This window comes from Bidens hawaiensis, unplaced genomic scaffold, assembly GCF_021521415.1.
Source record: "Bidens hawaiensis isolate Kalapana, Puna unplaced genomic scaffold, B.hawaiensis_p1.1 tig00419489_1, whole genome shotgun sequence".
Taxonomy (NCBI): Eukaryota; Viridiplantae; Streptophyta; class Magnoliopsida; order Asterales; family Asteraceae; genus Bidens; species Bidens hawaiensis.
In genome coordinates, this window is record NW_027504877.1 from 19,233 (window position 1) to 91,321 (window position 72,089).

A 72,089-nucleotide genomic window follows, 5' to 3' on the forward strand; every position below is an offset into this window, starting at 1 on the left:
CACTTAGGTTTAATTAATTAATAATTATTGTTCCTATGATCTTAATGCATATCAATCATAAAATAGTCAAAAACACAAAGTAGATGACCTAATAGCAACCTATCATAATGACAAACAATAATCTAGGCAACTATGGAATAATAACAATTAATCAAACAATCCTAAATATCCATATGCATCAATTTAATATGATTAAACCTTTTACCAAATCATAAAAATCATAACGATAAATAAATCCCAAATCAAAACACAACGTCAAAATAGGTTCATCATAAGCCTAGGCAGTCTATAATTTTTAGCCTAACATCATAAAATAAAACAAAACAATAATAAAGGAATTCATGGTGGAAAACAAAAGAAACGAAAGATTAAAGGCGATAAAACCTGTGGTCTTCGTTCTTGGATGATAAGCACGCCACCGTATGATTCCAAGCCTTCAAAACCTCCAAAAGATCACCTCTTGAGCTCCAAATTTTGTTTATGGCTTTCAGGTTATTATTAGGGTTAAGTTTATGGGTGTTTATATAGACTTTTAAGGCCCATAAACTTAAAATTAGTAGAAGATTCTGTAAATCTAAGCCCATAAACTTAATATTTGTAGAATATTCTAGAAAACTGAGCCCAAAGTGCCGCGCTACGGGCCTTCTCCCATTTTGCTTGTTTTCGCCCTCTTTATGACATGGTTGAAACCCGGAACCTAAAATATTCAAATAAATTAATAATATACAAATTCTAATAAAAACCGAACGAAAACTAATAAAATATTATATTAAATATACAAGGGATTTATATATATTTAGCCTTATATCATATATGTAATCAGTTCGAAGGATCAAGCTTTCCAAATGTTTAAAGTGTTTAAAGCCCAAGTTGAAAAGGAAAGCAAGCACAAACTGAAAATGCTAAGAACTGATCAGGGGGTGAATTTACTTCACATGTTTTCAATGAGTTTTGCAGAAATGAAGGCGTGAAGAGGCAATTAACAACTCCATACAACCCTCAACAAAATGGGGCCGTGGAAAGATGAAATCGTACGATCATTGAAATGACTCGCTCATTGTTAAAATCTACGAATGTACCTGAGGTGTTATGGGGGGAAGCCGTGAGGCACTCAGTTTACATTCTTGATCAAATAGCAACAAAGGGGCTAAAAGGGGCAACACCGTACCAGATGTGGAAGGGTCACAGACCGAACCTTAGCCATCTAAGGGTCTTTGGTTGTGTGGCATACGTGAAGCAAATGAAGACTCACCTCACCAAGCTAGAAGATTGAGGTCAAGTAATGGTGTATTTAAGGAGTGAAGAAGGCACAAAAGGGTACCGAATGCTAGACCCTGTCAAGAACAAGATTGTGATTGCAAGATCAGTAGAGTTCATTGAAAACAAGAAATGGGCCTGGGGAGAGCCCAATGTTGAAAGACCTTTAACGAGTTGGGCTAGTGTACCTGTTACAAGTGTGGTAGCAGAAACTCAAAGCCCAAGTCAGAGTGTGAATGACGACCAAATCCTTAATACTCCAGCCAATCATCAGTCAGCTATTTCGTTTGTTTCAAGTAGCCGAAGACAGCATTCAGAGACAAGGCAAGACACTAATACGGTTCCATTTGATGACACTCCGTGTCAGGGGTTTTGATCAATTGGAAGGCTGTACCGTAACTCAACAGCCATGACTGACAAAGAGGTACAAGATAGGTACAACCAAGAGTTAATGTTGATTGATGACGAGCCGGCTTCATACGATGAAGCTGCAACCAAAGAAGAATGGGTAAAGGCTATGAAGGTGGAACTCGACTGCATTAGGAGAAATAACACCTGGACTTTAGCCCGGCTGCCGCCTGGTCATAACGCAATAGGGTTAAAGTGGGTGTATAAAGTGAAGAAAGATGCAAATGGGAATGTTACTAAGTACAAGGCTCGTGTAGTGGCAAAAGGGTATGTACAAAGAAAGGGAGTTGATTTCGAAGATGCGTTTGCACCAGTAGCCCGATTAGAAACAATTGGACTCCTTCCTATTGCTGCAAAGGAACAGTGGCTTGTGCATCACCTAGATGTCAAGTCAGCGTTTCTAAATGGTGATCTCAAGGAGGAGGTTTATGTGACGCAACCTAGCGGGTTTGTAGTGAAAGGTAAGGAGGAGATGGTGAACAAACTGAACAAGGCTCTGTATGGCCTGAGGCAGGCCCCACGAGCATGGAACGCAAGGCTAGATAAAGTGCTGAAAGAACTCGGTTTCAGTAGATGTGTTCATGAACAAGCCGTGTACATAGTACATAAACCAGATTTCGTCTTAATTGTTGGGGTATATGTAGACGATTTATTAGTGACTGGATCTAGCGAAGGGAAAATTCATGAATTCAAGAAAAGAATGAAGATGGTATTTGATATGAGCGACATGGGGAATTTGTCATATTACCTTGGTATTGAGGTTGAGCAGTCAAGGACGGGAATAATGCTCAAACAGGAAGGGTATGCAAGAAAAATTCTTAGCATGGCAGGTATGAGTGCTTGCAACAAAACAACATTTCCCATGACTCCCAAATTGCAGTCGACCCTAAAGATGAAGACGGGGAGGATATCGACCCAACCATGTATCGGAAGATAATAGGGAGCCTTCGCTATTTGATTCACACCCGTCCAGATCTGAGTTATCCAGTAGGAACAGTAAGCCGGCTCATGCAAACTCCAAAGCAAAGTCATTATGCAGCAGTTAAACAAATCCTAAGGTATATTAGAGGAACAGCCGGATATGGGCTAAAGTATAATAGTGGCGGAGATGGCAGATTAATCGGGTACAGTGATAGCAGTTATGGTACTGATATTGAAGAACGACGAGGCACAACTAGTATGGCGTTTTATTACTCGAATAATCTAATCACATGGAGTTCACAAAAACAGAAGACTGTAGCACTCAGTTCATGTGAAGCAGAGTTTATGGCAGAAACATCAGCAGCGCGTCAAGCATTGTGGTTAAGAAACTTGCTGAGTGATTTAGTTGGAAGAGCTGCAGAGAAAGTGAAGCCTCTGGTTGATAACGAGTCAGCAATTGCATTGATGAAAAATCCTGTTTTCCACGGAAGAAGCAAACACATTGACATGAAGTATCATTTCATTCGTGAATGTGGTGAAAATGATCAAATTTCTGTTGAACATGTAAGCGGGAATCTGCAGAGGACTGATATTTTAACGAAGCCATTGGCCCGGATTAAATTTGCAGAAATGAGGAGCCTTGTGGGTATGGAGAACTTTAGCAAAGAGGTCAACACTAAGGAGGAGAGTGTTGGATTAATGTTGACTAAGCCACCAGAAAAAGAGTCGTTGGTGTGGTGACCAAGTTATGGGCTGAATGTACGTTGGAGTCCAAGAATAAAGGAACAGAATGAAGACCAAGTTTATCTGCTTAGTTTGCTAAATTTTTTTTTCTATTTAAGCATCTTTAGTTTGCTTTGTTTATCATCACTTTCAATTAGCCGAAATCCACTTTTGTAATCTTTCAATCATTCCTAAGCATTTGGCTATTATAATAAAGATTACTTTTGGCAGCAACTAGTTCCAGTTTCTTTGATTCATTTAAATTTCCTGATCCAAATCTTACAGTATATCCCTATTTAATAGGATTTTCATATCAAATATTTGGTGAGATTAATTTTTAATTTAATGAGATAACCCGTTTAAAGGCTATCTGGGTTTGGTTAGCCCCATAGCCGTGAATTCGAATCAAATGCATGAGAAATCTTCATTTACAAATAAAACAATATGATGATTTAAGATGTAAGAAACAACCAACTAGCTTTTAAAAGTTTTATTTATATATATTTAAGATAAGAATAGTTTAGCCTGTTGTTATCCACTGACTACTTTTTTTCAAGGAAATCCTTCCAAACCAATTTTTTTTATTGCATGGTAACAATTAAGTCTCCTTTTTTGTCATTATTTTCCCTGGAAATCCAAATTAAGCTTATTATTTGTATATAAGCGTATGAAGGTAGGAAAAATATAGTTTTGTCTTGTTATTTATGCCTCTATATTTATTTATCTATTTATTTTTAATAATTCAGTTTTGATAAGATGTGGACTCATAATTTAGTAAGGTTTAGGATCCTCTCACACCACTTGGGATTCCCACACAATTTTTTTTTCCTATACGGCTCGTATAAGGCTATACGGTCGTATAGCACCTGAATCATGTCAGTTTGTGTCATAGATTGTCAGTCATTGTTTATAGTGCCTCGTATAGCCAGTGGCGGATCCAGGAATTTTTTTTAGGTGGTTCCCTCTTAATTTATAAGGTGGTTCCTACGCGTCTTCTATATATCCGTACACTATTATTTCGAAACTCGGGAACCACCCGTTTGTATGCTGGATCCGCCAATGCGTATAGCCCTATACGGGCCGTATAGGGCTATACGGGCGTATAGATAATTATTTAGACACAATTTTAAATATTAATATGTTAATATGGCCGTATAGACCTATACGGGCGTATAGACAATTTTTTGGACAAAATTTTAAATATTAATACGTTAATATCTTACATTTTAATGTATTGAGTACATAACATACTTGGCCAAATATGATATTTTAGAATAGAATAAATTGTCTATTAACATTTACATAACATATTCGGCTAACTAATTTGTAGTTGTACTCCGAGAATATTCGTTTAAGATTATATTATGCTACATTTTATAATAGTTTATACATAATAATCAATCAATAATTAAGCAAACAAGAAAACATTTAGCCAAAACATACTGATAAACATTTGGTCCACATACATAAAAATAAACATTCCTTATCAATCCTTCCAACCCAAATAAACATTACTAAATAAGTGAGCCACACACTATTGCCCACGGATCGACAAAACAAAAAACATGAAAATTGTGAGTTGAATAAAACTGTCGGTAAACATGTTCATGAGCACATTGATGGTTATCGACGAAGACTAGCATGTACACGAACCAAATGAACATGATTGGGGCATGTTTGTGTTTGTTTTTTAACGTAACCGAACAAACGATCTAACATGTGTTGGAAATTGGGCCCTTGATCTAACACACAAACACGAGATTAAACAACTTGTTCGACTCTTTTTATTATTAACTAGTTTTTGAACCTGCGTATTACACGAGATTGTCGAATGATAAAAATAAATTAGGTTCGTTATTTCAACTATGATTCTCAAAATACTTATGATTAATTTAATGGATGACTTTATAAAATAATAACCAAGTTTGAATTTGTTCCAATTAAGTCAATCATAAAAAAATTTGTTCTAATCAAGTCGCTAAAGTTTATTTTTTGTTCCAATCCTAAATATTTTACCTGTATAGCAGGTAATTTAGGTTTTTTTTTTAAATAGTTTGATATTGCATAATATTTTTTTTAAAATTAGTAAAAATGGAGAAAAATAATTTTTAAATTGCCAAATAAAAATGAAAAATTCCAAAAAATTACAAGATAATTAATATATTCCTTTTTTTGGTATTGAATCGATTAATAATTCTACTATTAAATATTTTAATATCAACTAACTATCTTTTTTATATTTTTCTAAAAGAATGATGGTTTCTTATAAAGAAACCGTAACTTAAAATTTTCTACTTTTTTCTTTTCCATTTTTCGCAATTTAAAAATTATTTTCTCATTTTTTGCTACTTTTTTCAATTTTTAAAAAAATATTTAGCAATGTCAAGATATTTAAAAATTAAAAAAACATATATAACATGCTATTCAGGTAAAATATTTACGATTGAAACATATATGAACTTTAGTGACCTAATTGAACAAAATATTTTATGAGTGACCTAATTAGAATAATTTTAAAACTTGGTTATTATTCTATAGAGCAATCCCTTATTTTATAATGTACAAAGTAAAACTTATGAATTATGTTTTTTTTTCCAGTTCACGACTTATGAAATGTATCTTTTTTATGTTTCACCCATGTACTACACATGATGGAAAATAAGAACTTAATGGTAGTTTGGTTTGTTTATCTTTCTTTTCTTTTTTTAAAAACCGTCTCGGTTCATTTATTTTTGCTAAAAAAAGTGGCCGGGCTCATTTATTTTTGTTAAAAAAAGTGGTTCGTTTTTTTTTGTTTTTTTAAGTAGTTCGGTTCGCTTATTTGTTAAAAAATGTATTTCGGTTTGTTTATTTTTGTTAAAAAAATAGTTTGGTCCGTTTATTAAAAAAAAACTGGTTCAGATAATTTACTTTTGTTAAAAAAAAGTAGTTCGGTTCGTTTATTTTTGTTAAAAAAAGTAGTTCAACTCATTTATTTTTTACCATAGGGTTAAGTAAATGATAAATGAAATAAATACTATTCTATCCACGACTTAATGGAAAAAACAAACGGGTTTAACGAAAAATACTAAGATAGCATGATTTGGAAACGTCATGTATTGATTTGCACGAAATTAAAGAAATGTACTAAAGTTGCGTAGTTGGTTAAACTTCAGGTATGCAAATGGCACTTAACTTAATAATGAATAAAATCTACACTATGCTATAACCCAATTGACTAAATAGTTTTGACCCTTTTTCCATTGGTAGCAAATGGTTATCCATTAAGCATAGGAAATCTTAGCTAACATAGACCCCTCTTGCAAGAACGGACTAACAGGGTCAGCTACCCAGCCAACCTTCATAATTAAATACCGTTACTGTATAGGTAGAGCTTGTTGTGAAAGACCTATTACTGGATAATTCATGGGTAGAGCCGGCCCATGGATAAATAGAATGCATGAAATAAAAGATGAGAAATTAGGAGAAATACATGCTTAACACTTAAGTTTCAACATTTTCTTTTATTAGCAGAGTAAGATCAACGAAAGCATACTAAATATAATACCCCTAACCATTTATTTATCCTAAACTCATTCCAACCTCAACCCAACTCAAGCTCTATTTTAATAAATAAATATAAATTCCTAGATAAGCCTAATTAATTTAAACTAATAATTATCTCTAGTTTAAATATAAAATTCAATAAATAACTCACCAAGAATTATCTATAATCCGTTTTATCTTTCTCTCTTAAATTCAAGACATATATGAATGGCTTGCTTTCTTGTTTTGTTGTTTTGTGTTCTTTCTTTATAGTTAGTTATAAACGAACAATCCACGAACGTAAATGAACACAAACAAACATATATAAATAACCAAAAATGAATTTAACTAAACTACCCCTACGAAAAGTAAACATGAATATCCAAACATAACTATTATCAAAAGTAATTTGAAAACAAGTTGAATAAACTGAATAAATTTACAAACGAAACAACATAATCGAACGTAAAAAAACCGTTTCCAAACATATATGAATGAAGGTAGACAAACGTTCATGTCATTCGTTTAACTAAATGAACAAGTAAATGTGTAGCCAAAACAACCCCCTAACATGGCAATGCGCCAATGCCTTGTAGTAGAGGTGCACAAATCGGGTTTTTCAAATAGTTGGTTCCGGGTATGACCGGGTATTAGACAATCGGGTATTTGTAATACATGGGTCGGGTTCAGGTCCGGGCATTGTCTCTAAAAACCATACCCTATCATCGGGTTCGGGTCGGGTATAGAATCGGATACCAATTTTCGGGTATTGAAAAACCCCTATTTTCGTGTTTTTTCGGGCTTTTTCCGGGGTTTTTATGGGTATAGATTGAATATTTTTAAGGGGTTACAATTTTTAGAGGTATTTTCGTGTATTTTTCAGGTATTTTTCGGTTACTTTTGGGTATAGATCGGATATTTGAAAAACCCGGTTTTGGGTATTGGAAAACCCGGTTCCGGGTATGGAACCGGTTTCGGTTTTCGGGTATTAGTGGGTATAAATCGGGTCCGGTTCCGGGTACGGGTTTTGCACCCGAAATGCATACCCTATGCGTACCCTACGAGTAGGGTTGGGTACGGGTATTAAAAATCCAGGTATAAAAAAACCGGTTCCGGATATTTTTTTCGGGTTCGGTTCCAGGTTCAGGTTTTTTGTGCACCTCTACCTAGTAGTGTAAAATAATCATGTACATTTATCACGAGGCCCAAATGATTTATCATGACCTAATATTAGTTTGTGTAGCCTGAACAACCCACTAACACATGACAAGCCCATTAAGGTCTAAGTTGTTATTAATTTATTATTATTATTATTATTATTATTATTATAAGTTACTGATGTCAATCCGTCAGTACATTTATGGAAGCAAATGGCTGTATGCAATGGGAATGAGATGATCAAGACTCAAGAGCATTGGTTAATGAGGATGAAATGCACCAGGGAGACCTGTGCTCATAAATTCTTAGCAGCCTTGTGACAAACATGAGGATGACAAGTGGGTTTGGTAAGCAAATAACAGTGCCACATTGCGTAAAATCTCTCCGGGTATTGATCGAACAAATGTTTGCTGGTAGTACTCAGGCGAGGTGCACAAAATACCCGGTTCCGGACCCGACCCAGAACTGGTTCTACCCGTACCCGACCCGCAGGCACGACTTGGTATAGGATTTCTCCCCGGAGCCGTACCCGGAATCGAACTGACCCGGACTCGCCATAACCGGAAATATCAGGTCAAAACCAGACCCTACCCTACCTTAAAAGCCTAGAAAACCCAATCAAAACACGGTCAAATACTCTATCTTATTACGAATCAAATAAGAAGAATAAATCTTAAAGGTCAGTTAATAACATGATACAGGATAGACCAATAAAACAAAAAACAATGCAACAATTTCATACAACTTTATTAAAAGTCCCTTTAATTTAAAATCCAACATAACCCTTATTCATATCCCAAATCCAAAAACTAACTTTATAACTTACTAATCTTAACAGGACCCATTTCCTTAGCTTTAGCCCTCAACAAATGTTTCTGAACCTTCCCAGTAGCCGTCTTCGGTAACGGCCCAAACACAACCGATTTCGGGACCCAGTAAGCCGGCATCTTCTCCCGACAAAACTTCATAATATCATCCGCAACTTTCCCCTCATCCGATTTCTCAACCGGGTCCTTTAACGTCACAAACGCACACGGTGACTCGCCCCATCTATTATCGGGCCGGGCCACCACCGACGCTTCTGAAATTAATGGGTGTTGGTATAATGTATTCTCAACTTCCACACTGCTAATATTCTCACCACCCGATATAATAATATCCTTCGACCGATCTTTAATTTCGATATACCCGTCTGGGTGTTTCACTGCTAAATCACCCGAGTGAAACCACCCGTGTGCGAATGCTTCCGCGTTCGCTTTCGGGTTCTTTAAATAACCTTTCATGACAATGTTTCCACGGAACACGATTTCACCGACCGTGGTCCCGTTTGCTGGGACCGGTTTCATGGTTTGCGTGTCGACAACGTCTAGGTGTTCGAGGGCAGTGTATGGGACACCTTGGCGGGCATTCATTTTGGCTTGGGTTTCGGGGGGGAGGTTGTCCCACTCGGGCTTCCATGCACATATCGTTGACGGGCCATAGGTTTCCGAGAGGCCGTACGTGTGGGTGACGCGTAACCCGTTCTGGGACATTTTGAAGAGGACGGATGGTGGTGGGGCGGCTCCAGCGGTCATGACGTGGACTAGGCGGGGAAGCGGGAGGACGGTGTCTTTAGCCGGGGCGTTTACTATTGTGTTGAGGACTACAGGGGCGGCACAAAAATGGGTCACCCCTAGATTGGCTATAGCCGAGTAAACACCTTTAGCCGTTACCTGCATAAAACATCAAGAACAAGAACTTAATGCTATCGACAAGGGCGGGCCATGGAGTGGGTCACAATGGATTCGGGTCAAAATATTACTCCAAATTTAGTTGATGAACAAAATGATTTACAAAAGTTTTTATGTTTTGAAAACCTACTTTGGGTTCTTTTAAGCTATGTCTTTGACATTTTTTTTTATATTATGCACACGTAAGTGGTTCAAAATTTCAAGCCTAGACGTGGCAATATTGACCCATTTACTTATAAATGGGTCGATTTGGGTTAACTTTAATCTTGAACATGTGAAATAAGGATTAAGGAAAATTCTAAAGGAACAGGTAAAATGGGCTAAACAGGTCATTTAGGTCGCAAAAAACCTAAAGCGCATTATTATTGTAATTATATTGACTTCTAATCCATTTAATGGATTAGCTTAAAAAAACGGACAAAACCATGCTTTGATATCAAAATGAACTGAGTTGCTCGTGACCTACTCGAGGCTGGCTCATTAAAAGCTCGAATCGGGCTGAGTTTAAATGAGCTCGAACCGAAAAACAAGCTTGTTTAATAAACAAGCTAAGCCCACCCTTCACTTATCAAACCTGATCTGGTCCGCGAGCCTAAACGGGCCTATTATTTATATAATTTTTTTAATATATTAAATATATACTTGTGTAAAAATTATTATGTATAAAATTGTAATAAAAATAACTACATAACATATACTATGCTATATACTTATATGTAAAAATTATAATTAGAAAGTATATAAAAATAATTATAGATGTATATAAATTAAGTTAATTAATAAATAATGAACCAAGTAGAACTTAAGCTTTAAAAAGCTGCTCAACAGCCAAGCTCGAGTTTTAGAATTAGATCTCAAAATGAGCTGAGCTCGAGCCTAGTCAAGCTTGGGCTTGGCTCGTTTGCACCTCTAATACGTTAAACCAAAACCTGTTACATGAACCGCCCATACAAGTAGACATAAAGTACCTGTCGGAGGCATATGTTGGTCCCACATATAGCAGCAAGAGTCCAGGTAAAACACCACCCGTTACAGTGAAACATAGGCAAAGTCCACAAATACACCGCTCCTTCTGGTATACCCCACACCAGAACATTACTAGTAGCCGCCAGATACGCCCCACGGTGATGCAACACCACCCCTTTAGGACTAGACGTTGTGCCCGAAGTATACCCCAACGCAATACTCTGCCACTCATCTTGTGGCGGTGTCCAAACAAACTCCGGATCACCAGATTCTAGAAACGCCTCATACTCAACCGCACCTTTCGCTAAAGCGTATTGGAGATTCTTTGGATTGCATTCAACGCTTTCGTCTTTGATAACGACCAGAAGTGGAGATTTGAAATTGGTTTTGATTTTATTTTTTAGGATCTTTAAAGCTTCCTCGGCTAGCTTGAAATATTCTTGGTCAACCATTATGACTGCGGATGATGAGTGTTCTAGAAGGAAGCCGATGGTTGGAGCGTTTAGACGAATGTTGACTGCGTTTATAACCGCTCCGCTCATTGGAACTCCATAATGGGCTTCAAACATGGCTGGGGTGTTTGGTGCAATCACCGCCACCTGTTGGATTGAATACAAATTGTGAACTTGGAAATTTGTTTGAGATATGAAATAAATCAATTAACCTCCAAAGTCCAAACACCCCCCTAATTCAATCTTGAATCAACTTACAGCAATACCTTAGGTCAAACAAATCACTCAATCAATTTGACTTTTTTACAAAATCACGATTTTGACTTCGAACTTCCAATCGATTTTGACTTTTTCCAAAGTCAACGTCATATTAATCGCCAGAACCACAACTCACAAAATCCAACATATACTTATCATCAAACACAAGCGTCAATAAAACCAAAACTAAAAATACAACTAAAACTAAAATCGAAGACGGTTGAACCAAACCCCTAATTCTAACTTTAATCACCTATTCGATCATCTATTTAAAAATTCAAGATTTTTACATGACATAAATCAATTAAGCATCCAAACACCCCCTAATTCTAACTTAATCAACCATTTGATAAATAAATCAAATAACATCCAAACACCCCTTAACTCTACCTTCAATCAATATTTGATTATATCCATTAACAACAACACCCCAGGTTAAACACATCACCCTATCAATTTTGACTTTTTCAAAATCCCAACTTTGACTTCAAACTCCCAATCGATTTTGACTTTTTTCCAGTCAATGCTATATTAAGTACCTTAATCAGTTAATCACAACTTACCCAATATAACATCCTTCATACTTATCAGTATCATCATCAAACACAAGCACCAATCAATAAAGAATAAAAATAAGTTTTTTATTAAAAAAATTAATAAGATTAAAATCTTAGACGGAACTCGTTACCGTTGAACCAAACCCGACGGACCGTCTGGTAAGCGCAGAGGCTAACCGGCAACATCGTTCATACGTCTGCCGCCACGTGTACTGAACCGAACCGTGAACCACCGATCTACGGTCAGGATGAACCAAAGCAGCTCGCTTTAAGAACCAAACCGGAGTTAGTGCCGTGTAATTCGCTTCGTTTTTGGGTAAATCGTCGATGTCTCTCTGAACCGCCATAATAATAATATTATTATTATTCCCCGGTTATCTCGGAGTGTTGTGTATGCATGTATGGCTGATAATAATAATAATATAATCGATGGTGTTTTTGTGATGATGAGGAGTTGATATACAGGAACCGTTGAATTTATACGAGTTACACTATTTATTAAAATAAAATTATTAAAAAGAGTATAGTTTTGTCTTTTATACTATTTAGTTTAACTTGGAGAATTTGTACTTGGGTACTTCGTTTGTTTTTTTGTGAGATTTACAATAACGGAAAAATAAAAACGTGACTGGTCGGATGTGTCACGTAAGTAAAATGCTTATCTAATAAAAAGAATGTTCAATTAATAAAAATACATTAATGTGTCAAAAAGTTTTGTTACATTATCATTCAGAACCGCTCTTTTGAGAAGGAATGTAAACGTGGGTACGGCATTGTGCCCTTTTTGCTCGGATTTTGCTACCAGAACCACCATTTGCTGTTATTTTGCTAGACCTCGAATTTGGTTCGGCATGATGTTGTACCTTGGTGCATGCTTATGCATTTCTTTGCTTTCTCAATCAATGATGTGCTTAATTACCATGACGGATTGGGCCCAAATCAATCGCATAGCAAACTAAACCAAGCAATCTTCCGTTTCATGGTTTGGTGTATTTGAGGGGCAAGCAACGATAACATCTTTAATGGTGTTAACATATGTTCTAATCAAATCACGGAGAATATAAAAATCCTTAGCTTCTTATGGGTGGTTTCAAGATTGAAGGAATTCGAAATAGATTGGATTAGATGGTGGCTAGTTGTTGTTAGCCGCTTTGTGAATATAATACCGCCATTCGATAGCAAAAGAATGAGTTTGCAATTACGACTGAATCTTATTAGTTTAATAGAACATATGTAAATATTTATTGTAAAGTTAGAATCAAACTTTATAAAAGCTATAAAACTAAAGTAAAAACTTAGATATAGATATAGAAGTCCTTTAGTTTTATAATATTTAAATTAATATTATTTTTAAACTTTTTTATGAGAATATATATAATTGTTTTTAGTATAAGCCAACACACCCACACCCAACTCCACCCTTTGCACATGAACGCCAACACAAACATTCTCACGCAATGACGAAGAACGCCAACCCAAACCATCTCATCCTTGGAAGAACGCCTAAAACCTACCTATCAAGGATGGCTTAAAATACTTCTACATCCATAAGACCATAACTATAATTATAACTTCTTTTTTATCTTTCCATAATAAAAAACTAGCATAACATAACTACCTTCGTAGAAAAATATCATTTTTTAAAAGCAAGGTGTATACTTGTATTCAATAAAATTTACAATCATTTTAATCCATTTAACATGCATTTCTTTCTTTGGGCCGAGCCCAATCCAAACGGGCTATTTCGTCAAAAAACCAAATTAAGGATTTTAAAGACCAATTCGTACAACATATCTTCGTTCCTATCTTATCTTGCAAGCTCTAATTTTTCATTGTAGCAGTAGCAGCCAAGCCAAAAAGGTTCGTATTAACAGTGTGTGTGTGAGAGAGAAAGAGAGATGGCTAAGTCTAAGAACCACACGGCACATAACCAGTCTTACAAGGCTCACCGTAACGGCATCAAAAAGCCAAGGAAGCAAAGACACACTCCGTGTGTGTATTTTTTAGTTTAATTTCTTATTTGTTATGTTGGATTTGTGAATTCGGGTTGATGGTTTTGGTTATGGTTAATCACCGCTTAATCGCTAAGATTAGTTGCAGAGTAATTGCTATGTGATCAAAATCGTTCGAAATTGAAAATTTTATTTATAAAATTACATACAAATTCCAATATTAATCGCTAGTCCATATCTCACCCTCCGAATAGGGTCTAGCTAGTTTACAACATTGGTGCGTGTAGAAAACTAAATGATTCAATTTGTAAATACCTAACTTTCAGTTTTTGGGATTTTTAAGCAGATTATAATAATTCAATATATAGTGCCTTTCAAATATTATAGGTCTAATAATATTAGTTAATTTTTAGTTTACAAAAATATTAAAGCCCAAATTTAACGTTCTGGACTATATTTTTTGGCCTAAAGATTTTTGGGCCAAAAAATTTCAGTCCTAAAAATTCAAAGCTCAAATAATAAATGTATTCAAACTGAAAACCGCAAAATCCCAAAAAAAAAAGGTTGAGTTTCAAAAACTCGAAATCCGAATGTTTGGTTCGGTTTTAGGCCAACAGCAGTCTGAATGTTGACTTGTTAAGGGATGGGATTAATATGTTTTAGTTTAAATAAAGTAGTGAGTATTTTTTGTTGGTGTTTGGAAATTAGTCTTTCTTAACAAAATAAGGTTGTTAATGATGTTTTATTGTGTTTAGGCTTGTAGATGGATCCTAAGTTTTTAAGGAACCAGAGGTATGCAAGGAAGCACAACAAGCAGAGTGGTGAATCTGCTCAAGAAGAGTAGATGTTTTCGGTTTAGCAGTTTAGGTTAACTATAACATTTATATTCATGCCGTCTCTTAGAAACTGGCCTAGATTCTATATGATGTTATCGATGATTATGGTTTTGTGTTTTGACTGTGTTACCAGATGAAATTTATTCTTTTGAACATAGGTTTATAATTTTCATAGTTGTAGCTCAACACAACATAGTTTGCTCATGAGCTGACTTGATATAAGGAATAGATGTAATGTACTTTTAAATTATTGAAATTGTTTATACGAACAATCCATTTTCTAAAAGGATCCATTTTTTAAATTATTGAGTTAATGTTACAATATTTTTTAAGCTTTGCAACCTTCAACTATTAAGCAGGTGACTCAAGTATGTATAAATCTGCTTCAGTTTTAAGTTAGACGAAATCTGCATGGGGTTACATGCCTTTTAGCATATCATGATCAGGAAAGCACAAAACTATATATACAAAAATGCATGATGTAGTAGAGTCAAACATACAAGCTTATTTCGTAAGCATGAGTCAAAATAAAAGCAAGGCAAGCTCAAACAATTTGAAAAACAACTTAAGTTTAAACATAAGAAATACCCGTTAAACAAACTACGTCTTCAAAAGTTAAGCAAAACCATCCTTTTAAGAGGCTACCTCTTCTTCGTCATCCATGTCTTCCAGATTGATTTCTAGGTCTCGACAAAGAACTACAAAATATTCCCTTTGTCGGCTTGTCCAATTCATAAAGACCTCTTTTGTCAGAGACCTATAGGCATGCACATAATCTTTCACCTCCTTTAGGCTTTTAGACATATCAAGACATTTATCCGATTCATCTGTATCCAGGTTGGGCTGATCAATATAGTCAGCAGAAATTGTTTCTTCTGTGTGTGAATTACTGATTAATCATTCACCTTCGGTTTTGTAGGTACCTACGTATAAGAAAAGACCTTTTAAACAGGTATAAACGGGAATTATATATACAAAGAAAAATACATAATTTAAATTAAATTTGACGAATCTGCTCTTACTAATATTGCATAAATTCTATCAAAAGGTTAAAACTTAAAAAGATAAGAATGTGAGATAGACCCATTCTTGTTTTGACCTCTTTTGACTCACCATTTGTTTAAAAGATTTATACATAAAGTTTTATGTCATTAAAGAAGTAAAAAGTTTTGGTTTATATTAAAGCATTTAAAGGAACTAATGTGGCAAAACTATGCTAATTACTCACTTGGAATTCCAAAGCCATCTTAAGTTGCATTAAAACTTCTTTTGTTGTCGGTCGTTTTTCTTTTTCATCATGTAGGCACCGGTATGCAATCTCTTGAAATGTAGTCAATGATTCAGGCACAATCTGCTCCCTTATTTGCTCGAACACCACCTCAATATGATTTCCTTCTTCAAATTTGTTTTTAATGAGCTCGGGGAGATAGTAACCTGGATGTTCGTGGATTGCAAATGTTGATCTTCCGCTCAAGATCTCAAACATAACCACACCAAATGAATAAACATCAGATTCTACTGTTAGGTATCTTGATTTTTTGTATAGTGGGTCCATGTATCCCTGGGTGCCACATGCATAATCGATGACATACTCTATATCTTGAGTTATTGGGCTTATTTGTGAAAGCCCAAAACCTGAAAGTTTTGCTTTCCAATCATGGTTTAGTAGAATGTTTGCAGTTTTGATCTCCCCATGCATCACCCTTGTTTGTTTTCCAACTCCTCCATGAATGAAGTCCAACGCGCTTGCAACATCGATGCATATATTAACTCGTTTCATCCATGTCAGAGAAGCATCGTTCAAATACCTATAAAGACTTCCTCTAGGCGCATACTCATAAACAATGATTTTTTCTTCCATTCATCACAGTAGCCTACAAGACCAATAACATTCTCGTGTTTATACTCCCGAAGAATTTGTATCTCACTCAAGAACTGTTTTTTCACTTGACCAAGCCTTGTATCCAATCGCTTTGCTACAATGGTTTTAAATTCATCACCATCTTGAAGGTTTCCTTTATAGATTTTCCCAAATTCTCCTTCACCAATACAATTGTCATCATGGAATTTTTGTGTGGCCAGTTTTATGTCTTCAAGTGGAATTCTAAGGCTGTCCTTTCCTATCAACCACGAGAAGATAATAATGAACTGTTAAATTACGATGGATGATTAAATTAGTATTTGAAAATAATATATAAATACGATTGACTCATTGCTTATAGATAAAAGTAGCTTGTTAAAAACTCAAAAGAGTGGTTTTTCAAAATTAACCAGAACGGTTTAAGTTTAGATACTACTGTACATTTGTACATACGAAATTCACTTTGTACTTCATTAAGTTAATCTAATGGCAACAAGCATTTTACATTTGTACAAAATGGTAATTAAAGTTTTAGGATATTGACTTACTTGAAAGAATAATGCTTTCTCTAGTTGCTTGACAACGACTTTCATTGTTGGACGTTTGTCTTGAGTTTCTGCCACACACTGATGTGCAATTTCAATAAATGTGTGCAAAGAATCCTTGTTGGGTCCTCTATTTAGAACAAAATTGTGTTCATTGGTTTCTTCCTTTATTATAGGATCTATCATCTCCTCTGTTGTTCCTTTGCTGAAGCTACGTCTTGCCATAGGGGCCAACCCTTTGTCACTCTCTTTCAGGTAAATTGGATCATTCGCTAACCTCCCACATAGAATTTCAAACAAAATTACTCCAAAACTATAAACACCCGATTCTCTTTTTAACTTACCACTCTTCACATATTCTGGATCAAGGTAGTACTCGCTACCGTACGGCGTCTGAGCGGGCATCTTGAGATGTAGAGCTTCATCTTCTTTATTTGGAGGCATGGATACGGATAACCCAAATGAATCGATCTTTGCCCCCCAATTCTCATCCAACTGAATGTCATAGTTTCTTAAAAAACGGATTATTACCTTCCTTTGGTCTTCAATCTCGAAGTGAAGGTAATTCAATGATTGTGCAACATCAATGCAAATTTTCAAGCGTTTCTCCCATGTCAAAATACGCTTGTTGTTGCCGTTGTTCAAATATTCATAAAGGTATTTATTAGAAACATTTTCAGTGACAATGATCATCTCAGAACCTTCAATACAAAATCCAAGTAGACTGACAATGCTGTGATGCTTAACACTACTAAGCACTTCAATCTCTGTATAGAACAATTCTTCTCCTTGCTCGTTATCTCTAGGATGGACACGTCTTATAAGTACAGTGTTGTGGGTTCACCTTTGTTTTTCCCTTCTATGGATGGTGGGGTTTCTTTATCAAAACAGTCGAGTTCACCTCTATACCAGGTATAGTAACGGCTAACTCTAGTTCTGCATGTGTCTGAGAAATTATCGGTGGCTGAAATAATATCATTGAGAGGAAGCTTCAAGTGTTCCAAGTTGTTTCCCTGCAAATACGTGACAAGGTTGTAAAGAGAGTTGCAACTAGATAAATGATAAGAAAATTGGAAAGAAATATAACGCGGTTGCAACATCAATGCATATAGTAAGGCGTTTCACCCATGTAAGAGAAACATCCTTCAAATACCTATCAAGACTTCCTTTGGGTGCATACTCATAAACAATGACGTTTTCATCTTTTTCATCACAATAGCCTATAAGACCAATTATGTTCTCGTGCTTATACTCCAAGAGAATTTGGACCTCATTCCAAAATTGTTGTTCCCCTTGACCAAGCCTTGTATCTAGTCGCTTTGCAACAATGGTTTTAATTCCATCACCGTCTTGAAGCTTTCCTTTAAAAACTTCCCCAAATCCTCCTCCACCAATGCAATTGTCATTATTGAAGTTTTGTGTGGCTACTTTTATGTCTTCAAGTGAAATTCTGGGGTTGTTGATCTTGTTTTTCTGTCAGACATGACACACCAATTAAATTACATATACTGATCACAATTATATGTTGTTAAAATTATAACGGCTGATTAATATGGTGTTGAAAACAATATATACAAATTAGTAGGTGCTATCAGAAAACAATAAATTGTCAAAATACATGTTAGTAATGAAAGACTACAAATTAGTTAACAATTAGTGATGAGGTTGCTTTGCTGCTATTTAAAATGGTGATGGTAATTTACAGAAACTGTAAACAATGATAAAACCTTACCACAGTAAAATATTTTATAAAAACTAAAAAATGATGATGAAATTAAAATTTTGATGATATCATAGACTTCAAACAATGAACAATATGAGTTTAACATGCGTGATAATTGATCAATGCCCTTTTATCCATTAAAGATGTGCTTTACTTAGTTTTCAAAAGTTTTAAATTGAACTTTGATCATATTCTTTTCTTTACACTTTCATATCAGCAGTTCAGCAAAGCTGCAGACAGTCTAAAAATGTTTAAGCAACAACGATAAAACAAAGTAAACTCAGAAAGTGGAAAAGATTTTTACCATTGTGCTTTATCAATTATAGTATAATGTCATATCAGTTTACATTTTTATTAAACTAAAGTGAATCATCACAATCACTACTTCTTAGGATCAATAATATGAAGTTAGAACAATGACTTACTTGAAAGAATAATGCTTTCTCAAGTTCCTTGACAACATCTTTCATTGTTGGACGTTGATTTTGAGTTTCTGCCACGCACTGATGTGCAATTTCAATAAATATACGCTTTGGGTCCTCTATTTAGAACAAAATTGTTTTCACTTGTTTCTTCCTTTATTGTATGATCAATAATGTCTTGTATTGTTCCCGAGCAGTAGCATTGTTTTGCCACATGAGCCAGCCCTGCTTCATTCTCTTTAAGGTAAATTGGGTCAAAGGCTATCCTCCCACATAGAATTTCAAACAAAACTACTCCAAGACCATATACATCCGATTCTCTTTTTAACTTATTAGTCTTCTTATATTCTGGATCTATGTGGCGCATTCTGCCAATCCAGCTGATATGGAGTGCTTCGTCTTGTTGATTTGAAGGCAGGAATACAGACCACCAAAAGTTAACAGTCTTTGCCCCGCAGTTCTTGTCCAAAAAGACGTTGTAGCTACATATATCACGGTTTATTATCATCGTTTGGTCCTCCATCTCATAGTGAATGTACTTTAACGCATGTGCAACATCAATGCAGATTTTCAAACGCTTTTCCCAAGTGAAAATGCGCATGCTACTGTTGACGTCTTCCAAATAATCACCAAGGAATCCATTAGAAGCATTCTCAAGGACAAGGATCATCTCAGAAGCTTCAAAACAAAATCCAAGTAGGGTGACTATGTTGGGATGCTTAACAGCGCTAAGCACTTCAACTTCTGTAAAAAACTCTTTTTCTCCCCAGTACTCATGTCCAGGAGGAGGGTAGCGTTTAATAAGCACATGATCAGTCCCTTCAACAACGGATGAATGATTTTCTTTACCAAAATGGTCGTCGAGTTTTGCTCTGTACATAGTACACCCACCCCCATCTGGAATTTCGTAAGCCTTTGAAAAACCATCCGTTGCTAATTGAACATCAGCCAGAGGAATCTTCAAATGTTCCAACTTCTTAATAATTAGCTGCTGCTGCTGCTGCTGCTGCTGCAAATTATTTAAATATATATATGTCATAAGGCAATTAAATTGAAATTGTGTGGTTCATATTTTTATAGAGAAATTGGAATTCATGGCCGATTAGCTGCTTCTTTTTTCCCCTTTGTTTTGTGACTAGACCCTTCTTTTAACTATTCAAGGCCAGCTCAACACATTTGCCCAAGCCCACAAACCATTTATAGTTTGTTCTAAACTAGGCCCAAATACAAAGTTACAATTTGTTAAACCAAATTATTTTAATGCTAGATTAAATGTTAATATGAAAGGATTATAAATCCTCTGTATTAGCTTACTCTAATTAAATTGTTCATGCTTATAATTATAGATGATTTGCTAGAATTTCAAAGTATTTGATTATATGCGTGTATTCTGCCACTAAAGTGAAAAAAGTTGTTTGACCAACTAGTTATTTTAAATTGTAGGTATATAAGAAAGGTGGATTATATATGTTCATATTTATTATATAAATTAGATGAAATTGATTAAGAAAGAGTAAAAAAGGAAAGTTGAACAAGTATATTGCAGCACTTAGATTACTGAACGTACGTATATAATTGCATGATTCATAAATTTAATTTAAAATATTTTAATTGATGTTATATTAAACTAAATGGTAACGAATATGAACAGACATTATAAAACAATAAGTTAGTAAGAGCATCTCCAATGCTTTATGCATGGTTTGAAATCCAACCATCCTAATCATTCACTCACATTCTCTCTCCTTCCATTCTCACTTCTTCATCCTTTCACACACACCTTACAGACCATATTGAAATTCCAAACTCTTTTCACTCTCTCCTCTCTCTCTTCCACCTAGGAGACACCTATGATTCAAAACACCCAAAACCTTACCATTGGAGATGCCCTAATAATAAGGAAACATAAAAGTTATTTTAATATACATTTTCTTTATTTATCTTTTGGCATGTGAAGAGGTAACTCTGGGATTTAGGTTATCGTAAGAGCATTCTCAATCCATTCATCAAATTATGTGAGATGGGTTTTTTATAAGTTAAGGAGTGATTTAGGGTGTAGTAAGCGAGTCCTATAACTTTTTAATATATTTTGAAAGTGGTTATGAGTGAAGGGGAGAAAAAAAGTAATGATAAATTTATAAAGAAATATTATTTAATTGAACAGGAGAGAGAAAATGCAGTGATTTTTAGTATAATTTTGGATTTGAGGTTATGAGATGGAATGGGAATGTTCTGAGGTGAGGTCGTGCTCCGATATGCAATGTTTTCAAACCTTGCCTGGACGTCAACCCGGACATCTTGCCAGGTCAAAAGTCGAACCGACCCGGGAGGACGGATCGGTGTTTGACCTGGTAGACCTCATAAATAATTTAAATATTATATATATTATATATAAATAAAATAATAACCAAACTTTCATTTCATGAAGCATGTTTCATTAACATAGCCCAACCAGACCAAGTTTTATGAAGTGGACTAAGCCTAACCAACCCAATCAAGCAACACAATCAAATGGTCCAACAAAGGAACCCTAAGTGATATAACGGGGATAGAGCAGTGACCAAGAGAAAATTGACTGGTGTTCATGTTCTTCTTCCCATCTTCTTCCTATGTCATATAATCAGTCAATTACCATCCTCGTGCTTATTTTGTGTTAAAATCAAACCACTTAAGCAACATGGGAAGTTCAAATCGACGAAGTTTCAATCAAGTAATTGATTCAGAAACGAGACGATTGCAGAGTTGGGGACGAAGCCGCGTGGTTCAAAGATGGAATCTAGGGTTTTCAGTTTTATTTTGTTGGTTTCTTTTATTAATTTTTTAAAATTTCCGGTCCACCCAGCGGGTCATCGGTTCCGGTATGCTTAGCGGGTCCCGGTCGGACCGGCCGGTCCTGTCCTTGTTTCAAAACACTGCCGATATGTTTTAGGGCCGTCCAAACTGTTCGCCGCTCGAACTCGCTCATCGCTCGCTTGGAAATTTCTCGAAAAATACTCTCTCGTTTTTCGCTCGATTGTAAACGAGCCGCTCGGTTCGGTTCGGTTTGTAAACGAGCAAAGGTTTGCTCGGTTCGGTTCGGCTCGAATATTTTTAATTTATTTTTATATAATTATATATGAGCAAATACACACATAAAATATTAGTATACAACTGTTTAAAACCTTTTAAAATTTTCCTATTACGTCAACTTTATAATTTCATTGGTTCTATTCAAGTTTTTAAAATACTAAAAGTTTGTTTACATGTTTATTATATCTCACTTTAAATTTGTATCTCCAAAAAATTTACAACCTATAACACCTTTGTCTAAAAACTACTAATTTGTTTACAAAATGTATTATTTACAACATTCAAACTTGTTTCTTATTAAAATTTTTAGAGTGAAAAAGAAATAAATAATGCTCGAAAATCGCTCGGCCGTTCGATCGAAAAATGCTCGATTCGATTTTGGCTCGGTTCGAATTTCAGCCGTTCTGTTCGGTTCAATTGTAAACGAGCCAAGCAACGAGCAAGCCTTCGCTTGTTTCGGCTCGGCTCGGCTCGTGAACAATGTTTGATCCTTATCCCATTTCATAATTCAGCCCAATAATCTAGTATGTGGATTAGATGATGTTATAATCAACATAAATTTGGTTCTAAAAAACACATCATACATTAATCATAGTTATATTTAATAATGGTTAATTAAAGGATAACTCGGACCATAGTCGGGTCATTCATCCCTTGTTTATGTACTTAGGCCCACATTGTACAGGAACCATAACACTAACAGTCCTCTAAACCTTACTAAAACTGACCTTATTAATCATGCAACAACTCATGCGAGTAAAGAGAAAACAATGTAGCCGTTTGTCATCATACGCCCACGTTATCTATTTTCACTGTTTTCCACTTCTAACCCATAGGCTTGAATTATTGATTTACAACTTCAATTGATGCATAATTGCATAAATTGATCAAATTAATTCTTGATAACAAATTTCAATATTTTAAGTAATACCGTAGTTTTATTTTTATTAATAATTTTGACAAAAGGTCATGAATAACTTGTATATATCAACTCTTATATTATAGTTAATTATTTGAGTAAAGTTAAAATAAAAGGACAACGAAAATGAGAAGGGTGAGAATCAATTTAATCTATTAATATTAGATTTTAATGGTGGAGATTAATTCGAGAGAAAAAATTGATGGGAAGAGCATAAATGTAACAACCCACTTTTGTTGACTTTCTCTTTCCACATGCAAGTCACATGTCAATTCCCTTATCATTTAAAAACGCCCATAACTTTTTCAAGCAACATTCTTTTTAAAAAAAAACTCACCATAATAACAAACATTTTTTTTATCTTTAATATGAGTATCATATTGTTATATAAAAAAATAGTGGGTTTTTATATTGTGTTATTGGTTGTTCATTGCGTTTTTTAATTGGATTTTTCGATGCATTGTGTTATAGATTTTGGTCATTGTGTTATCAATTGGTACTCATATTAAAGATAACAATTAAAACAATGATTACGTCATTGAGTCTTTTTTTACTTATCATTGTGTTTTAGTCATTGTGGAGAAAAAAGTATTATGCTCATTGTGTATTACGTTCATGTCATTGTGTAACATGTAGTTTCCATTGTGTTTCACGTTTCAGGTCATTGTGTTATGTGTATTCACCATTGTGTTTTATGTTTCAGGCCATTGTGTTATATGTATTCATCATTGTGTTCTACGTTTCAGTTAATTTTGTAATATGTATTCATCATTGTATTTTATGTATTAGAGAATTTGTTGTTATTTTACATTATATTTACGTATTAAGATTACACAACAGTGTTCTTAGCATTAAAAAAAATACACAATGATTGACGAAAAAAACACAATGACAAGCAGAAAGACACAACGATGAAAAAATACACAATTACAAACAAAAAGACACAATGACATAATTTTCTTTTAATTTTTATGTAACAAAGTCATACTCATATTAAAGATTAAAAAAATCGTTTTTTATTATAGTGATTTTAAGAAAAATATCATATGAAAAGGTTAGTCATGTTTTAAAATGATGGGGGAATTGGCATATGACTTGCATGTGGAAAGAGAAAATATGTACTATTACCCTTTTTTCTTTGATACCCACTTGACACATATAAATTAATTATGACTTCTCACACTTATCATTTTTGTTGGCATTTGTAGAATAACTAACATTAATTATCTAAGTGTTAAGATATTGCAAACAATTCATACTTATACTTTGTTGCTATTAGTGTATTTGTTTCAATTCAAAAACTACATAAATAACAATTTACTATTTCTGTTGAAGTTTCGTCACATTCCAATTAAATTTATAGATTTCACTTTTTTTAGAAAACAAAAATACCAGAAAGGATAATCAAGTCGAAAAAGAAACAAAGAAAAGGTCATACATGAATTTCATGAGATGCTTTTTCAACTTCCTCGGCAACTTGGTCATATTCCGGTTGTTGTACTTGCTCCTCCTTCAAGAAAAAAAATGAGATAAAAAAAAGTTACTGATAAAAGCAGCATTTTAGTGATAAGAAGCTATATATTAATGATGAAAAACTATAAATTTGGTGATGGAAAACAAATTCAATTTGCAGATCTCAATTCTTTTACAAATATTTTAATGAGAAAAATGATGAAGTGACGAATAGAGAAGAAGAAGAAGAAAAAAAAAATGAGAAAGAGGAAGGTCTTACGAGAATTTGATGAGTTGGTGTCTCAAGTTCCTTGACAACTTGATCCTTATCAAGGTGTTGTACTCCCTCAACCTTTAAGAAATTATATCTATATTTATTGAGAATAAACTATAAAACAATGAGGAAACGGATAATAGATGATAAAATGTTGACGAAACTGATGTTCAAAGATAATGCCTTAAAAACCACCAAATAAATAATGCATTACAGGTCAAATTTGTTAGTGAAGTATAAATTAAGATAACGTAAATTAACAAAAGATAAAAATATTACAACGTTATGAAAAAAAGAAAATCACACACACGTAACCGTTTCAGTTTGGATCAACATTGATGTCTACGTGTCAAGTCTTTCAAGATCCATTCCATGTAATTGATATATAGTTTAGCTATTAAAAATGTAGCAATTTATATGTATTCCTTTTGCATTATAATAATATGTGCATTTAATGGTTGAATTAAATTAAATTTATATATATACATATGTATATATATAAACACCTGACTTACTTGAAAGAATAATGTTTTCTCAAGTTCTTTGAGAACAACTTTTATTGTTGGACGTTGGTCTTGAGTCTCTACCACACACTGATTTGCAACTTTTAAAAATGTTTGCAAAGAATCCTTGTTGGTTCTTCTATTTGGAATAGAACTCATTTTACCAATTGCTTCCTTTATTGCAGGATCTATCATGTCCTCTTGTGTTCCCGTGGAGAAGTTTTGTCTTGCCACATCAACTAGACCTTTCTTGCTTTCGTTAAGGTAAATTTGGTCTCCAGCACGCCTTCCACATACAATTTCAAACAAAACTACTCCAAAGCTATACATATTTGTCTCTCTTTTTAATTCACCAGTATTCTCATATTCTGGATCTACATGGTATCGTTGGTCAAAATATGTTTTTCTATATTCAGCTTCGTCTTTTTGATCTAGAGGCAAGAATACCGCCCATTGAAAGTCTTCAATCTTTGCCTCCCAATTCTGGTTGAACCCGATTCTATTGGCATTTATATTACCATGTATCATCACTTTGTTATCTTCCATCTCAAAGTGAAGGTAATTCAACGCACGAGCAGCATCAATGCAAATTTTCAAACGTTTTACCCAAGTCAAAGTACGCATTTCTTTGACGTTTCCCAAATAATCACTAAGGTTTTCGTTTGAAAATTTCTCAGTGACAAGCATCATATCAAAACCTTCAACACAGAATCCTAATAGATTGACTATGTTGTGATGCTTAACACTAGTTAGCATTTCAAGCTCTGTAAAAAACATTCCTTCTTCTTGCTCGTCATCTACAGGAATGAAGCGTTTAATAACTACAGTGTTATGTCTTTTGGATAGTTCACTTATACTCTTCCCTTCTATAGAGAAAGTGTTTTTGTTATCAAAATGACCGAGTTCTACCGTGTTACCAAGTGTAGTAATTGTTAGATCCAATTCTGTATTTGTCTGAAAAATTGTTGGTAACTAACTTTATATCAAGAAGCTGAACCTTCAAGTGTTTCAAGTTCTTTACCTGCAAACATGTAACAAGCAAACATGTAACAAGAGGAAAAGAGAGTTAGAAAATATGAAATTATAGATACTTGTTAGAAGTGTCAGATCAATTTTTGGTGGTTAATATATTTGTAATCACTTTTAGGAACCTTAGCGGTCCGAAATAACCAGAAAAAAAAAAAGAAAAAAAAAGCTGAACATAAAAAGAAAAATAATATCTTATGCTAGTGGGTCCCACCAATAAATATCTTTCCTCCTCTAGCGCACGAACACCACAGTTCACATGGTAGTAGTTTGTGTTTTCCATCTTTAATGGGTTTCTTCAACCATATAATTGGGCTCATTGTCTCCACTGTAAATTTGGTGATTATTTTTTGTATTGGTGGTAGTTGGACTTTGATAGGAGATGGTGGTTGAATAATTAACAGGAAATGTTAAAAGCATTTGATAGTTTTTTATTTTTTATTTTTCAGAGTAATTTGGTTATTTTCAATGCATTTGACTTAAAAAATATATTTATTTTCAAAATTTAAACATCTTGATTTAAAATCTCACACGTCTCATAAAGGAATATCTTTCTATTAAAACAATTAGGTCATTTAGTACCCTTTCAAGACTATTGGGAACATGTAAGAGATATCAGGAGGGATAAGGCAAAGATTGGTCGGCGGGTGCAATTGAATAGTGGTAAAATCGTAAAAAAAATCTTTGAGAATTAAATTATGAATAGTAGTAATTTGAAAAATACAATATATAACAAATCATTAATTATGTAATAAACAAGCGTTGTACAATAATTTAAGATATCGTAATTTTAATTTATTTTTCTTTCTTAATGCTCTTTTTAATAGTAAAAGTAAACAACCAAAGGGGTTGTACAACACTATCAAAATGTTTGTTAAGATGAGAGACCTCTCAAATGGTGTTTGTTGGTTAAGTCTCTTGGTGGATGAAAAATGGTAGAATAAATTGACGTAAAAAAAACAAATTAAAACGGTGAGAAATAAAGTATATCATACGTAAAAAAAAAGTTAAATAAGAAAAGACTTACAAAATACGGTTGAAACTTTAATGCTTGCTTCAATGCTTTCTCTAGTTTATCGACAATAATGAGAATATTTGGGCGGTTTGCTCGCTCTTTCTCTAAGCAAGAATATGCCGTTTTTGAGTATAATCTGAGTGAATACCATTTGATTCCTTAGATCAGGATAGACTATATCTTGCAGCGTTTCATTTTCATAATGATATTTGGCCAATCGAGCTAGAAAGTTGTTCGCCTTGTTCTTAATATATGCACTCCTCCCGCACAATAATTCGAATAAAACCACACCAAATGAGTAGATATCTGACTTGTGCGTCACACCCTTGCTCTTTTCAATTTCTGGGTCTACATACCCTATTGCGCCAAAAGGTTCAGAAAGGATGACCTGGTCCATCCGGTTAACCCATTGTTTGACAGAAACTTTAAAACCGGATAACTTTGGTTCCCAGTTCTCGTCTAATAAATTGTGGAGCTGTTGATGTTAAGATGTATAACACCATAACCACGCCCCTCATCATAATGGAGGTAACTCAGCGCACGAGCCACGCCTACACATATCTTCAATCTTTGAGTCCATGTGAGGTTCGGATTGTTAAGATGCTCGTTCAAACTTCCTTTGGCGGGCTGATACGCCCTGTTTTTTTTTAGCTTGTTCAATGTTTTGTTTTTCTTTAGGTCGGCAATAAACAGAGAATTGGTGCGTGGTGTTACAATGGCAAAAAGCTATTGCTAGCGGGCCCAACCCACCATACGGAACATTAATTTCTCAAAGTTATCTTCAGTTTCGGAGAAAACCCACTCGCTCAAAGGTCCAGACGTCCTTAGGATCGAACAAGAGATTACAAAGATCTAAGTCTTCTTCATTGAGGCACTCATGCCGTCCTTGAAGTGTTGTTTATTGGGATCGAACCTGAGTTTTCACTAAAAATGCCAAACTTCCTACCGGTCTACCACTACACCATATTGAAAATTAAGGACAATATGCAGTGTGTTGGAGTGTTGCAGGGAATGGGCAGAGCACCTTCCTGCATTTTTCAAATTTTAATTTTAATATAATGTTTATTTATGTTCTCAATTTTTACACTTTTTATTTATTTTTTAATTAATTTTAGTATTATATTAAAATAGGTTCAACCGGTTCGACGGGTAGGTCCTACAGCTACTGAGCTTCCAAGATATTTTAAATTTTGTAATTTCTAAAATCATAATTCCATAATCTACGAGCTTGTGGTAACCAACATTTATGATTGTATATTGAATTTTATAAACTTTGTTCATCGCCTCAATATAAACCATTTTGCAATCAGGTGAGCATGAATGCAATCAACGTCATCAGCTAATCAATTAAGTCTAAAGCTATGAACTAATCAACATCAATTTGTTAAATTAATGAGCTAATCATATAGACCCCAGGGTTGTCCGGTGATGTAAAATTACCATACAGCATACATTGGCAAACGGTTAATCTTCTCCCGGTATCTTTATGTTTTTTTTTTTAATTTTATTATTTATTTATTATTATAGTTTCTTTCATTGCTAAACTAAAAAATTTATAATAAAATGTCAGGTAAGCGGGCAACAAGCTGCGCCACAATCCTATTTTGAATAGTAAATCCGATCCTACTAAAAACGAAGCTTTGGGTTTTAGGAGCCAAAAACTTACTCTTCAATATTCACAACTCGCTGAACACTGATCAAAAAAGCCATAACCTCCGGGGTTAGAAACAGAATGTATAAAAAGCAAAGGGGAGAAACACACATTGTTTCTCTAAACAAGCGTTCTTGTGTTAGCAATTTTGTCTGATTTCGCGTTCAACGCAACTTGACCCGCAACAAACTCATTATTTCTTAGCCCAACAAGAGGGAACACTCCTGTAAGATCCACACAAGCGTGTTTCAAGCATATGTAGGTGTAAGAATTTGAATGAACAGACATCCTTGACTAGTATATTCTTTTGTGAAATTAAACTAAAAATTACAAATTTACAAGCCATCTCTAGATGCTTAAAATAAGTTACAAAGAAAACTAATAATCTAGAACTTATTTGATATGATTGCTTAGTTGGCATTTTGGAGTAAATCAAAACCCTGACAAAATATTGGTCATGGGCATTGTGATCGGGACAGACCCTAATAAATACTGGCCCCTCGGAGCATCAAACAATTAAGTGGGTTTTTGGTTTTTATTTTAGTTTAGTTTAATTATTTGTTTTATTATTATTTACTTGTTTATTAAAAAGAAGTTTAAAATCCCTCCGGACATCAAATCACAATGGAGCAACATAGGCTCAAGGATTTAAAGTCCCCGGTGTTCACGTGATAGTGACGTGGTATTGTAGAGGGGTTTTAAAACCCGCTCCACAAAGAATGGTCTTATGACCCTACACTTTCAAACAAAACCTCATAAGATCAAGCATATACAATAAATAGGCTTGAACTGCCTATATATTTATATTTTCTTAATACTTTTTTTACGAAATTAAATTACGACATACTGCAATTGCGACATATTTATGCGTTACAACATTGGTGACAAATTAGTTTGTGAGAGATCAGCAACGCATCCATTCTCCAATGGAATTTGTTTCTGAAATATTTCATTACAGATTATCAGTGACGGAGTTTCCATGATTAATTTCTAACTATAAGTTATGCATATTACAAATATCCAAAATAGATGCATGGTTGATCCTTTTTGATTATATCATTCATATATATACTAGCTTTTATCCCCTGTATTACTACGGGTGTGGGAAGCGCGGGGGTGGGGGGTTATTTTAAATTATTCATTTCTAATATTTATATATTTTTTTATTTTAATTTTATTTTTTGTAAAGAAAGTTAATAATATACTTGTGATTGATAATGAAAGAGTTTTGACAAATAAATAAGATATTATAACCCGGTTTAAAATTTATCTGGGTTTGATAATACCTATGGCCCGCTTATTTTTTTTACTACAAAATTGTTTCTTAATTATAAATAATATTTTTTAAAAAAATCAGATATTATTTTTTAGTATAGGTTGGATTAATGTTGACTAAGCCACCAGAAAAAGAGTCGTTGGTGTGGTGACCAAGTTATGGGCTGAATGTACGTTGGAGTCCAAGAATAAAGGAACAGAATGAAGACCAAGTTTATCTGCTTAGTTTGTTATTTTTTTTTTCTATTTAAGCATCTTTAGTTTGCTTTGTTTATCATCACTTTCAATTAGCCGAAATCCACTTTTGTAATCTTTTAATCATTCCTAAGCATTTGGCTTTAATAAAAAAGATTACTTTTGGCAGCAACTAGTTCCAGTTTCTTTGATTCATTTAAATTTCCTGATCCAAATCTTACATTTGGTATCAGAGCAACCACGTTCTGATCCAATTTTTATGCCAAAGTTCCTACGTTTCAACATCATGTCAGTCATCACAAACTCTAACTCCTCAAGAGACAATTCCATTCCATTCCAGTGCCCAATCCTCACACCTACAAACTATAATACCTGGGCCATCAAAATGGAAGCTATCATGGATGCCCACGGGTTGTGGGATGCCATCGAGCCACCAACCGAAGTGGTTGCGGATGAACGAAAAGTAAAACAGGCTCGAGTTTTCATCTTTCAGGCAATCCCTGAAGAAATACTTTCGCAGGCGGCGAAGAAAAAGACGGCTAGTGAAGTATGGGATTCGTTGAAATTCCGGTATGTGGGTGCAAAACGCGTTCAGAAAGCTCGCTTACGAATTTTAAAAAGTGAGTTTGAAGGGTTGCAAATGAAGGATGGAGATTCTATTGACGAGTATGCAGGAAAGCTGTCGGGTATGGTCTCAAAATTTAACAGTGTTGGAGCAAAGTTGGAAGATGAGGAACTGGTACGTAAATTGTTTGACACGGTCCCGGAGAGGTTTATAAACCTAGTGGCTTCAATTGGGCAAAGTTCAGATGTTGAAACTATGCCATTTGAAGAAGCGATTGCACACTTGAAAGCTTATGAAGATAGAGTAAAGCTTCCTCAATTGAAACAAGCAACCGACAACAGCTTGTTACTCACCAAAACGGAGGGTCAGACGAGCTCGAAGGGACAAGTGAAGAACCAACAGTTCACGGGCCAGAAGTCCGGTGGACGAGGAAAAGCTGACCGGGGTGGTCGGGGTAGTTTTCGGGGACGTGGTCGCGGTAGGGGTAACCGCGGTGGACACGCCGGGAACCTAGATCAAAGGAACGGGTCAAGGAACAGAGATAAAAGGCACATCGAGTAGGTCATGAACTCGGGCATTATGCATCGGAGTGTAAAGAACCGAAGGAGAAACAGGATGAGGTGAATCTAAACCGAACTCAAGAAGAGAAACCAGCCCTCTACTTGACTATACATGGTGAAGAAACAGCCTCCATGGTCCTTTTAAATGAAGATAGAGTCTTTCCAAAGTCGGGTGAAAGCAAAGAAGTGTGGTACGTTGACAATGGTGCTAGCAACCATATGAAGGGGATGAGGGAATCATTCGCTGAGTTAGATTGTAACGTAACTGGGCAAGTTCGGTTTGGAGACGGATCCAAGGTTCAAATTGAAGGGAATGGTCCATTGGTATTTGAAAGCAAGACCGGCGAACACATACTCATCCCTGATGTGTATTACATTTCGGCGCTCACGAGTAATATCCTCAGTTTGGGGCAACTCACTGAGGAAGGGTATGACGTGCACATGCATGGAAACGTCCTGAAGTTGTATGACGACCATGAAAGACTCATTATGAAAATTCAGGGTCAGTGAATAGACTTTACAAAATCAATTTAAAAATTGCAAAACCAGTTTGTTTGGCAGCCTACATAGACAATGAAGCTTGGTTATGGCATGCAAGGATGGGCCATGCAAATTTTGTTGAACTTGAGTCAATGGCTCGAAATGATTTGGTTATGGGAATGCCTCGCATAACCCATCCAAAGCAGGTGTGTGAAGGCTGTCTGGTGGCTAAACAGGTCTCAAAAGAAATTCCCAAAGAGGCTCAGTGGAGAGCTAGTGAGCCATTGGGCTTGGTCCATGCAGACCTATGCGATCCAATTACACCACAAACAGCAGGTGGTAACCGGTATTTCTTACTTTTTGTTGATGATTTTACAAGGTTTATGTAGGTATATTGATGTGCTAAAAGTAGTTATATAAAAACACGCTAATCTAGACACTAAGTAATAAATTCTAGACTCTTAAACTTAACTAAACTACTAACCGGCAAGTGAACCAGTCGACTCTAGTACAGCTAAGTAAGTCCGGATATCGAACCCACGAGACTCTTTAAATTACGTTTACTAGCTAATTAGACTCGACTACAAAACACGACTTATTATTTATATTTGTTTAAGGGGGGTTTTATTTAAAATACTAAATTAATACTATAATTAAAACTAATTAAGAAAACAAATAAATTAAACGAAAACAAAGTTTGTTATGAAAATAAGATGATGATGAGAAAACTACCTAGGCTAGACTCCCCTAAATTTTGGTAATGAATTGACTCGGGAAAATATTTAGTTATGGACTGGGATCGTAAAATAGACACTTAAAAGAAAAACCAAATAGGACCCCTGACCCTTCTCAAGAGAAACCTATGGATTTCTAACAAGTTTTAACGCACACCAGTATTAAAAATCAAGTTCGCTTACGGTCACCCAATTGTTTACAATTTAGTTCCTTTATACGAAATCCTACCTTACAGCGCGGAAATCAAAGGCAGTTTAATATATCGAATTGATTCAATAGACAATAATTAAATAATCAAACCTAGACGGACTCTTTACGAAGAACTAAATCTAGCAAGATCAAATAATAAAGATCTATCAATAACCTAGCACCTTACAGATTTAGGTTAGCAGCACACTTAGGTTTAATTAATTAATAATTATTGTTCCTATGATCTTAATGCATATCAATCATAAAATAGTCAAAAACACAAAGTAGATGACCTAATAGCAACCTATCATAATGACAAACAATAATCTAGGCAACTATGGAATAATAACAATTAATCAAACAATCCTAAATATCCATATGCATCAATTTAATATGATTAAACCTTTTACCAAATCATAAAAATCATAACGATAAATAAATCCCAAATCAAAACACAACGTCAAAATAGGTTCATCATAAGCCTAGGCAGTCTATAATTTTTAGCCTAACATCATAAAATAAAACAAAACAATAATAAAGGAATTCATGGTGGAAAACAAAAGAAACGAAAGATTAAAGGCGATAAAACCTGTGGTCTTCGTTCTTGGATGATAAGCACGCCACCGTATGATTCCAAGCCTTCAAAACCTCCAAAAGATCACCTCTTGAGCTCCAAATTTTGTTTATGGCTTTCAGGTTATTATTAGGGTTAAGTTTATGGGTGTTTATATAGACTTTTAAGGCCCATAAACTTAAAATTAGTAGAAGATTCTGTAAATCTAAGCCCATAAACTTAATATTTGTAGAATATTCTAGAAAACTGAGCCCAAAGTGCCGCGCTACGGGCCTTCTCCCATTTTGCTTGTTTTCGCCCTCTTTATGACATGGTTGAAACCCGGAACCTAAAATATTCAAATAAATTAATAATATACAAATTCTAATAAAAACCGAACGAAAACTAATAAAATATTATATTAAATATACAAGGGATTTATATATATTTAGCCTTATATCATATATGTAATCAGTTCGAAGGATCAAGCTTTCCAAATGTTTAAAGTGTTTAAAGCCCAAGTTGAAAAGGAAAGCAAGCACAAACTGAAAATGCTAAGAACTGATCAGGGGGTGAATTTACTTCACATGTTTTCAATGAGTTTTGCAGAAATGAAGGCGTGAAGAGGCAATTAACAACTCCATACAACCCTCAACAAAATGGGGTCGTGGAAAGATGAAATCGTACGATCATTGAAATGACTCGCTCATTGTTAAAATCTACGAATGTACCTGAGGTGTTATGGGGGGAAGCCGTGAGGCACTCAGTTTACATTCTTGATCAAATAGCAACAAAGGGGCTAAAAGGGGCAACACCGTACCAGATGTGGAAGGGTCACAGACCGAACCTTAGCCATCTAAGGGTCTTTGGTTGTGTGGCATACGTGAAGCAAATGAAGACTCACCTCACCAAGCTAGAAGATTGAGGTCAAGTAATGGTGTATTTAAGGAGTGAAGAAGGCACAAAAGGGTACCGAATGCTAGACCCTGTCAAGAACAAGATTGTGATTGCAAGATCAGTAGAGTTCATTGAAAACAAGAAATGGGCCTGGGGAGAGCCCAATGTTGAAAGACCTTTAACGAGTTGGGCTAGTGTACCTGTTACAAGTGTGGTAGCAGAAACTCAAAGCCCAAGTCAGAGTGTGAATGACGACCAAATCCTTAATACTCCAGCCAATCATCAGTCAGCTATTTCGTTTGTTTCAAGTAGCCGAAGACAGCATTCAGAGACAAGGCAAGACACTAATACGGTTCCATTTGATGACACTCCGTGTCAGGGGTTTTGATCAATTGGAAGGCTGTACCGTAACTCAACAGCCATGACTGACAAAGAGGTACAAGATAGGTACAACCAAGAGTTAATGTTGATTGATGACGAGCCGGCTTCATACGATGAAGCTGCAACCAAAGAAGAATGGGTAAAGGCTATGAAGGTGGAACTCGACTGCATTAGGAGAAATAACACCTGGACTTTAGCCCGGCTGCCGCCTGGTCATAACGCAATAGGGTTAAAGTGGGTGTATAAAGTGAAGAAAGATGCAAATGGGAATGTTACTAAGTACAAGGCTCGTGTAGTGGCAAAAGGGTATGTACAAAGAAAGGGAGTTGATTTCGAAGATGCGTTTGCACCAGTAGCCCGATTAGAAACAATTGGACTCCTTCCTATTGCTGCAAAGGAACAGTGGCTTGTGCATCACCTAGATGTCAAGTCAGCGTTTCTAAATGGTGATCTCAAGGAGGAGGTTTATGTGACGCAACCTAGCGGGTTTGTAGTGAAAGGTAAGGAGGAGATGGTGAACAAACTGAACAAGGCTCTGTATGGCCTGAGGCAGGCCCCACGAGCATGGAACGCAAGGCTAGATAAAGTGCTGAAAGAACTCGGTTTCAGTAGATGTGTTCATGAACAAGCCGTGTACATAGTACATAAACCAGATTTCGTCTTAATTGTTGGGGTATATGTAGACGATTTATTAGTGACTGGATCTAGCGAAGGGAAAATTCATGAATTCAAGAAAAGAATGAAGATGGTATTTGATATGAGCGACATGGGGAATTTGTCATATTACCTTGGTATTGAGGTTGAGCAGTCAAGGACGGGAATAATGCTCAAACAGGAAGGGTATGCAAGAAAAATTCTTAGCATGGCAGGTATGAGTGCTTGCAACAAAACAACATTTCCCATGACTCCCAAATTGCAGTCGACCCTAAAGATGAAGACGGGGAGGATATCGACCCAACCATGTATCGGAAGATAATAGGGAGCCTTCGCTATTTGATTCACACCCGTCCAGATCTGAGTTATCCAGTAGGAACAGTAAGCCGGCTCATGCAAACTCCAAAGCAAAGTCATTATGCAGCAGTTAAACAAATCCTAAGGTATATTAGAGGAACAGCCGGATATGGGCTAAAGTATAATAGTGGCGGAGATGGCAGATTAATCGGGTACAGTGATAGCAGTTATGGTACTGATATTGAAGAACGACGAGGCACAACTAGTATGGCGTTTTATTACTCGAATAATCTAATCACATGGAGTTCACAAAAACAGAAGACTGTAGCACTCAGTTCATGTGAAGCAGAGTTTATGGCAGAAACATCAGCAGCGCGTCAAGCATTGTGGTTAAGAAACTTGCTGAGTGATTTAGTTGGAAGAGCTGCAGAGAAAGTGAAGCCTCTGGTTGATAACGAGTCAGCAATTGCATTGATGAAAAATCCTGTTTTCCACGGAAGAAGCAAACACATTGACATGAAGTATCATTTCATTCGTGAATGTGGTGAAAATGATCAAATTTCTGTTGAACATGTAAGCGGGAATCTGCAGAGGACTGATATTTTAACGAAGCCATTGGCCCGGATTAAATTTGCAGAAATGAGGAGCCTTGTGGGTATGGAGAACTTTAGCAAAGAGGTCAACACTAAGGAGGAGAGTGTTGGATTAATGTTGACTAAGCCACCAGAAAAAGAGTCGTTGGTGTGGTGACCAAGTTATGGGCTGAATGTACGTTGGAGTCCAAGAATAAAGGAACAGAATGAAGACCAAGTTTATCTGCTTAGTTTGCTAAATTTTTTTTTCTATTTAAGCATCTTTAGTTTGCTTTGTTTATCATCACTTTCAATTAGCCGAAATCCACTTTTGTAATCTTTCAATCATTCCTAAGCATTTGGCTATTATAATAAAGATTACTTTTGGCAGCAACTAGTTCCAGTTTCTTTGATTCATTTAAATTTCCTGATCCAAATCTTACAGTATATCCCTATTTAATAGGATTTTCATATCAAATATTTGGTGAGATTAATTTTTAATTTAATGAGATAACCCGTTTAAAGGCTATCTGGGTTTGGTTAGCCCCATAGCCGTGAATTCGAATCAAATGCATGAGAAATCTTCATTTACAAATAAAACAATATGATGATTTAAGATGTAAGAAACAACCAACTAGCTTTTAAAAGTTTTATTTATATATATTTAAGATAAGAATAGTTTAGCCTGTTGTTATCCACTGACTACTTTTTTTCAAGGAAATCCTTCCAAACCAATTTTTTTTATTGCATGGTAACAATTAAGTCTCCTTTTTTGTCATTATTTTCCCTGGAAATCCAAATTAAGCTTATTATTTGTATATAAGCGTATGAAGGTAGGAAAAATATAGTTTTGTCTTGTTATTTATGCCTCTATATTTATTTATCTATTTATTTTTAATAATTCAGTTTTGATAAGATGTGGACTCATAATTTAGTAAGGTTTAGGATCCTCTCACACCACTTGGGATTCCCACACAATTTTTTTTTCCTATACGGCTCGTATAAGGCTATACGGTCGTATAGCACCTGAATCATGTCAGTTTGTGTCATAGATTGTCAGTCATTGTTTATAGTGCCTCGTATAGCCAGTGGCGGATCCAGGAATTTTTTTTAGGTGGTTCCCTCTTAATTTATAAGGTGGTTCCTACGCGTCTTCTATATATCCGTACACTATTATTTCGAAACTCGGGAACCACCCGTTTGTATGCTGGATCCGCCAATGCGTATAGCCCTATACGGGCCGTATAGGGCTATACGGGCGTATAGATAATTATTTAGACACAATTTTAAATATTAATATGTTAATATGGCCGTATAGACCTATACGGGCGTATAGACAATTTTTTGGACAAAATTTTAAATATTAATACGTTAATATCTTACATTTTAATGTATTGAGTACATAACATACTTGGCCAAATATGATATTTTAGAATAGAATAAATTGTCTATTAACATTTACATAACATATTCGGCTAACTAATTTGTAGTTGTACTCCGAGAATATTCGTTTAAGATTATATTATGCTACATTTTATAATAGTTTATACACAATAATCAATCAATAATTAAGCAAACAAGAAAACATTTAGCCAAAACATACTGATAAACATTTGGTCCACATACATAAAAATAAACATTCCTTATCAATCCTTCCAACCCAAATAAACATTACTAAATAAGTGAGCCACACACTATTGCCCACGGATCGACAAAACAAAAAACATGAAAATTGTGAGTTGAATAAAACTGTCGGTAAACATGTTCATGAGCACATTGATGGTTATCGACGAAGACTAGCATGTACACGAACCAAATGAACATGATTGGGGCATGTTTGTGTTTGTTTTTTAACGTAACCGAACAAACGATCTAACATGTGTTGGAAATTGGGCCCTTGATCTAACACACAAACACGAGATTAAACAACTTGTTCGACTCTTTTTATTATTAACTAGTTTTTGAACCTGCGTATTACACGAGATTGTCGAATGATAAAAATAAATTAGGTTCGTTATTTCAACTATGATTCTCAAAATACTTATGATTAATTTAATGGATGACTTTATAAAATAATAACCAAGTTTGAATTTGTTCCAATTAAGTCAATCATAAAAAAATTTGTTCTAATCAAGTCGCTAAAGTTTATTTTTTGTTCCAATCCTAAATATTTTACCTGTATAGCAGGTAATTTAGGTTTTTTTTTTAAATAGTTTGATATTGCATAATATTTTTTTTAAAATTAGTAAAAATGGAGAAAAATAATTTTTAAATTGCCAAATAAAAATGAAAAATTCCAAAAAATTACAAGATAATTAATATATTCCTTTTTTTGGTATTGAATCGATTAATAATTCTACTATTAAATATTTTAATATCAACTAACTATCTTTTTTATATTTTTCTAAAAGAATGATGGTTTCTTATAAAGAAACCGTAACTTAAAATTTTCTACTTTTTTCTTTTCCATTTTTCGCAATTTAAAAATTATTTTCTCATTTTTTGCTACTTTTTTCAATTTTTAAAAAAATATTTAGCAATGTCAAGATATTTAAAAATTAAAAAAACATATATAACATGCTATTCAGGTAAAATATTTACGATTGAAACATATATGAACTTTAGTGACCTAATTGAACAAAATATTTTATGAGTGACCTAATTAGAATAATTTTAAAACTTGGTTATTATTCTATAGAGCAATCCCTTATTTTATAATGTACAAAGTAAAACTTATGAATTATGTTTTTTTTTCCAGTTCACGACTTATGAAATGTATCTTTTTTATGTTTCACCCATGTACTACACATGATGGAAAATAAGAACTTAATGGTAGTTTGGTTTGTTTATCTTTCTTTTCTTTTTTTAAAAACCGTCTCGGTTCATTTATTTTTGCTAAAAAAAGTGGCCGGGCTCATTTATTTTTGTTAAAAAAAGTGGTTCGTTTTTTTTTGTTTTTTTAAGTAGTTCGGTTCGCTTATTTGTTAAAAAATGTATTTCGGTTTGTTTATTTTTGTTAAAAAAATAGTTTGGTCCGTTTATTAAAAAAAAACTGGTTCAGATAATTTACTTTTGTTAAAAAAAAGTAGTTCGGTTCGTTTATTTTTGTTAAAAAAAGTAGTTCAACTCATTTATTTTTTACCATAGGGTTAAGTAAATGATAAATGAAATAAATACTATTCTATCCACGACTTAATGGAAAAAACAAACGGGTTTAACGAAAAATACTAAGATAGCATGATTTGGAAACGTCATGTATTGATTTGCACGAAATTAAAGAAATGTACTAAAGTTGCGTAGTTGGTTAAACTTCAGGTATGCAAATGGCACTTAACTTAATAATGAATAAAATCTACACTATGCTATAACCCAATTGACTAAATAGTTTTGACCCTTTTTCCATTGGTAGCAAATGGTTATCCATTAAGCATAGGAAATCTTAGCTAACATAGACCCCTCTTGCAAGAACGGACTAACAGGGTCAGCTACCCAGCCAACCTTCATAATTAAATACCGTTACTGTATAGGTAGAGCTTGTTGTGAAAGACCTATTACTGGATAATTCATGGGTAGAGCCGGCCCATGGATAAATAGAATGAATGAAATAAAAGATGAGAAATTAGGAGAAATACATGCTTAACACTTAAGTTTCAACATTTTCTTTTATTAGCAGAGTAAGATCAACGAAAGCATACTAAATATAATACCCCTAACCATTTATTTATCCTAAACTCATTCCAACCTCAACCCAACTCAAGCTCTATTTTAATAAATAAATATAAATTCCTAGATAAGCCTAATTAATTTAAACTAATAATTATCTCTAGTTTAAATATAAAATTCAATAAATAACTCACCAAGAATTATCTATAATCCGTTTTATCTTTCTCTCTTAAATTCAAGACATATATGAATGGCTTGCTTTCTTGTTTTGTTGTTTTGTGTTCTTTCTTTATAGTTAGTTATAAACGAACAATCCACGAACGTAAATGAACACAAACAAACATATATAAATAACCAAAAATGAATTTAACTAAACTACCCCTACGAAAAGTAAACATGAATATCCAAACATAACTATTATCAAAAGTAATTTGAAAACAAGTTGAATAAACTGAATAAATTTACAAACGAAACAACATAATCGAACGTAAAAAAACCGTTTCCAAACATATATGAATGAAGGTAGACAAACGTTCATGTCATTCGTTTAACTAAATGAACAAGTAAATGTGTAGCCAAAACAACCCCCTAACATGGCAATGCGCCAATGCCTTGTAGTAGAGGTGCACAAATCGGGTTTTTCAAATAGTTGGTTCCGGGTATGACCGGGTATTAGACAATCGGGTATTTGTAATACATGGGTCGGGTTCAGGTCCGGGCATTGTCTCTAAAAACCATACCCTATCATCGGGTTCGGGTCGGGTATAGAATCGGATACCAATTTTCGGGTATTGAAAAACCCCTATTTTCGTGTTTTTTCGGGCTTTTTCCGAGGTTTTTATGGGTATAGATTGAATATTTTTAAGGGGTTACAATTTTTAGAGGTATTTTCGTGTATTTTTCAGGTATTTTTCGGTTACTTTTGGGTATAGATCGGATATTTGAAAAACCCGGTTTTGGGTATTGGAAAACCCGGTTCCGGGTATGGAACCGGTTTCGGTTTTCGGGTATTAGTGGGTATAAATCGGGTCCGGTTCCGGGTACGGGTTTTGCATCCGAAATGCATACCCTATGCGTACCCTACGAGTAGGGTTGGGTACGGGTATTAAAAATCCAGGTATAAAAAAACCGGTTCCGGATATTTTTTTCGGGTTCGGTTCCAGGTTCAGGTTTTTTGTGCACCTCTACCTAGTAGTGTAAAATAATCATGTACATTTATCACGAGGCCCAAATGATTTATCATGACCTAATATGAGTTTGTGTAGCCTGAACAACCCACTAACACATGACAAGCCCATTAAGGTCTAAGTTGTTATTAATTTATTATTATTATTATTATTATTATTATTATTATTATTATAAGTTACTGATGTCAATCCGTCAGTACATTTATGGAAGCAAATGGCTGTATGCAATGGGAATGAGATGATCAAGACTCAAGAGCATTGGTTAATGAGGATGAAATGCACCAGGGAGACCTGTGCTCATAAATTCTTAGCAGCCTTGTGACAAACATGAGGATGACAAGTGGGTTTGGTAAGCAAATAACAGTGCCACATTGCGTAAAATCTCTCCGGGTATTGATCGAACAAATGTTTGCTGGTAGTACTCAGACGAGGTGCACAAAATACCCGGTTCCGGACCCGACCCAGAACTGGTTCTACCCGTACCCGACCCGCAGGCACGACTTGGTATAGGATTTCTCCCCGGAGCCGTACCCGGAATCGAACTGACCCGGACTCGCCATAACCGGAAATATCAGGTCAAAACCAGACCCTACCCTACCTTAAAAGCCTAGAAAACCCAATCAAAACACGGTCAAATACTCTATCTTATTACGAATCAAATAAGAAGAATAAATCTTAAAGGTCAGTTAATAACATGATACAGGATAGACCAATAAAACAAAAAACAATGCAACAATTTCATACAACTTTATTAAAAGTCCCTTTAATTTAAAATCCAACATAACCCTTATTCATATCCCAAATCCAAAAACTAACTTTATAACTTACTAATCTTAACAGGACCCATTTCCTTAGCTTTAGCCCTCAACAAATGTTTCTGAACCTTCCCAGTAGCCGTCTTCGGTAACGGCCCAAACACAACCGATTTCGGGACCCAGTAAGCCGGCATCTTCTCCCGACAAAACTTCATAATATCATCCGCAACTTTCCCCTCATCCGATTTCTCAACCGGGTCCTTTAACGTCACAAACGCACACGGTGACTCGCCCCATCTATTATCGGGCCGGGCCACCACCGACGCTTCTGAAATTAATGGGTGTTGGTATAATGTATTCTCAACTTCCACACTGCTAATATTCTCACCACCCGATATAATAATATCCTTCGACCGATCTTTAATTTCGATATACCCGTCTGGGTGTTTCACTGCTAAATCACCCGAGTGAAACCACCCGTGTGCGAATGCTTCCGCGTTCGCTTTCGGGTTCTTTAAATAACCTTTCATGACAATGTTTCCACGGAACACGATTTCACCGACCGTGGTCCCGTTTGCTGGGACCGGTTTCATGGTTTGCGTGTCGACAACGTCTAGGTGTTCGAGGGCAGTGTATGGGACACCTTGGCGGGCATTCATTTTGGCTTGGGTTTCGGGGGGGAGGTTGTCCCACTCGGGCTTCCATGCACATATCGTTGACGGGCCATAGGTTTCCGAGAGGCCGTACGTGTGGGTGACGCGTAACCCGTTCTGGGACATTTTGAAGAGGACGGATGGTGGTGGGGCGGCTCCAGCGGTCATGACGTGGACTAGGCGGGGAAGCGGGAGGACGGTGTCTTTAGCCGGGGCGTTTACTATTGTGTTGAGGACTACAGGGGCGGCACAAAAATGGGTCACCCCTAGATTGGCTATAGCCGAGTAAACACCTTTAGCCGTTACCTGCATAAAACATCAAGAACAAGAACTTAATGCTATCGACAAGGGCGGGCCATGGAGTGGGTCACAATGGATTCGGGTCAAAATATTACTCCAAATTTAGTTGATGAACAAAATGATTTACAAAAGTTTTTATGTTTTGAAAACCTACTTTGGGTTCTTTTAAGCTATGTCTTTGACATTTTTTTTTATATTATGCACACGTAAGTGGTTCAAAATTTCAAGCCTAGACGTGGCAATATTGACCCATTTACTTATAAATGGGTCGATTTGGGTTAACTTTAATCTTGAACATGTGAAATAAGGATTAAGGAAAATTCTAAAGGAACAGGTAAAATGGGCTAAACAGGTCATTTAGGTCGCAAAAAACCTAAAGCGCATTATTATTGTAATTATATTGACTTCTAATCCATTTAATGGATTAGCTTAAAAAAACGGACAAAACCATGCTTTGATATCAAAATGAACTGAGTTGCTCGTGACCTACTCGAGGCTGGCTCATTAAAAGCTCGAATCGGGCTGAGTTTAAATGAGCTCGAACCGAAAAACAAGCTTGTTTAATAAACAAGCTAAGCCCACCCTTCACTTATCAAGCCTGATCTGGTCCGCGAGCCTAAACGGGCCTATTATTTATATAATTTTTTTAATATATTAAATATATACTTGTGTAAAAATTATTATGTATAAAATTGTAATAAAAATAACTACATAACATATACTATGCTATATACTTATATGTAAAAATTATAATTAGAAAGTATATAAAAATAATTATAGATGTATATAAATTAAGTTAATTAATAAATAATGAACCAAGTAGAACTTAAGCTTTAAAAAGCTGCTCAACAGCCAAGCTCGAGTTTTAGAATTAGATCTCAAAATGAGCTGAGCTCGAGCCTAGTCAAGCTTGGGCTTGGCTCGTTTGCACCTCTAATACGTTAAACCAAAACCTGTTACATGAACCGCCCATACAAGTAGACATAAAGTACCTGTCGGAGGCATATGTTGGTCCCACATATAGCAGCAAGAGTCCAGGTAAAACACCACCCGTTACAGTGAAACATAGGCAAAGTCCACAAATACACCGCTCCTTCTGGTATACCCCACACCAGAACATTACTAGTAGCCGCCAGATACGCCCCACGGTGATGCAACACCACCCCTTTAGGACTAGACGTTGTGCCCGAAGTATACCCCAACGCAATACTCTGCCACTCATCTTGTGGCGGTGTCCAAACAAACTCCGGATCACCAGATTCTAGAAACGCCTCATACTCAACCGCACCTTTCGCTAAAGCGTATTGGAGATTCTTTGGATTGCATTCAACGCTTTCGTCTTTGATAACGACCAGAAGTGGAGATTTGAAATTGGTTTTGATTTTATTTTTTAGGATCTTTAAAGCTTCCTCGGCTAGCTTGAAATATTCTTGGTCAACCATTATGACTGCGGATGATGAGTGTTCTAGAAGGAAGCCGATGGTTGGAGCGTTTAGACGAATGTTGACTGCGTTTATAACCGCTCCGCTCATTGGAACTCCATAATGGGCTTCAAACATGGCTGGGGTGTTTGGTGCAATCACCGCCACCTGTTGGATTGAATACAAATTGTGAACTTGGAAATTTGTTTGAGATATGAAATAAATCAATTAACCTCCAAAGTCCAAACACCCCCCTAATTCAATCTTGAATCAACTTACAGCAATACCTTAGGTCAAACAAATCACTCAATCAATTTGACTTTTTTACAAAATCACGATTTTGACTTCGAACTTCCAATCGATTTTGACTTTTTCCAAAGTCAACGTCATATTAATCGCCAGAACCACAACTCACAAAATCCAACATATACTTATCATCAAACACAAGCGTCAATAAAACCAAAACTAAAAATACAACTAAAACTAAAATCGAAGACGGTTGAACCAAACCCCTAACTCTAACTTTAATCACCTATTCGATCATCTATTTAAAAATTCAAGATTTTTACATGACATAAATCAATTAAGCATCCAAACACCCCCTAATTCTAACTTAATCAACCATTTGATAAATAAATCAAATAACATCCAAACACCCCTTAACTCTACCTTCAATCAATATTTGATTATATCCATTAACAACAACACCCCAGGTTAAACACATCACCCTATCAATTTTGACTTTTTCAAAATCCCAACTTTGACTTCAAACTCCCAATCGATTTTGACTTTTTTCCAGTCAATGCTATATTAAGTACCTTAATCAGTTAATCACAACTTACCCAATATAACATCCTTCATACTTATCAGTTATCATCATCAAACACAAGCACCAATCAATAAAGAATAAAAATAAGTTTTTTATTAAAAAAATTAATAAGATTAAAATCTTAGACGGAACTCGTTACCGTTGAACCAAACCCGACGGACCGTCTGGTAAGCGCAGAGGCTAACCGGCAACATCGTTCATACGTCTGCCGCCACGTGTACTGAACCGAACCGTGAACCACCGATCTACGGTCAGGATGAACCAAAGCAGCTCGCTTTAAGAACCAAACCGGAGTTAGTGCCGTGTAATTCGCTTCGTTTTTGGGTAAATCGTCGATGTCTCTCTGAACCGCCATAATAATAATATTATTATTATTCCCCGGTTATCTCGGAGTGTTGTGTATGCATGTATGGCTGATAATAATAATAATATAATCGATGGTGTTTTTGTGATGATGAGGAGTTGATATACAGGAACCGTTGAATTTATACGAGTTACACTATTTATTAAAATAAAATTATTAAAAAGAGTATAGTTTTGTCTTTTATACTATTTAGTTTAACTTGGAGAATTTGTACTTGGGTACTTCGTTTGTTTTTTTGTGAGATTTACAATAACGGAAAAATAAAAACGTGACTGGTCGGATGTGTCACGTAAGTAAAATGCTTATCTAATAAAAAGAATGTTCAATTAATAAAAATACATTAATGTGTCAAAAAGTTTTGTTACATTATCATTCAGAACCGCTCTTTTGAGAAGGAATGTAAACGTGGGTACGGCATTGTGCCCTTTTTGCTCGGATTTTGCTACCAGAACCACCATTTGCTGTTATTTTGCTAGACCTCGAATTTGGTTCGGCATGATGTTGTACCTTGGTGCATGCTTATGCATTTCTTTGCTTTCTCAATCAATGATGTGCTTAATTACCATGACGGATTGGGCCCAAATCAATCGCATAGCAAACTAAACCAAGCAATCTTCCGTTTCATGGTTTGGTGTATTTGAGGGGCAAGCAACGATAACATCTTTAATGGTGTTAACATATGTTCTAATCAAATCACGGAGAATATAAAAATCCTTAGCTTCTTATGGGTGGTTTCAAGATTGAAGGAATTCGAAATAGATTGGATTAGATGGTGGCTAGTTGTTGTTAACCGCTTTGTGAATATAATACCGCCATTCGATAGCAAAAGAATGAGTTTGCAATTACGACTTAATCTTATTAGTTTAATAGAACATATGTAAATATTTATTGTAAAGTTAGAATCAAACTTTATAAAAGCTATAAAACTAAAGTAAAAACTTAGATATAGATATAGAAGTCCTTTAGTTTTATAATATTTAAATTAATATTATTTTTAAACTTTTTTATGAGAATATATATAATTGTTTTTAGTATAAGCCAACACACCCACACCCAACTCCACCCTTTGCACATGAACGCCAACACAAACATTCTCACGCAATGACGAAGAACGCCAACCCAAACCATCTCATCCTTGGAAGAACGCCTAAAACCTACCTATCAAGGATGGCTTAAAATACTCCTACATCCATAAGACCATAACTATAATTATAACTTCTTTTTTATCTTTCCATAATAAAAAACTAGCATAACATAACTACCTTCGTAGAAAAATATCATTTTTTAAAAGCAAGGTGTATACTTGTATTCAATAAAATTTACAATCATTTTAATCCATTTAACATGCATTTCTTTCTTTGGGCCGAGCCCAATCCAAACGGGCTATTTCGTCAAAAAACCAAATTAAGGATTTTAAAGACCAATTCATACAACATATCTTCGTTCCTATCTTATCTTGCAAGCTCTAATTTTTCATTGTAGCAGTAGCAGCCAAGCCAAAAAGGTTCGTATTAACAGTGTGTGTGTGAGAGAGAAAGAGAGATGGCTAAGTCTAAGAACCACACGACACATAACCAGTCTTACAAGGCTCACCGTAACGGCATCAAAAAGCCAAGGAAGCAAAGACACACTCCGTGTGTGTATTTTTTAGTTTAATTTCTTATTTGTTATGTTGGATTTGTGAATTCGGGTTGATGGTTTTGGTTATGGTTAATCACCGCTTAATCGCTAAGATTAGTTGCAGAGTAATTGCTATGTGATCAAAATCGTTCGAAATTGAAAATTTTATTTATAAAATTACATACAAATTCCAATATTAATCGCTAGTCCATATCTCACCCTCCGAATAGGGTCTAGCTAGTTTACAACATTGGTGCGTGTAGAAAACTAAATGATTCAATTTGTAAATACCTAACTTTCGGTTTTTGGGATTTTTAAGCAGATTATAATAATTCAATATATAGTGCCTTTCAAATATTATAGGTCTAATAATATTAGTTAATTTTTAGGCCCAAATTTAACGTTCTGGACTTTATTTTTTGGCCTAAAGATTTTTGGGCCAAAAAATTTCAGTCCTAAAAATTCAAAGCTCAAATAATAAATGTATTCAAATTGAAAACCGCAAAATCCCAAAAAAAAAGGTTGAGTTTCAAAAACTCGAAATCCGAATGTTTGGTTCGGTTTTTGGCCAACAGCAGTCTGAATGTTGACTTGTTAAGGGATGGGATTAATATGTTTTAGTTTAAATAAAGTAGTGAGTATTTTTTGTTGGTGTTCGGAAATTAGTCTTTCTTAACAGAATAAGGTTGTTAATGATGTTTTATTGTGTTTAGGCTTGTAGATGGATCCTAAGTTTTTAAGGAACCAGAGGTATGCAAGGAAGCACAACAAGCAGAGTGGTGAATCTGCTCAAGAAGAGTAGATGTTTTCGGTTTAGCAGTTTAGGTTAACTATAACATTTATATTCATGCTGTCTCTTAGAAACTGGCCTAGATTCTATATGATGTTATCGATGATTATGGTTTTGTGTTTTGACTGTGTTACCAGATGAAATTTATTCTTTTGAACATAGGTTTATAATTTTCATAGTTGTAGCTCAACACAACATAGTTTGCTCATGAGCTGACTTGATATAAGGAATAGATGTAATGTACTTTTAAATTATTGAAATTGTTTATACGAACAATCCATTTTCTAAAAGGATCCATTTTTTAAATTATTGAGTTAATGTTACAATATTTTTTAAGCTTTGCAACCTTCAACTATTAAGCAGGTGACTCAAGTATGTATAAATCTGCTTCAGTTTTAAGTTAGACGAAATCTGCATGGGGTTACATGCCTTTTAGCATATCATGATCAGGAAAGCACAAAACTATATATACAAAAATGCATGATGTAGTAGAGTCAAACATACAAGCTTATTTCGTAAGCATGAGTCAAAATAAAAGCAAGGCAAGCTCAAACAATTTGAAAAACAACTTAAGTTTAAACATAAGAAATACCCGTTAAACAAACTACGTCTTCAAAAGTTAAGCAAAACCATCCTTTTAAGAGGCTACCTCTTCTTCGTCATCCATGTCTTCCAGATTGATTTCTAGGTCTCGACAAAGAACTACAAAATATTCCCTTTGTCGGCTTGTCCAATTCATAAAGACCTCTTTTGTCGGAGACCTATAGGCATGCACATAATCTTTCACCTCCTTTAGGCTTTTAGACATATCAAGACATTTATCCGATTCATCTGTATCCAGGTTGGGCTGATCAATATAGTCAGCAGAAATTGTTTCTTCTGTGTGTGAATTACTGATTAATCATTCACCTTCGGTTTTGTAGGTACCTACGTATAAGAAAAGACCTTTTAAACAGGTATAAACGGGAATTATATATACAAAGAAAAATACATAATTTAAATTAAATTTGACGAATCTCTCTTACTAATATTGCATAAATTCTATCAAAAGGTTAAAACTTAAGAAGATAAGAATGTGAGATAGACCCATTCTTGTTTTGACCTCTTTTGACTCACCATTTGTTTAAAAGATTTATACATAAAGTTTTATGTCATTAAAGAAGTAAAAAGTTTTGGTTTATATTAAAGCATTCAAAGGAACTAATGTGGCAAAACTATGCTAATTACTCACTTGGAATTCCAAAGCCATCTTAAGTTGCATTAAAACTTCTTTTGTTGTCGGTCGTTTTTCTTTTTCATCATGTAGGCACCGGTATGCAATCTCTTGAAATGTAGTCAATGATTCAGGCACAATCTGCTCCCTTATTTGCTCGAACACCACCTCAATATGATTTCCTTCTTCAAATTTGTTTTTAATGAGCTCGGGGAGATAGTAACCTGGATGTTCGTGGATTGCAAATGTTGATCTTCCGCTCAAGATCTCAAACATAACCACACCAAATGAATAAACATCAGATTCTACTGTTAGGTATCTTGATTTTTTGTATAGTGGGTCCATGTATCCCTGGGTGCCACATGCATAATCGATGACATACTCTATATCTTGAGTTATTGGGCTTATTTGTGAAAGCCCAAAACCTGAAAGTTTTGCTTTCCAATCATGGTTTAGTAGAATGTTTGCAGTTTTGATCTCCCCATGCATCACCCTTGTTTGTTTTCCAACTCCTCCATGAATGAAGTCCAACGCGCTTGCAACATCGATGCATATATTAACTCGTTTCATCCATGTCAGAGAAGCATCGTTCAAGTACCTATAAAGACTTCCTCTAGGCGCATACTCATAAACAATGATTTTTTCTTCCATTCATCACAGTAGCCTACAAGACCAATAACATTCTCGTGTTTATACTCCCGAAGAATTTGTATCTCACTCAAGAACTGTTTTTTCACTTGACCAAGCCTTGTATCCAATCGCTTTGCTACAATGGTTTTAAATTCATCACCATCTTGAAGGTTTCCTTTATAGATTTTCCCAAATTCTCCTTCACCAATACAATTGTCATCATGGAATTTTTGTGTGGCCAGTTTTATGTCTTCAAGTGGAATTCTAAGGCTGTCCTTTCCTATCAACCACGAGAAGATAATAATGAACTGTTAAATTACGATGGATGATTAAATTAGTATTTGAAAATAATATATAAATACGATTGACTCATTGCTTATAGATAAAAGTAGCTTGTTAAAAACTCAAAAGAGTGGTTTTTCAAAATTAACCAGAACGGTTTAAGTTCAGATACTACTGTACATTTGTACATACGAAATTCACTTTGTACTTCATTAAGTTAATCTAATGGCAACAAGCATTTTACATTTGTACAAAATGGTAATTAAAGTTTTAGGATATTGACTTACTTGAAAGAATAATGCTTTCTCTAGTTGCTTGACAACGACTTTCATTGTTGGACGTTTGTCTTGAGTTTCTGCCACACACTGATGTGCAATTTCAATAAATGTGTGCAAAGAATCCTTGTTGGGTCCTCTATTTAGAACAAAATTGTGTTCATTGGTTTCTTCCTTTATTATAGGATCTATCATCTCCTCTGTTGTTCCTTTGCTGAAGCTACGTCTTGCCATAGGGGCCAACCCTTTGTCACTCTCTTTCAGGTAAATTGGATCATTCGCTAACCTCCCACATAGAATTTCAAACAAAATTACTCCAAAACTATAAACATCCGATTCTCTTTTTAACTTACCACTCTTCACATATTCTGGATCAAGGTAGTACTCGCTACCGTACGGCGTCTGAGCGGGCATCTTGAGATGTAGAGCTTCATCTTCTTTATTTGGAGGCATGGATACGGATAACCCAAATGAATCGATCTTTGCCCCCCCAATTCTCATCCAACTGAATGTCATAGTTTCTTAAAAAACGAATTATTACCTTCCTTTGGTCTTCAATCTCGAAGTGAAGGTAATTCAATGATTGTGCAACATCAATGCAAATTTTCAAGCGTTTCTCCCATGTCAAAATACGCTTGTTGTTGCCGTTGTTCAAATATTCATAAAGGTATTTATTAGAAACATTTTCAGTGACAATGATCATCTCAGAACCTTCAATACAAAATCCAAGTAGACTGACAATGCTGTGATGCTTAACACTACTAAGCACTTCAATCTCTGTATAGAACAATTCTTCTCCTTGCTCGTTATCTCTAGGATGGACACGTCTTATAAGTACAGTGTTGTGGGTTCACCTTTGTTTTTCCCTTCTATGGATGGTGGGGTTTCTTTATCAAAACAGTCGAGTTCACCTCTATACCAGGTATAGTAACGGCTAACTCTAGTTCTGCATGTGTCTGAGAAATTATCGGTGGCTGAAATAATATCATTGAGAGGAAGCTTCAAGTGTTCCAAGTTGTTTCCCTGCAAATACGTGACAAGGTTGTAAAGAGAGTTGCAACTAGATAAATGATAAGAAAATTGGAAAGGCCGTGCTCCGATATGCAATGATAAAGGTATAAAGAAATATTATTTAATTGAACAGGAGAGAGAAAATGCAGTGATTTTTAGTATAATTTTGGATTTGAGGTTATGAGATGGAATGGGAATGTTCTGAGGTAAGGCCGTGCTCCGATATGCAATGTTTTCAAACCTTGCCCGGACGTCAACCCGGACATCTTGCCGGGTCAAAAGTCGAACCGACCTGGGAGGACGGATCGGTGTTTGACCTGGTAGACCTCATAAATAATTTAACTATTATATATATTATATATAAATAAAATAATAACCAAACTTTCATTTCATGAAGCATGTTTCATTAACATAGCCCAACCAGACCAAGTTTTATGAAGTGGACTAAGCATAACCAACCCAATCAAGCAACACAATCAAATGGTCCAACAAAGGAACCCTAAGTGATATAACGGAGATAGAGCAGTGACCAGGTTCTTCTTCCCATCTTCTTCCTATGTCATATAATCAGTCAATTACCATCCTCGTGCTTATTTTGTGTTAAAATCAAACCACTTAAGCAACATGGGAAGTTCAAATCGACGAAGTTTCAATCAAGTAATTGATTCAGAAACGAGACGATTGCAGAGTTGGGGACGAAGCCGTGTGGTTCAAAGATGGAATCTAGGGTTTTCAGTTTTATTTTGTTGGTTTCTTTTATTAATTTTTTAAAATTTCCGGTCCACCCAGCGGGTCATCGGTTCCGGTATGCTTAGCGGGTCCCGGTCGGACCGGCCGGTCCTGTCCTTGTTTCAAAACACTGCCGATATGTTTTAGGGCCGTCCAAACTGTTCGCCGCTCGAACTCGCTCATCGCTCGCTTGGAAATTTCTCGAAAAATACTCTCTCGTTTTTCGCTCGATTGTAAACGAGCCGCTCGGTTCGGTTCGGTTTGTAAACGAGCAAAGGTTTGCTCGGTTCGGTTCGGCTCGAATATTTTTAATTTATTTTTATATAATTATATATGAGCAAATATATAATATATAGACAACACACATAAAATATTAGTATACAACTGTTTAAAACCTTTTAAAATTTTCCTATTACGTCAACTTTATAATTTCATTGGTTCTATTCAAGTTTTTAAAATACTAAAAGTTTGTTTACATGTTTATTATATCTCACTTCAAATTTGTATCTCCAAAAAATTTACAACCTATAACACCTTTGTCTAAAAACTACTAATTTGTTTACAAAATGTATTATTTACAACATTCAAACTTGTTTCTTATTAAAATTTTTAGAGTGAAAAAGAAATAAATAATGCTCGAAAATCGCTCGGCCGTTCGATCGAAAAATGCTCGATTCGATTTTGGCTCGGTTCGAATTTCAGCTGTTCTGTTCGGTTCGATTGTAAACGAGCCAAGCAACGAGCAAGCCTTCGCTTGTTTCGGCTCGGCTCGTGAACAGTGTTTGATCCTTATCCCATTTCATAATTCAGCCCAATAATCTAGTATGTGGATTAGATGATGTTATAATCAACATAAATTTGGTTCTAAAAAACACATCATACATTAATCATAGTTATATTTAATAATGGTTAATTAAAGGATAACTCGGACCATAGTCGGGTCATTCATCCCTTGTTTATGTACTTAGGCCCACATTGTACAGGAACCATAACACTAACAGTCCTCTAAACCTTACTAAAACTGACCTTATTAATCATGCAACAACCCATGCGAGTAAAGAGAAAACAATGTAGCCGTTTGTCATCTTACGCCCACGTTATCTATTTTCACTGTTTTCCACTTCTAACCCATAGGCTTGAATTATTGATTTACAACTTCAATTGATGCATAATTGCATAAATTGATCAAATTAATTCTTGATAACAAATTTCAATATTTTAAGTAATACCGTAGTTTTATTTTTATTAATAATTTTGACAAAAGGTCATGAATAACTTGTATATATCAACTCTTATATTATAGTTAATTATTTGGGTAAAGTTAAAATAAAAGGACAACGAAAATGAGAAGGGTGAGAATCAATTTAATCCATTAATATTAGATTTTAATGGTGGAGATTAATTCGAGAGAAAAAATTGATGGGAAGAGCATAAATGTAACAACCCACTTTTGTTGACTTTCTCTTTCCACATGCAAGTCACATGTCAATTCCCTTATCATTTAAAAACGCCCATAACTTTTTCAAGCAACATTCTTTTTAAAAAAAAACTCACCATAATAACAAACATTTTTTTTATCTTTAATATGAGTATCATATTGTTATATAAAAAAATAGTGGGTTTTTATATTGTGTTATTGGTTGTTCATTGCGTTTTTTAATTGGATTTTTCGATGCATTGTGTTATAGATTTTGGTCATTGTGTTATCAATTGGTACTCATATTAAAGATAACAATTAAAACAATGATTACGTCATTGAGTCTTTTTTTACTTATCATTGTGTTTTAGTCATTGTGGAGAAAAAAGTATTATGCTCATTGTGTATTACGTTCATGTCATTGTGTAACATGTAGTTTCCATTGTGTTTCACGTTTCAGGTCATTGTGTTATGTGTATTCACCATTGTGTTTTATGTTTCAGGCCATTGTGTTATATGTATTCATCATTGTGTTCTACGTTTCAGTTAATTGTGTAATATGTATTCATCATTGTATTTTATGTATTAGAGAATTTGTTGTTATTTTACATTATATTTACGTATTAAGATTACACAACAGTGTTCTTAGCATTAAAAAAAATACACAATGATTGACGAAAAAACACAATGACAAGCAGAAAGACACAACGATGAAAAAATACATAATTACAAACAAAAAGACACAATGACGTAATTTTCTTTTAATTTTTATGTAACAAAGTCATACTCGTATTAAAGATTAAAAAAATCGTTTTTTATTATAGTGATTTTAAGAAAAATATCATATGAAAAGGTTAGTCATGTTTTAAAATGATGAGGGAATTGGCATATGACTTGCATGTGGAAAGAGAAAATATGTACTATTACCCTTTTTTCTTTGATACCCACTTGACACATATAAATTAATTATGACTTCTCACACTTATCATTTTTGTTGGCATTTGTAGAATAACTAACATTAATTATCTAAGTGTTTAGATATTGCAAACAATTCATACTTATACTTTGTTGCTATTAGTGTATTTGTTTCAATTCAAAAACTACATAAATAACAATTTACTATTTCTGTTGAAGTTTCGTCACATTCCAATTAAATTTATAGATTTCACTTTTTTTAGAAAACAAAAATACCAGAAAGGATAATCAAGTCGAAAAAGAAACAAAGAAAAGGTCATACATGAATTTCATGAGATGCTTTTTCAACTTCCTCAGCAACTTGGTCATATTCCGGTTGTTGTACTTGCTCCTCCTTCAAGAAAAAAAATGAGATAAAAAAAAGTTACTGATAAAAGCAGCATTTTAGTGATAAGAAGCTATATATTAATGATGAAAAACTATAAATTTGGTGATGGAAAACAAATTCAATTTGCAGATCTCAATTCTTTTACAAATATTTTAATGAGAAAAATGATGAAGTGACGAATAGAGAAGAAGAAGAAGAAAAAAAAAAATGAGAAAGAGGAAGGTCTTACGAGAATTTGATGAGTTGGTGTCTCAAGTTCCTTGACAACTTGATCCTTATCAAGGTGTTGTACTCCCTCAACCTTTAAGAAATTATATCTATATTTATTGAGAATAAACTATAAAACAATGAGGAAACTGATAATAGATGATAAAATGTTGACGAAACTGATGTTCAAAGATAATGCCTTAAAAACCACCAAATAAATAATGCATTACAGGTCAAATTTGTTAGTGAAGTATAAATTAAGATAACGTAAATTAACAAAAGATAAAAATATTACAACGTTATGAAAAAAAGAAAATCACACACACGTAACCGTTTCAGTTTGGATCAACATTGATGTCTACGTGTCAAGTCTTTCAAGATCCATTCCATGTAATTGATATATAGTTTAGCTATTAAAAATGTAGCAATTTATATGTATTCCTTTTGCATTATAATAATATGTGCATTTAATGGTTGAATTAAATTAAATATATATATATACATATGTATATATATAAACACCTGACTTACTTGAAAGAATAATGTTTTCTCAAGTTCTTTGAGAACAACTTTTATTGTTGGACGTTGGTCTTGAGTCTCTACCACACACTGATTTGCAACTTTTAAAAATGTTTGCAAAGAATCCTTGTTGGTTCTTCTATTTGGAATAGAACTCATTTTACCAATTGCTTCCTTTATTGCAGGATCTATCATGTCCTCTTGTGTTCCCGTGGAGAAGTTTTGTCTTGCCACATCAACTAGACCTTTCTTGCTTTCGTTAAGGTAAATTTGGTCTCCAGCACGCCTTCCACATACAATTTCAAACAAAACTACTCCAAAGCTATACATATTTGTCTCTCTTTTTAATTCACCAGTATTCTCATATTCTGGATCTACATGGTATCGTTGGTCAAAATATGTTTTTCTATATTCAGCTTCGTCTTTTTGATCTAGAGGCAAGAATACCGCCCATTGAAAGTCTTCAATCTTTGCCTCCCAATTCTGATTGAACCCGATTCTATTGGCATTTATATTACCATGTATCATCACTTTGTTATCTTCCATCTCAAAGTGAAGGTAATTCAACGCACGAGCAGCATCAATGCAAATTTTCAAACGTTTTTCCCAAGTCAAAGTACGCATTTCTTTGACGTTTCCCAAATAATCACTAAGGTTTTCGTTTGAAAATTTCTCAGTGACAAGGATCATATCAAAACCTTCAACACAGAATCCTAATAGATTGACTATGTTGTGATGCTTAACACTAGTTAGCATTTCAAGCTCTGTAAAAAACTTTCCTTCTTCTTGCTCGTCATCTACAGGAATGAAGCGTTTAATAACTACAGTGTTATGTCTTTTGGATAGTTCACTTATACTCTTCCCTTCTATAGAGAAAGTGTTTTTGTTATCAAAATGACCGAGTTCTACCGTGTTACCAAGTGTAGTAATTGTTAGATCCAATTCTGTATTTGTCTGAAAAATTGTTGGTAACTAACTTTATATCAAGAAGCTGAACCTTCAAGTGTTTCAAGTTCTTTACCTGCAAACATGTAACAAGCAAACATGTAACAAGAGGAAAAGAGAGTTAGAAAATATGAAATTATAGATACTTGTTAGAAGTGTCAGATCAATTTTTGGTGGTTAATATATTTGTAATCACTTTTAGGAACCTTAGCGGTCCGAAATAACCAGAAAAAAAAAAAGAAAAAAAAAGCTGAACATAAAAAGAAAAATAATATCTTATGCTAGTGGGTCCCACCAATAAATATCTTTCCTCCTCTAGCGCACGAACACCACAGTTCACATGGTAGTAGTTTGTGTTTTCCATCTTTAATGGGTTTCTTCAACCATATAATTGGGCTCATTGTCTCCACTGTAAATTTGGTGATTATTTTTTGTATTGGTGGTAGTTGGACTTTGATAGGAGATGGTGGTTGAATAATTAACAGGAAATGTTAAAAGCATTTGATAGTTCAATGTTTTGTTTTTCTTTAGGTCGGCAATAAACAGAGAATTGGTGCGTGGTGTTACAATGGCAAAAAGCTATTGCTAGCGGGCCCAACCCACCATACGGAACATTAATTTCTCAAAGTTATCTTCAGTTTCGGAGAAAACCCACTCGCTCAAAGGTCCAGACGTCCTTAGGATCGAACAAGAGATTACAAAGATCTAAGTCTTCTTCATTGAGGCACTCATGCCGTCCTTGAAGTGTTGTTTATTGGGATCGAACCTGAGTTTTCACTAAAAATGCCAAACTTCCTACCGGTCTACCACTACATATTGAAAATTAAGGACAATATGCAGTGTGTTGGAGTGTTGCAGGGAATGGGCAGAGCACCTTCCTGCATTTTTCAAATTTTAATTTTAATATAATGTTTATTTATGTTCTCAATTTTTACACTTTTTATTTATTTTTTAATTAATTTTAGTATTATATTAAAATAGGTTCAACCGGTTCGACGGGTAGGTCCTACAGCTACTGAGCTTCCAAGATATTTTAAATTTTGTAATTTCTAAAATCATAATTCCATAATCTACGAGCTTGTAGTAACCAACATTTTAACAGTGTGATTGACTATTTATGATTGTTTATTGAATTTTATAAACTTTGTTCATCGCCTCAATATAAACCATTTTGCAATCAGGTGAGCATGAATGCAATCAACGTCATCAGCTAATCAATTAAGTCTAAAGCTATGAACTAATCAACATCAATTTGTTAAATTAATGAGCTAATAAAATGTTAGGTAAGCGGGCAACAAGCTGCGCCACAATCCTATTTTGAATAGTAAATCCGATCCTACTAAAAACGAAGCTTTGGGTTTTAGGAGCCAAAAACTTACTCTTCAATATTCACAACTCGCTGAACACTGATCAAAAAAGCCATAACCTCCGGGGTTAGAAACAGAATGTATAAAAAGCAAAGGGGAGAAACACACATTGTTTCTCTAAACAAGCGTTCTTGTGTTAGCAATTTTGTCTGATTTCGCGTTCAACGCAACTTGACCCGCAACAAACTCATTATTTCTTAGCCCAACAAGAGGGAACACTCCTGTAAGATCCACACAAGCGTGTTTCAAGCATATGTAGGTGTAAGAATTTGAATGAACAGACATCCTTGACTAGTATATTCTTTTGTGAAATTAAACTAAAAATTACAAATTTACAAGCCATCTCTAGATGCTTAAAATAAGTTACAAAGAAAACTAATAATCTAGAACTTATTTGATATGATTGCTTAGTTGGCATTTTGGAGTAAATCAAGTCCCCGGTGTTCACGTGATAGTGACGTGGTATTGTAGAGGGGTTTTAAAACCCGCTCCACAAAGAATGGTCTTATGACCCTACACTTTCAAACAAAACCTCATAAGATCAAGCATATACAATAAATAGGCTTGAACTGCCTATATATTTATATTTTCTTATTACTTTTTTTACGAAATTAAATTACGACATACTGCAATTGCGACATATTTATGCGTTACAACATTGGTGACAAATTAGTTTGTGAGAGATCAGCAACGCATCCATTCTCCAATGGAATTTGTTTCTGAAATATTTCATTACAGATTATCAGTGACGGAGTTTCCATGATTAATTTCTAACTATAAGTTATGCATATTACAAATATCCAAAATAGATGCATGGTTGATCCTTTTTGATTATATCATTCATATATATACTAGCTTCTATCCCCTGTATTACTGCGGGTGTGGGAAGCGCGGGGGTGGGGGGTTATTTTAAATTATTCATTTCTAATATTTATATATTTTTTTATTTTAATTTTATTTTTTGTAAAGAAAGTTAATAATATACTTGTGATTGATAATGAAAGAGTTTTGACAAATAAATAAGATATTATAACCCGGTTTAAAATTTATCTGGGTTTGATAATACCTATGGCCCGCTTATTTTTTTTTACTACAAAATTGTTTCTTAATTATAAATAATATTTTTTTTAAAAAATCAGATATTATTTTTTAGTATATGTTGGATTAATGTTGACTAAGCCACCAGAAAAAGAGTCGTTGGTGTGGTGACCAAGTTATGGGCTGAATGTACGTTGGAGTCCAAGAATAAAGGAACAGAATGAAGACTAAGTTTATCTGCTTAGTTTGTTATTTTTTTTTCTATTTAAGCATCTTTAGTTTGCTTTGTTTATCATCACTTTCAATTAGCCGAAATCCACTTTTGTAATCTTTTAATCATTCCTAAGCATTTGGCTTTAATAATAAAGATTACTTTTGGCAGCAACTAGTTCCAGTTTCTTTGATTCATTTAAATTTCCTGATCCAAATCTTACATTTGGTATCAGAGCAACCACGTTCTGATCCAATTTTTATGCCAAAGTTCCTACGTTTCAACATCATGTCAGTCATCACAAACCCTAACTCCTCAAGAGACAATTCCATTCCATTCCAGTGCCCAATCCTCACACCTACAAACTATAATACCTGGGCCATCAAAATGGAAGCTATCATGGATGCCCACGGGTTGTGGGATGCCATCGAGCCACCAACCGAAGTGGTTGCGGATGAACGAAAAGTAAAACAGGCTCGAGTTTTCATCTTTCAGGCAATCCCTGAAGAAATACTTTCGCAGGCGGCGAAGAAAAAGACGGCTAGTGAAGTATGGGATTCGTTGAAATCCCGGTATGTGGGTGCAAAAAGCGTTCAGAAAGCTCGCTTACGAATTTTAAAAAGTGAGTTTGAAGGGTTGCAAATGAAGGATGGAGATTCTATTAACGAGTATGCAGGAAAGCTGTCGGGTATGGTCTCAAAATTTAACAGTGTTGGAGCAAAGTTGGAAGATGAGGAACTGGTACGTAAATTGTTTGACACGGTCCCGGAGAGGTTTATAAACCTAGTGGCTTCAATTGGGCAAAGTTCAGATGTTGAAACTATGCCATTTGAAGAAGCGATTGCACACTTGAAAGCTTATGAAGATAGAGTAAAGCTTCCTCAATCGAAACAAGCAACCGACAACAGCTTGTTACTCACCAAAACGGAGGGTCAGACGAGCTCGAAGGGACAAGTGAAGAACCAACAGTTTACGGGCCAGAAGTCCGGTGGACGAGGAAAAGCTGACCGGGGTGGTCGGGGTAGTTTTCGGGGACGTGGTCGCGGTAGGGGTAACCGCGGTGGACACGCCGGGAACCTAGATCAAAGGAACGGGTCAAGGAACAGAGATAAAAGGCACATCGAGTAGGTCATGAACTCGGGCATTATGCATCGGAGTGTAAAGAACCGAAGGAGAAACAGGATGAGGTGAATCTAAACCGAACTCAAGAAGAGAAACCAGCCCTCTACTTGACTATACATGGTGAAGAAACAGCCTCCATGGTCCTTTTAAATGAAGATAGAGTCTTTCCAAAGTCGGGTGAAAGCAAAGAAGTGTGGTACGTTGACAATGGTGCTAGCAACCATATGACGGGGATGAGGGAATCATTCGCTGAGTTAGATTGTAACGTAACTGGGCAAGTTCGGTTTGGAGACGGATCCAAGGTTCAAATTGAAGGGAATGGTCCATTGGTATTTGAAAGCAAGACCGGCGAACACATACTCATCCCTGATGTGTATTACATTTCGGCGCTCACGAGTAATATCCTCAGTTTGGGGCAACTCACTGAGGAAGGGTATGACGTGCACATGCATGGAAACGTCCTGAAGTTGTATGACGACCATGAAAGACTCATTATGAAAATTCAGGGTCAGTGAATAGACTTTACAAAATCAATTTAAAAATTGCAAAACCAGTTTGTTTGGCAGCCTACATAGACAATGAAGCTTGGTTATGGCATGCAAGGATGGGCCATGCAAATTTTGTTGAACTTGAGTCAATGGCTCGAAATGATTTGGTTATGGGAATGCCTCGCATAACCCATCCAAAGCAGGTGTGTGAAGGCTGTCTGGTGGCTAAACAGGTCTCAAAAGAAATTCCCAAAGAGGCTCAGTGGAGAGCTAGTGAGCCATTGGGCTTGGTCCATGCAGACCTATGCGATCCAATTACACCACAAACAGCAGGTGGTAACCGGTATTTCTTACTTTTTGTTGATGATTTTACAAGGTTTATGTAGGTATATTGATGTGCTAAAAGTAGTTATATAAAAACACGCTAATCTAGACACTAAGTAATAAATTCTAGACTCTTAAACTTAACTAAACTACTAACCGGCAAGTGAACCAGTCGACTCTAGTACAGCTAAGTAAGTCCGGATATCGAACCCACGAGACTCTTTAAATTACGTTTACTAGCTAATTAGACTCGACTACAAAACACGACTTATTATTTATATTTGTTTAAGGGGGGTTTTATTTAAAATACTAAATTAATACTATAATTAAAACTAATTAAGAAAACAAATAAATTAAACGAAAACAAAGTTTGTTATGAAAATAAGATGATGATGAGAAAACTACCTAGGCTAGACTCCCCTAAATTTTGGTAATGAATTGACTCGGGAAAATATTTAGTTATGGACTGGGATCGTAAAATAGACACTTAAAAGAAAAACCAAATAGGACCCCTGACCCTTCTCAAGAGAAACCTATGGATTTCTAACAAGTTTTAACGCACACCAGTATTAAAAATCAAGTTCGCTTACGGTCACCCAATTGTTTACAATTTAGTTCCTTTATACGAAATCCTACCTTACAGCGCGGAAATCAAAGGCAGTTTAATATATCGAATTGATTCAATAGACAATAATTAAATAATCAAACCTAGACGGACTCTTTACGAAGAACTAAATCTAGCAAGATCAAATAATAAAGATCTATCAATAACCTAGCACCCTACAGATTTAGGTTAGCAGCACACTTAGGTTTAATTAATTAATAATTATTGTTCCTATGATCTTAATGCATATCAATCATAAAATAGTCAAAAACACAAAGTAGATGACCTAATAGCAACCTATCATAATGACAAACAATAATCTAGGCAACTATGGAATAATAACAATTAATCAAACAATCCTAAATATCCATATGCATCAATTTAATATGATTAAACCTTTTACCAAATCATAAAAATCATAACGATAAATAAATCCCAAATCAAAACACAACGTCAAAATAGGTTCATCATAAGCCTAGGCAGTCTATAATTTTTAGCCTAACATCATAAAATAAAACAAAACAATAATAAAGGAATTCATGGTGGAAAACAAAAGAAACGAAAGATTAAAGGCGATAAAACCTGTGGTCTTCGTTCTTGGATGATAAGCACGCCACCGTATGATTCCAAGCCTTCAAAACCTCCAAAAGATCACCTCTTGAGCTCCAAATTTTGTTTATGGCTTTCAGGTTATTATTAGGGTTAAGTTTATGGGTGTTTATATAGACTTTTAAGGCCCATAAACTTAAAATTAGTAGAAGATTCTGTAAATCTAAGCCCATAAACTTAATATTTGTAGAATATTCTAGAAAACTGAGCCCAAAGTGCCGCGCTACGGGCCTTCTCCCATTTTGCTTGTTTTCGCCCTCTTTATGACATGGTTGAAACCCGGAACCTAAAATATTCAAATAAATTAATAATATACAAATTCTAATAAAAACCGAACGAAAACTAATAAAATATTATATTAAATATACAAGGGATTTATATATATTTAGCCTTATATCATATATGTAATCAGTTCGAAGGATCAAGCTTTCCAAATGTTTAAAGTGTTTAAAGCCCAAGTTGAAAAGGAAAGCAAGCACAAACTGAAAATGCTAAGAACTGATCAGGGGGTGAATTTACTTCACATGTTTTCAATGAGTTTTGCAGAAATGAAGGCGTGAAGAGGCAATTAACAACTCCATACAACCCTCAACAAAATGGGGTCGTGGAAAGATGAAATCGTACGATCATTGAAATGACTCGCTCATTGTTAAAATCTACGAATGTACCTGAGGTGTTATGGGGGGAAGCCGTGAGGCACTCAGTTTACATTCTTGATCAAATAGCAACAAAGGGGCTAAAAGGGGCAACACCGTACCAGATGTGGAAGGGTCACAGACCGAACCTTAGCCATCTAAGGGTCTTTGGTTGTGTGGCATACGTGAAGCAAATGAAGACTCACCTCACCAAGCTAGAAGATTGAGGTCAAGTAATGGTGTATTTAAGGAGTGAAGAAGGCACAAAAGGGTACCGAATGCTAGACCCTGTCAAGAACAAGATTGTGATTGCAAGATCAGTAGAGTTCATTGAAAACAAGAAATGGGCCTGGGGAGAGCCCAATGTTGAAAGACCTTTAACGAGTTGGGCTAGTGTACCTGTTACAAGTGTGGTAGCAGAAACTCAAAGCCCAAGTCAGAGTGTGAATGACGACCAAATCCTTAATACTCCAGCCAATCATCAGTCAGCTATTTCGTTTGTTTCAAGTAGCCGAAGACAGCATTCAGAGACAAGGCAAGACACTAATACGGTTCCATTTGATGACACTCCGTGTCAGGGGTTTTGATCAATTGGAAGGCTGTACCGTAACTCAACAGCCATGACTGACAAAGAGGTACAAGATAGGTACAACCAAGAGTTAATGTTGATTGATGACGAGCCGGCTTCATACGATGAAGCTGCAACCAAAGAAGAATGGGTAAAGGCTATGAAGGTGGAACTCGACTGCATTAGGAGAAATAACACCTGGACTTTAGCCCGGCTGCCGCCTGGTCATAACGCAATAGGGTTAAAGTGGGTGTATAAAGTGAAGAAAGATGCAAATGGGAATGTTACTAAGTACAAGGCTCGTGTAGTGGCAAAAGGGTATGTACAAAGAAAGGGAGTTGATTTCGAAGATGCGTTTGCACCAGTAGCCCGATTAGAAACAATTGGACTCCTTCCTATTGCTGCAAAGGAACAGTGGCTTGTGCATCACCTAGATGTCAAGTCAGCGTTTCTAAATGGTGATCTCAAGGAGGAGGTTTATGTGACGCAACCTAGCGGGTTTGTAGTGAAAGGTAAGGAGGAGATGGTGAACAAACTGAACAAGGCTCTGTATGGCCTGAGGCAGGCCCCACGAGCATGGAACGCAAGGCTAGATAAAGTGCTGAAAGAACTCGGTTTCAGTAGATGTGTTCATGAACAAGCCGTGTACATAGTACATAAACCAGATTTCGTCTTAATTGTTGGGGTATATGTAGACGATTTATTAGTGACTGGATCTAGCGAAGGGAAAATTCATGAATTCAAGAAAAGAATGAAGATGGTATTTGATATGAGCGACATGGGGAATTTGTCATATTACCTTGGTATTGAGGTTGAGCAGTCAAGGACGGGAATAATGCTCAAACAGGAAGGGTATGCAAGAAAAATTCTTAGCATGGCAGGTATGAGTGCTTGCAACAAAACAACATTTCCCATGACTCCCAAATTGCAGTCGACCCTAAAGATGAAGACGGGGAGGATATCGACCCAACCATGTATCGGAAGATAATAGGGAGCCTTCGCTATTTGATTCACACCCGTCCAGATCTGAGTTATCCAGTAGGAACAGTAAGCCGGCTCATGCAAACTCCAAAGCAAAGTCATTATGCAGCAGTTAAACAAATCCTAAGGTATATTAGAGGAACAGCCGGATATGGGCTAAAGTATAATAGTGGCGGAGATGGCAGATTAATCGGGTACAGTGATAGCAGTTATGGTACTGATATTGAAGAACGACGAGGCACAACTAGTATGGCGTTTTATTACTCGAATAATCTAATCACATGGAGTTCACAAAAACAGAAGACTGTAGCACTCAGTTCATGTGAAGCAGAGTTTATGGCAGAAACATCAGCAGCGCGTCAAGCATTGTGGTTAAGAAACTTGCTGAGTGATTTAGTTGGAAGAGCTGCAGAGAAAGTGAAGCCTCTGGTTGATAACGAGTCAGCAATTGCATTGATGAAAAATCCTGTTTTCCACGGAAGAAGCAAACACATTGACATGAAGTATCATTTCATTCGTGAATGTGGTGAAAATGATCAAATTTCTGTTGAACATGTAAGCGGGAATCTGCAGAGGACTGATATTTTAACGAAGCCATTGGCCCGGATTAAATTTGCAGAAATGAGGAGCCTTGTGGGTATGGAGAACTTTAGCAAAGAGGTCAACACTAAGGAGGAGAGTGTTGGATTAATGTTGACTAAGCCACCAGAAAAAGAGTCGTTGGTGTGGTGACCAAGTTATGGGCTGAATGTACGTTGGAGTCCAAGAATAAAGGAACAGAATGAAGACCAAGTTTATCTGCTTAGTTTGCTAAATTTTTTTTTCTATTTAAGCATCTTTAGTTTGCTTTGTTTATCATCACTTTCAATTAGCCGAAATCCACTTTTGTAATCTTTCAATCATTCCTAAGCATTTGGCTATTATAATAAAGATTACTTTTGGCAGCAACTAGTTCCAGTTTCTTTGATTCATTTAAATTTCCTGATCCAAATCTTACAGTATATCCCTATTTAATAGGATTTTCATATCAAATATTTGGTGAGATTAATTTTTAATTTAATGAGATAACCCGTTTAAAGGCTATCTGGGTTTGGTTAGCCCCATAGCCGTGAATTCGAATCAAATGCATGAGAAATCTTCATTTACAAATAAAACAATATGATGATTTAAGATGTAAGAAACAACCAACTAGCTTTTAAAAGTTTTATTTATATATATTTAAGATAAGAATAGTTTAGCCTGTTGTTATCCACTGACTACTTTTTTTCAAGGAAATCCTTCCAAACCAATTTTTTTTATTGCATGGTAACAATTAAGTCTCCTTTTTTGTCATTATTTTCCCTGGAAATCCAAATTAAGCTTATTATTTGTATATAAGCGTATGAAGGTAGGAAAAATATAGTTTTGTCTTGTTATTTATGCCTCTATATTTATTTATCTATTTATTTTTAATAATTCAGTTTTGATAAGATGTGGACTCATAATTTAGTAAGGTTTAGGATCCTCTCACATCACTTGGGATTCCCACACAATTTTTTTTTCCTATACGGCTCGTATAAGGCTATACGGTCGTATAGCACCTGAATCATGTCAGTTTGTGTCATAGATTGTCAGTCATTGTTTATAGTGCCTCGTATAGCCAGTGGCGGATCCAGGAATTTTTTTTAGGTGGTTCCCTCTTAATTTATAAGGTGGTTCCTACGCGTCTTCTATATATCCGTACACTATTATTTCGAAACTCGGGTGGTTCCGGGGAACCACCCGTTTGTATGCTGGATCCGCCAATGCGTATAGCCCTATACGGGCCGTATAGGGCTATACGGGCGTATAGATAATTATTTAGACACAATTTTAAATATTAATATGTTAATATGGCCGTATAGACCTATACGGGCGTATAGACAATTTTTTGGACAAAATTTTAAATATTAATACGTTAATATCTTACATTTTAATGTATTGAGTACATAACATACTTGGCCAAATATGATATTTTAGAATAGAATAAATTGTCTATTAACATTTACATAACATATTCGGCTAACTAATTTGTAGTTGTACTCCGAGAATATTCGTTTAAGATTATATTATGCTACATTTTATAATAGTTTATACACAATAATCAATCAATAATTAAGCAAACAAGAAAACATTTAGCCAAAACATACTGATAAACATTTGGTCCACATACATAAAAATAAACATTCCTTATCAATCCTTCCAACCCAAATAAACATTACTAAATAAGTGAGCCACACACTATTGCCCACGGATCGACAAAACAAAAAACATGAAAATTGTGAGTTGAATAAAACTGTCGGTAAACATGTTCATGAGCACATTGATGGTTATCGACGAAGACTAGCATGTACACGAACCAAATGAACATGATTGGGGCATGTTTGTGTTTGTTTTTTAACGTAACCGAACAAACGATCTAACATGTGTTGGAAATTGGGCCCTTGATCTAACACACAAACACGAGATTAAACAACTTGTTCGACTCTTTTTATTATTAACTAGTTTTTGAACCTGCGTATTACACGAGATTGTCGAATGATAAAAATAAATTAGGTTCGTTATTTCAACTATGATTCTCAAAATACTTATGATTAATTTAATGGATGACTTTATAAAATAATAACCAAGTTTGAATTTGTTCCAATTAAGTCAATCATAAAAAAATTTGTTCTAATCAAGTCGCTAAAGTTTATTTTTTGTTCCAATCCTAAATATTTTACCTGTATAGCAGGTAATTTAGGTTTTTTTTTTAAATAGTTTGATATTGCATAATATTTTTTTTAAAATTAGTAAAAATGGAGAAAAATAATTTTTAAATTGCCAAATAAAAATGAAAAATTCCAAAAAATTACAAGATAATTAATATATTCCTTTTTTTGGTATTGAATCGATTAATAATTCTACTATTAAATATTTTAATATCAACTAACTATCTTTTTTATATTTTTCTAAAAGAATGATGGTTTCTTATAAAGAAACCGTAACTTAAAATTTTCTACTTTTTTCTTTTCCATTTTTCGCAATTTAAAAATTATTTTCTCATTTTTTGCTACTTTTTTCAATTTTTAAAAAAATATTTAGCAATGTCAAGATATTTAAAAATTAAAAAAACATATATAACATGCTATTCAGGTAAAATATCTACGATTGAAACATATATGAACTTTAGTGACCTAATTGAACAAAATATTTTATGAGTGACCTAATTAGAATAATTTTAAAACTTGGTTATTATTCTATAGAGCAATCCCTTATTTTATAATGTACAAAGTAAAACTTATGAATTATGTTTTTTTTTCCAGTTCACGACTTATGAAATGTATCTTTTTTATGTTTCACCCATGTACTACACATGATGGAAAATAAGAACTTAATGGTAGTTTGGTTTGTTTATCTTTCTTTTCTTTTTTTAAAAACCGTCTCGGTTCATTTATTTTTGCTAAAAAAAGTGGCCGGGCTCATTTATTTTTGTTAAAAAAAGTGGTTCGTTTTTTTTTGTTTTTTTAAGTAGTTCGGTTCGCTTATTTGTTAAAAAATGTATTTCGGTTTGTTTATTTTTGTTAAAAAAATAGTTTGGTCCGTTTATTAAAAAAAAACTGGTTCAGATAATTTACTTTTGTTAAAAAAAAGTAGTTCGGTTCGTTTATTTTTGTTAAAAAAAGTAGTTCAACTCATTTATTTTTTACCATAGGGTTAAGTAAATGATAAATGAAATAAATACTATTCTATCCACGACTTAATGGAAAAAACAAACGGGTTTAACGAAAAATACTAAGATAGCATGATTTGGAAACGTCATGTATTGATTTGCACGAAATTAAAGAAATGTACTAAAGTTGCGTAGTTGGTTAAACTTCAGGTATGCAAATGGCACTTAACTTAATAATGAATAAAATCTACACTATGCTATAACCCAATTGACTAAATAGTTTTGACCCTTTTTCCATTGGTAGCAAATGGTTATCCATTAAGCATAGGAAATCTTAGCTAACATAGACCCCTCTTGCAAGAACGGACTAACAGGGTCAGCTACCCAGCCAACCTTCATAATTAAATACCGTTACTGTATAGGTAGAGCTTGTTGTGAAAGACCTATTACTGGATAATTCATGGGTAGAGCCGGCCCATGGATAAATAGAATGAATGAAATAAAAGATGAGAAATTAGGAGAAATACATGCTTAACACTTAAGTTTCAACATTTTCTTTTATTAGCAGAGTAAGATCAACGAAAGCATACTAAATATAATACCCCTAACCATTTATTTATCCTAAACTCATTCCAACCTCAACCCAACTCAAGCTCTATTTTAATAAATAAATATAAATTCCTAGATAAGCCTAATTAATTTAAACTAATAATTATCTCTAGTTTAAATATAAAATTCAATAAATAACTCACCAAGAATTATCTATAATCCGTTTTATCTTTCTCTCTTAAATTCAAGACATATATGAATGGCTTGCTTTCTTGTTTTGTTGTTTTGTGTTCTTTCTTTATAGTTAGTTATAAACGAACAATCCACGAACGTAAATGAACACAAACAAACATATATAAATAACCAAAAATGAATTTAACTAAACTAACCCCTACGAAAAGTAAACATGAATATCCAAACATAACTATTATCAAAAGTAATTTGAAAACAAGTTGAATAAACTGAATAAATTTACAAACGAAACAACATAATCGAACGTAAAAAAACCGTTTCCAAACATATATGAATGAAGGTAGACAAACGTTCATGTCATTCGTTTAACTAAATGAACAAGTAAATGTGTAGCCAAAACAACCCCCTAACATGGCAATGCGCCAATGCCTTGTAGTAGAGGTGCACAAATCGGGTTTTTCAAATAGTTGGTTCCGGGTATGACCGGGTATTAGACAATCGGGTATTTGTAATACATGGGTCGGGTTCAGGTCCGGGCATTGTCTCTAAAAACCATACCCTATCATCGGGTTCGGGTCGGGTATAGAATCGGATACCAATTTTCGGGTATTGAAAAACCCCTATTTTCGTGTTTTTTCGGGCTTTTTCCGGGGTTTTTATGGGTATAGATTGAATATTTTTAAGGGGTTACAATTTTTAGAGGTATTTTCGTGTATTTTTCAGGTATTTTTCGGTTACTTTTGGGTATAGATCGGATATTTGAAAAACCCGGTTTTGGGTATTGGAAAACCCGGTTCCGGGTATGGAACCGGTTTCGGTTTTCGGGTATTAGTGGGTATAAATCGGGTCCGGTTCCGGGTACGGGTTTTGCACCCGAAATGCATACCCTATGCGTACCCTACGAGTAGGGTTGGGTACGGGTATTAAAAATCCAGGTATAAAAAAACCGGTTCCGGATATTTTTTTCGGGTTCGGTTCCAGGTTCAGGTTTTTTGTGCACCTCTACCTAGTAGTGTAAAATAATCATGTACATTTATCACGAGGCCCAAATGATTTATCATGACCTAATATGAGTTTGTGTAGCCTGAACAACCCACTAACACATGACAAGCCCATTAAGGTCTAAGTTGTTATTAATTTATTATTATTATTATTATTATTATTATTATTATAAGTTACTGATGTCAATCCGTCAGTACATTTATGGAAGCAAATGGCTGTATGCAATGGGAATGAGATGATCAAGACTCAAGAGCATTGGTTAATGAGGATGAAATGCACCAGGGAGACCTGTGCTCATAAATTCTTAGCAGCCTTGTGACAAACATGAGGATGACAAGTGGGTTTGGTAAGCAAATAACAGTGCCACATTGCGTAAAATCTCTCCGGGTATTGATCGAACAAATGTTTGCTGGTAGTACTCAGACGAGGTGCACAAAATACCCGGTTCCGGACCCGACCCAGAACTGGTTCTACCCGTACCCGACCCGCAGGCACGACTTGGTATAGGATTTCTCCCCGGAGCCGTACCCGGAATCGAACTGACCCGGACTCGCCATAACCGGAAATATCAGGTCAAAACCAGACCCTACCCTACCTTAAAAGCCTAGAAAACCCAATCAAAACACGGTCAAATACTCTATCTTATTACGAATCAAATAAGAAGAATAAATCTTAAAGGTCAGTTAATAACATGATACAGGATAGACCAATAAAACAAAAAACAATGCAACAATTTCATACAACTTTATTAAAAGTCCCTTTAATTTAAAATCCAACATAACCCTTATTCATATCCCAAATCCAAAAACTAACTTTATAACTTACTAATCTTAACAGGACCCATTTCCTTAGCTTTAGCCCTCAACAAATGTTTCTGAACCTTCCCAGTAGCCGTCTTCGGTAACGGCCCAAACACAACCGATTTCGGGACCCAGTAAGCCGGCATCTTCTCCCGACAAAACTTCATAATATCATCCGCAACTTTCCCCTCATCCGATTTCTCAACCGGGTCCTTTAACGTCACAAACGCACACGGTGACTCGCCCCATCTATTATCGGGCCGGGCCACCACCGACGCTTCTGAAATTAATGGGTGTTGGTATAATGTATTCTCAACTTCCACACTGCTAATATTCTCACCACCCGATATAATAATATCCTTCGACCGATCTTTAATTTCGATATACCCGTCTGGGTGTTTCACTGCTAAATCACCCGAGTGAAACCACCCGTGTGCGAATGCTTCCGCGTTCGCTTTCGGGTTCTTTAAATAACCTTTCATGACAATGTTTCCACGGAACACGATTTCACCGACCGTGGTCCCGTTTGCTGGGACCGGTTTCATGGTTTGCGTGTCGACAACGTCTAGGTGTTCGAGGGCAGTGTATGGGACACCTTGGCGGGCATTCATTTTGGCTTGGGTTTCGGGGGGGAGGTTGTCCCACTCGGGCTTCCATGCACATATCGTTGACGGGCCATAGGTTTCCGAGAGGCCGTACGTGTGGGTGACGCGTAACCCGTTCTGGGACATTTTGAAGAGGACGGATGGTGGTGGGGCGGCTCCAGCGGTCATGACGTGGACTAGGCGGGGAAGCGGGAGGACGGTGTCTTTAGCCGGGGCGTTTACTATTGTGTTGAGGACTACAGGGGCGGCACAAAAATGGGTCACCCCTAGATTGGCTATAGCCGAGTAAACACCTTTAGCCGTTACCTGCATAAAACATCAAGAACAAGAACTTAATGCTATCGACAAGGGCGGGCCATGGAGTGGGTCACAATGGATTCGGGTCAAAATATTACTCCAAATTTAGTTGATGAACAAAATGATTTACAAAAGTTTTTATGTTTTGAAAACCTACTTTGGGTTCTTTTAAGCTATGTCTTTGACATTTTTTTTTATATTATGCACACGTAAGTGGTTCAAAATTTCAAGCCTAGACGTGGCAATATTGACCCATTTACTTATAAATGGGTCGATTTGGGTTAACTTTAATCTTGAACATGTGAAATAAGGATTAAGGAAAATTCTAAAGGAACAGGTAAAATGGGCTAAACAGGTC

General features: G+C 35.1%; 6 protein-coding genes and 2 pseudogenes across 6 annotated transcripts in view; 2 read left to right on the forward strand and 6 right to left on the reverse strand.

Annotated features, from left to right (window-relative positions):
- Positions 1–8,758: 8,758 nt before the first annotated feature.
- Positions 8,759–12,403, reverse strand: LOC143609109 (acetate--CoA ligase CCL3-like). The gene is made up of 3 exons (XM_077083960.1): positions 12,087–12,403; positions 10,691–11,287; positions 8,759–9,704 (listed from the first exon to the last, which is right to left on the reverse strand). The coding sequence occupies exons 1-3, from the start codon at positions 12,300–12,302 to the stop codon at positions 8,808–8,810; spliced, it is 1,710 nt and encodes a 569-aa protein (XP_076940075.1). The 5' UTR covers positions 12,303–12,403; the 3' UTR covers positions 8,759–8,807.
- Positions 12,404–13,840: 1,437 nt separating this feature from the next.
- Positions 13,841–14,755, forward strand: LOC143609102 (large ribosomal subunit protein eL29z-like; annotated as a pseudogene).
- Positions 14,756–15,959: 1,204 nt separating this feature from the next.
- On the reverse strand, positions 15,960–31,003 carry LOC143609069 (uncharacterized). The gene is made up of 9 exons (XM_077083933.1): positions 30,895–31,003; positions 26,509–26,532; positions 25,524–26,455; positions 25,015–25,086; positions 24,721–24,792; positions 19,506–20,297; positions 19,298–19,411; positions 18,303–18,622; positions 15,960–16,551 (listed from the first exon to the last, which is right to left on the reverse strand). Exons 1-9 carry the CDS (start codon positions 31,001–31,003, stop codon positions 15,960–15,962), a joined length of 3,027 nt encoding a protein of 1,008 aa, XP_076940048.1.
- An 11,171-nt stretch (positions 31,004–42,174) lies between these two features.
- On the reverse strand, positions 42,175–45,820 carry LOC143609107 (acetate--CoA ligase CCL3-like). Its single transcript, XM_077083959.1, has 3 exons — positions 45,504–45,820; positions 44,107–44,703; positions 42,175–43,120 (listed from the first exon to the last, which is right to left on the reverse strand). The coding sequence occupies exons 1-3, from the start codon at positions 45,717–45,719 to the stop codon at positions 42,224–42,226; spliced, it is 1,710 nt and encodes a 569-aa protein (XP_076940074.1). The 5' UTR covers positions 45,720–45,820; the 3' UTR covers positions 42,175–42,223.
- A 1,450-nt stretch (positions 45,821–47,270) lies between these two features.
- Positions 47,271–48,154, forward strand: LOC143609108 (large ribosomal subunit protein eL29z-like; annotated as a pseudogene).
- Positions 48,155–49,357: 1,203 nt separating this feature from the next.
- LOC143609070 (putative LRR receptor-like serine/threonine-protein kinase At5g48740) lies at positions 49,358–49,921 on the reverse strand. Its single transcript, XM_077083934.1, has one exon. The coding sequence runs from the start codon at positions 49,919–49,921 to the stop codon at positions 49,358–49,360; it is 564 nt and encodes a 187-aa protein (XP_076940049.1).
- Positions 49,922–54,904: 4,983 nt separating this feature from the next.
- LOC143609071 (putative receptor-like protein kinase At2g39360) lies at positions 54,905–59,617 on the reverse strand. Its single transcript, XM_077083935.1, has 5 exons — positions 59,509–59,617; positions 56,722–56,745; positions 55,737–56,668; positions 55,228–55,299; positions 54,905–55,004 (listed from the first exon to the last, which is right to left on the reverse strand). Exons 1-5 carry the CDS (start codon positions 59,615–59,617, stop codon positions 54,927–54,929), a joined length of 1,215 nt encoding a protein of 404 aa, XP_076940050.1. The 3' UTR covers positions 54,905–54,926.
- Positions 59,618–70,794: 11,177 nt separating this feature from the next.
- LOC143609062 (acetate--CoA ligase CCL3-like) overlaps positions 70,795–72,089 on the reverse strand; it is a 3,646-nt gene continuing 2,351 nt past the window's right edge. Inside the window, exon 3 of the mRNA XM_077083927.1 lies at positions 70,795–71,740. Coding sequence (XP_076940042.1) covers positions 70,844–71,740 — 897 coding nt within the window. The 3' untranslated portion in view covers positions 70,795–70,843. The remainder of the gene's footprint in view (positions 71,741–72,089) is intronic.

Coding starts and splice junctions, on each gene's coding strand:
- LOC143609109 (XM_077083960.1), bottom strand. CDS start 12,302: ATGGCGGTTCAGAGAGACATCGACGATTTACCCAAAAACGAAGCGAAT. Junction 11,288..12,086: donor CCGTCGGGTTTGGTTCAACG/GTAACGAGTTCC, acceptor TCAATCCAACAG/GTGGCGGTGATTGCACCAAA. Junction 9,705..10,690: donor CCAACATATGCCTCCGACAG/GTACTTTATGTC, acceptor TGTTTTATGCAG/GTAACGGCTAAAGGTGTTTA.
- LOC143609069 (XM_077083933.1), bottom strand. CDS start 31,003: ATGGAATTGTCTCTTGAGGAGTTAGAGTTTGTGATGACTGACATGATG. Junction 26,533..30,894: donor TGGTTGCTCTGATACCAAAT/GTAAGATTTGGA, acceptor ACATGTTTGCAG/GTAAAGAACTTGAAACACTT. Junction 25,087..25,523: donor AGAAAACATTATTCTTTCAA/GTAAGTCAGGTG, acceptor AATTTCTTAAAG/GTTGAGGGAGTACAACACCT.
- LOC143609107 (XM_077083959.1), bottom strand. CDS start 45,719: ATGGCGGTTCAGAGAGACATCGACGATTTACCCAAAAACGAAGCGAAT. Junction 44,704..45,503: donor CCGTCGGGTTTGGTTCAACG/GTAACGAGTTCC, acceptor TCAATCCAACAG/GTGGCGGTGATTGCACCAAA. Junction 43,121..44,106: donor CCAACATATGCCTCCGACAG/GTACTTTATGTC, acceptor TGTTTTATGCAG/GTAACGGCTAAAGGTGTTTA.
- LOC143609070 (XM_077083934.1), bottom strand. CDS start 49,921: ATGAAACGAGTTAATATATGCATCGATGTTGCAAGCGCGTTGGACTTC.
- LOC143609071 (XM_077083935.1), bottom strand. CDS start 59,617: ATGGAATTGTCTCTTGAGGAGTTAGGGTTTGTGATGACTGACATGATG. Junction 56,746..59,508: donor TGGTTGCTCTGATACCAAAT/GTAAGATTTGGA, acceptor ACATGTTTGCAG/GTAAAGAACTTGAAACACTT. Junction 55,300..55,736: donor AGAAAACATTATTCTTTCAA/GTAAGTCAGGTG, acceptor AATTTCTTAAAG/GTTGAGGGAGTACAACACCT.